The sequence below is a fragment of the Gossypium raimondii genome, chromosome 5 (assembly GCF_025698545.1).
Source record: "Gossypium raimondii isolate GPD5lz chromosome 5, ASM2569854v1, whole genome shotgun sequence".
In the NCBI taxonomy this organism is placed as follows: Eukaryota; Viridiplantae; Streptophyta; class Magnoliopsida; order Malvales; family Malvaceae; genus Gossypium; species Gossypium raimondii.
The window spans coordinates 16,557,907-16,611,377 of NC_068569.1; the positions used below are offsets into that span (position 1 = coordinate 16,557,907).

The 53,471-nt window shown below is 34.0% G+C and overlaps 7 protein-coding genes across 14 annotated transcripts; 2 read left to right on the forward strand and 5 right to left on the reverse strand.

Moving 5' to 3' along the window:
* Positions 1-7,579: 7,579 nt before the first annotated feature.
* On the reverse strand, positions 7,580-11,092 carry LOC105769219 (uncharacterized). 3 transcript variants are annotated; one of them, XM_052631532.1, is made up of 5 exons: positions 10,940-11,092; positions 9,934-10,290; positions 9,621-9,816; positions 8,469-8,600; positions 7,580-8,044 (listed from the first exon to the last, which is right to left on the reverse strand). In XM_052631532.1, exons 2-5 carry the CDS (start codon positions 10,248-10,250, stop codon positions 7,922-7,924), a joined length of 768 nt encoding a protein of 255 aa, XP_052487492.1. In that variant the 5' UTR covers positions 10,251-10,290; positions 10,940-11,092; the 3' UTR covers positions 7,580-7,921. The 3 variants fall into 3 exon arrangements, with proteins under 3 accessions (XP_052487492.1, XP_052487493.1, XP_012445154.1); XM_052631533.1 differs by lacking the exon at positions 10,940-11,092 and adding an exon at positions 10,451-10,573; XM_012589700.2 differs by lacking the exon at positions 10,940-11,092 and having other exon boundaries at positions 9,934-10,571.
* A 1,406-nt stretch (positions 11,093-12,498) lies between these two features.
* Positions 12,499-14,234, reverse strand: LOC105769221 (hypothetical protein). Of its 6 annotated transcripts, none has more exons than XM_052631534.1 (5): positions 13,943-14,233; positions 13,462-13,653; positions 13,185-13,365; positions 12,793-12,920; positions 12,499-12,696 (listed from the first exon to the last, which is right to left on the reverse strand). In XM_052631534.1, the coding sequence occupies exons 1-4, from the start codon at positions 14,006-14,008 to the stop codon at positions 12,817-12,819; spliced, it is 543 nt and encodes a 180-aa protein (XP_052487494.1). In that variant the 5' UTR covers positions 14,009-14,233; the 3' UTR covers positions 12,499-12,696; positions 12,793-12,816. The 6 variants fall into 6 exon arrangements, with proteins under 6 accessions (XP_052487494.1, XP_052487495.1, XP_052487497.1 ...); XM_052631535.1 differs by having other exon boundaries at positions 12,809-12,920; positions 13,943-14,232; XM_052631537.1 differs by having other exon boundaries at positions 12,793-12,893; positions 13,943-14,214.
* A 2,667-nt stretch (positions 14,235-16,901) lies between these two features.
* LOC105769216 (protein WEAK CHLOROPLAST MOVEMENT UNDER BLUE LIGHT 1) lies at positions 16,902-21,654 on the forward strand. The gene is given in 5 exon segments (XM_012589697.2): positions 16,902-16,959; positions 17,074-17,138; positions 18,402-19,333; positions 19,520-21,023; positions 21,026-21,654. Coding segments are annotated over 3 exon segments (2,784 nt in total). The 5' UTR covers positions 16,902-16,959; positions 17,074-17,138; positions 18,402-18,421; the 3' UTR covers positions 21,394-21,654.
* A 3,757-nt stretch (positions 21,655-25,411) lies between these two features.
* On the reverse strand, positions 25,412-30,612 carry LOC105770206 (uncharacterized). The gene is made up of 12 exons (XM_012591302.2): positions 29,875-30,612; positions 29,464-29,638; positions 29,224-29,307; positions 28,546-28,787; positions 28,074-28,305; positions 27,788-27,952; positions 27,576-27,707; positions 27,152-27,265; positions 26,786-26,833; positions 26,594-26,672; positions 26,237-26,293; positions 25,412-25,794 (listed from the first exon to the last, which is right to left on the reverse strand). The coding sequence occupies exons 1-12, from the start codon at positions 30,057-30,059 to the stop codon at positions 25,697-25,699; spliced, it is 1,611 nt and encodes a 536-aa protein (XP_012446756.1). The 5' UTR covers positions 30,060-30,612; the 3' UTR covers positions 25,412-25,696.
* A 634-nt stretch (positions 30,613-31,246) lies between these two features.
* On the reverse strand, positions 31,247-34,890 carry LOC105766835 (glutamate receptor 2.6-like). The gene is made up of 4 exons (XM_052630975.1): positions 34,639-34,890; positions 32,687-33,987; positions 32,299-32,596; positions 31,247-32,211 (listed from the first exon to the last, which is right to left on the reverse strand). The coding sequence occupies exons 2-4, from the start codon at positions 32,984-32,986 to the stop codon at positions 31,754-31,756; spliced, it is 1,056 nt and encodes a 351-aa protein (XP_052486935.1). The 5' UTR covers positions 32,987-33,987; positions 34,639-34,890; the 3' UTR covers positions 31,247-31,753.
* Positions 34,891-39,474: 4,584 nt separating this feature from the next.
* Positions 39,475-42,460, forward strand: LOC105769230 (ABSCISIC ACID-INSENSITIVE 5-like protein 5). Its single transcript, XM_012589714.2, has 4 exons — positions 39,475-41,063; positions 41,614-41,685; positions 41,782-41,811; positions 42,107-42,460. The coding sequence occupies exons 1-4, from the start codon at positions 39,969-39,971 to the stop codon at positions 42,179-42,181; spliced, it is 1,272 nt and encodes a 423-aa protein (XP_012445168.2). The 5' UTR covers positions 39,475-39,968; the 3' UTR covers positions 42,182-42,460.
* Positions 42,461-42,706: 246 nt separating this feature from the next.
* LOC105769229 (THO complex subunit 5B) lies at positions 42,707-47,108 on the reverse strand. The gene is made up of 8 exons (XM_012589713.2): positions 46,780-47,108; positions 46,382-46,672; positions 45,882-46,218; positions 45,181-45,518; positions 44,818-45,074; positions 43,886-44,483; positions 43,681-43,809; positions 42,707-43,403 (listed from the first exon to the last, which is right to left on the reverse strand). Exons 1-8 carry the CDS (start codon positions 47,005-47,007, stop codon positions 43,137-43,139), a joined length of 2,445 nt encoding a protein of 814 aa, XP_012445167.1. The 5' UTR covers positions 47,008-47,108; the 3' UTR covers positions 42,707-43,136.
* Between the last annotated feature and the right edge of the window lie 6,363 nt (positions 47,109-53,471).

The window sequence follows — 53,471 nt, forward strand, 5'->3', positions numbered from 1 at the left end:
ACAGAGGTATCGGAATGAAGTTAATATATATGAACATACTTGAATTTGGTAATTTGTACTGACTTGATATTTAAATTTTTTTAGAGTTAATTGATACCTAAATTTGGAAACTGTAACCTAACTTATTACATTTTTTAGGTATTTGATTAACACCATTAAAATGTGTTGACGTCACTCTGACACCTAATAACATAGTGACACGTGATAACTTCACATTTTGACACGTGACAAAAAATAGAAAATATTTAAAATTATGACAAATAATTCTTCAATTCATCTGAATCTAGACAACTGTATGTTCAAGTTCATTCTAGACATACTTTTTAGTGTTTTTATGTTTTTATAACATATCATAGTTTTATATCAGTATTTTGAAAAAGTAATAAGTAATGCTAAGGTTAAGTTAAATGATTTAAAATTCAAATTTATTGTAACTTTAAGTTAAGTGAGTAACAAAATTCCAATCCATAAAAGGATAGCGCTATGTTTATTTTCCAGCTTTTTAGCGCAATATGGCTTTCTGTCGTTTCTAAGTTGTAAGTGAAAATTGAGGAGATTTGTTTTATTGTTAAAGTTACATTACCTTTCAAAAAACAAAAGAAAAAGTGAAATTTGACGACTATTGGAGCTGAAATTAAGTTGTATATTTTAAGATAGTAAAATATAATTTTATATTTCTATCATTTTAAACGATTAAATCAAACTCTTACCATTTTTAAGGGACCAAATATAATTTTATTATTACTAATTAAAATTATAAAAAAACTTAGATTAAAATTATTCCATTTTAAGAAGGACCATTCTCTATTAAGCTCTGTAACTGTATCTATCTCAATGCTTTTATTGGCAATGCCTATCTCTATTGCCATTGCTACAACAATAGTTGGCGTCTTTATCTCATATTTATATTTTAATACATAAATATATATTTAATTTTCAACTAAATAAATTTAGAGTTAAAATTAAATAATACAACATATATATTAAAGAATTTTAAGACATGACACAAAATATAATATGAAAAATAATTAAAATAAAATGACACAAAAATTGTGTATCAAAAGTTACATAAAATTAATTACAAAGCAACATATAAAAATTATAATAATTGATACACAAAATATAAATACAGTAGGAAGGTAATTTCCATTAAATTAAATCACTATTACAAATTATACAAAAATAAAAGATAAAATAATACACAATCTACCAAAGAATAAATTAATCTTTATATTGAATCATTATGAACTCACAACCTTGTTAATGTATACATAAAAGGAATAATTATTAGTGCGAAATTCATGATATTTTGAATAAAAAATATAGGAAAACTTAAGCAGCTTTATAATATTTTAAATTAAAAAATTAGAGATTAAATATTTTATTTTAGTCCCTAAAAACTCTTTTAAATATCTAACATCACTCACCACAATTACCCTCTTAAAATCATTAAAGATGGGTGATTTAGCTAAAAATTAATCACGGTCAATTTTCAATCAAGCAATCCCATGAGTTGAGATCGATTTTATAGATAGTTATAGATTTGTCAAACCTCCCCACTCTTTTTCATATATATTTTCACCGATAATTATTTGATACACCGTCTATGAAAAAATTCTACAAATAAATTAAATGTAAGATAAATGTTACATTTATTTATATATTTTACTTTTTCTATTACATTCTATAATATATTTGTTACACTCTAATGTCTTTTTTGGAGTGAAAATGGTGATGTCCAACATTAATTTTATTGTAAAATTCAGGGTATAGTGGCACATTTAACAAGGGAACTTGAATATAAGTTTGATATTCCCATTTTGTTTGGGGCCCAAAATCTAATGAATGATGAAATTTGGTTGAACCATTTTAGGCTAGCACCTATAGTTTCGTGCAGATATTAGCGATTAAATAATATGCTTTACACTTTTATTAGTGCTAATGAAGGAGTAGATGATTTTCTTACATGAATCTTAAAGTTACAAATTTGCTTTGATTTAATGCAGAATAATATATATAAATTTTATTGTTTTCTTTCTAAAAAGGTTTGTAGCTATTTTATTTAAAAAGAAAATCAAATATATCACAAGGCGGGAAGAGTGATGCCAAAAAGGGAGAAAGAGAAACAGAATCAATTTAATGAAAACCCTAGATAAATGGGCGTAATATCGTGTGTAGTTGTTGCCCGAAATGGGTCCAAAACAATTCACATGCGCTTGAAAATGGGGTAATTCTAATTGAAATCCTTCATAATTATTAACAACTTCATTTAAGTTTTCTCTAAAGTTATTTTAATTTTAAATTTTAATTTTCGCCATCAATTTCAAATTCTCGGCTTTATCATTACATAATACTTCCAAAAGCCTAGCTATAAGTATATATATGTATTTCTTAGGGTAAATGACCAGCTAGCTAGCTAGCTAGCTAGGCACTTGGAACATGTTCCATGCTTTCAAACTATATAGACATAAAATATTATTATCCAATGTAGGTTGAAGGACACATCGAGCAATAGTATTTGCAAGTAAATGCTGATCATTTCCTAGTTGAATACTTACAAAATGAATGGACTGGCTCAGGAATACTGCTTCAAGTATGCATCAAGGATTCAAGATGCATGCATGGCTTCCCATCATGATAAAAATCTTTCTCGGATTTTATTCCCTGTGCAAAGACTAAGTAACAAAATTCGAAATCATACATGCATTAGTGTCCTCTTGTCACATTGCAATATATCACTGCCTTGGCTGCATTCCATTAATACAGTCATTGATTTTTCACGTTTGTTTTAGTTAAGGAACTCTAAACGTCGTGGGTCTTGCATTCTATATAGTACCATTCATTCATCATATCAAACCGAATTTGTAGTAATTGTTTTAGGGTATAATTCTACTCATCATTTTGCCACGTAAGACGTCTAAACTGACATTTAAAATTCATTTGGACTGCCACGTAGGACCCCGTTAAGGAAGTAACGGGGCTAACGGTAGAATGACCACTTCGTAACAAAACAATAACGTGACTAAAACGTAAAATTTCAAACATAAGTGACTAAAATATAATCTAAAACAAACAAAAGTGGCTACTTTTATAGTTTATCTAGTTAAAATATATTCATGATAATGCTCCTAAGGCAAACTTATTTTTATGCAGATAATTTTATTCATGATAAGCTCTATGTATTTTGGATAATGACCATTATTGAAAGTAAGAGATTTAGGAATGGATGTATAAGCTTATAACTAAGCATGTTGATTTGGATTTTGGTTTCTCTTGTTTTTTATCCAACTATTAATGAAATGCTTTTTACCTTAAAAAATTAAGAGTATATTCACTTATCAACTGTGCTTGCATTTTGTAAAACATAGCATTTTATGTTAGATTTTTAATTTTCAATAATCAAATACAGTTATTTTGATGTAACGACCTTCTCAACTCTTAAATAAGAGGTATAAATGCATTTTACATGTTTGGACTCGCATCTTTCTGCAATAATAACAATATTGATGTCAACCAAACTAAGATTCAACGAGGTGATTAAAAAATTTTCAGGTGTATAAAAAATGGTTAAATCCATTCTTCAAACCATCGCTCAATTTTAAATTGGTCTATAAATTTTAACATATTTTTAGTCAGCTGTCAAAGTATTAAATATTATATCAATTGAGTCATTTCTCTAGTTTAACTGTCAATTTAGACATTAAACGCCCATTTGGATCTTATGTGGGTCATGTAATACTAATTGTAAAGACACACTCATATATATATCAAATGTATAAAAAAATGTCAATAAGGATTTTTTTTCTTATTACAATATATCCAAGTTGTTCATGTAAATAATTTAATCCACGTCTGATTTAATATTCAATGTCCAAACTAGTGGCAAAGTTAGTAGAAGACCTAACCAATACATACTAATACGTATATAACTCAATTTAAATATTTTAAAATTTGAACACCAATTAAAAACCTAGACTATAATTTAGAGGTATATAATACAATCAATAATAATAAAACAACGGTACGAAAAGCATATAGGATATATATTATAGCAAGTGGGCAAAAGCTAAGCATGTCTGGATTAAGTTCATGTAGGGAATTATTAAAGATGTGCAATGTATCAGTCGTAAAAGATTTTGGCTATAGATTTTCGCTACATTATCAACTTGCTGGACCCTATTCACACACACGTATGGATAGAGTTGAAGAACATTCAATTTTGATTTTCATGAGAGGCGCGACTTTTGGGAGCTGCTGTAACAACGCCAAGATAACGTATCAGCATCAAATTAATAGCCGTCAATAATGAATTTCTTCCTTCATCAACAACTTGTTCTCTATATTGGATAAGCCAATTGTTAAGCTCGAGATCATCTTTATTTTTATTTTTTCAAAAAAAAAAAGGGTTGAGAAATACCAATTTTAGTTTTATCAACAAGTTTCTTTTTAGTTAAATTAACAATAAAATGGTATGGTTATTATTAGTTTGATTTGAATTTGGAAAATAAGCAGTCAACCTCAATATGAAAAATAGCAATAGGAATAGGTGGAGGGCGGGATCCACGACCACATTGTGTGGTGGGGCAGCAATGCAGTTGCAATTCTGGGACGTACACCTCCAGATATTTTCTTCTCAACATGGCTGCTTGTTTGCTTGATGTGAGATTTCGCGCCTCGCCGCATTATTATATATAAACCCCAATTTATATTTGATTTTCATTCTTGAATTATTGATTTTTGTTAATTTATTGTATATAAATGGATGCAATCTAACTTCTGAATTCTTGCTCATTATATTGATCAAAGCCTATTAATTGAATTATTTGATATAAAAAGTAGATGAGATAAAAAGAGAAAAGAAGAAGAAGATATAATGTCTTAGCTGTTGGTCATATTTGATATGGAATGTGAGGGTTGCTTAATACATATATCCAATCATCATGGATGGGGGGGGGGGGGGGACAGTGTGTGGGAAATATTGGTATGTAATAAAAGAGTAGTTCCAGCTGGAGGTATCTCCGAAAGTACATGAATTATTGGGTGGGCTTTAGGATTATTCATAATTTGAGGTAAATAGATGAGGGGGATCTTGACAACTCTTACTTGCAGCCAATCGATTACATGGTGCATAGGCATATAATTGAATTTGAATGTGGGCTCACTCTCATCATCCTCTCTTTTTTCTTTTTATAATTTTTGTTCCAAACGCTTTGATCAATATTTGATATGACAAGCTCTTTTTTTTTGGTTGAAGATTCAATGGCGAAGGCGAGTCCACATAAAATCAGAGTCTAAATCTATGATTTTATAGATCATATTGGTGTTTGTAATTGTCAAGGGTCGTTTTCGTGAGTTTTGGCCTGTCATCCATTACCCATTACCCATTACCCCGCCTCCTTTCTCTTGTCTTCTTCACCACACCCTTTTTTATTAATGCTGCAGAAAAACAAAGGGGATGGGGGGATTTGAAGGAAGGGGCAATGCGCATGTGTTGGTAGCTACAACAATGATTGATGATTGGCATTCACAAATGGTGCGGCCCAGACTTATGATCCCCAGTCCCACTCAAACTCGTGCCAATCCTTAAACTATAATAAGTGTACCCAAAACATCTGCCAGTTCAAAAGTTTAATCTAAAGTGAAATCCTTAATAAATAATAATAATAAAGTAGAGACTGCTTTTCTTTATTATCGATTTCCAAACATTGATTTCTCCAAGGATTTTTACCAACACTTGTTTTCACGTCAACTATTTTATTCAAAGTGACGTATTCAATCTTTTCTCTTTGTAATCAATCAATGATAGACAAGTCTTCTTGATATTACTGCTACTAATCATAAATTTAACTCATTCTAAATGACACCAAAAAAGAAAAAGAGCCGATATAAAGTTAAAAGCCTAAATTTGTTATTTTTTAAAAAATGTTAAACAAATGAAAGGAAAGTAAAGATTATTATAATTACTTTTTTTAAATTCTATTTTTATATAAAATAATTTATGAACAATGATTAAGGGATGGGAAAATTTATTTTACATTCTCCTCGTAAAAAAAAATTGGAGTAATTCAAAGGAAAGTACTCTCCTTGGCTTAGTAAAAGATTCATCCAAAGAAGAGAAATGTGCTTATTTTCCCTCACTTTCCTATCTTTTAATCTAATCCAAATACAAGATATAATACCCAAATTTAATATTATATATTTAAAATTAAAGTTTTAAAGGTATATTGATGTTTGAGCCTTTTAAAATATTTATTCTGAAATTATAGATTTCGGTAACACTTTTATCTAAACCTCATTCATTAGTATTATTTTTATTTTTAATCAAGTAGGTATATTTATGCTAACTGATCAATTACATTAAATAATTCAATTAAGTTATACTTTTTGAAGTCGAGACATTAATTCTTTAATGCTTACTTAAAAGATATGGTGTTTTCTCTATTTTGGCAACCTCACAATAAATTATTGTTTAACAATTAGAATTTTAAATATTTAAATAGCAGTACATTTTTTAACTCCTCCAATTTTGTGTAGCTCTATTCATGGTTTAGGTAACCCACTCGTTATGGGTTTGGGCAGAATGTTTTGCCTTTGTTAAATTAATTTTAAAAATATTTTTATTTAAATTTCATTGTAAAAATATATAAAATTATATGCTTTAATTTTTAAATAATGAAATGAGCTATTTGAAATTATTGGATTAATTTGTGCTCCATTTTGAAAATTTTCTAAATCATAAACTAACCTATCTCAACTCATGAACATCTTTAATTTCAATCTCCTTTTATCATTGTTCTTGACTTCACCCGTGTATTATAATCTCAGACTCAGATTTAGTGACTGGCAATTCGATGGGCAGAAACTGATGTGATGAAGGCCTATCACACCTGGGGGAACATTGTCACTAGCATACTCTTAATTCTTCCTATGTAATGGTACGGCCATGGTGAAGCATCCTCAAATGCTTGATTTGTCACTTCATAAAATTAGAACAACACATCCCGAATTTCCTCTCAACATTTATTTCTACCTCCAAATGCAAAAGCCCAACAATATCCTAAGCTTTAAGAAGATTTAATTTTGTCTTGTATTCACCTATATTCAGTAGTCTTGGAAAATCAAGTTAAATTAAATCTTTAAACGAGATGCAAAGCTCTGTTATTGTTGTTCTATAACTTAAGAGACATTGATGACTATTACTTGTAATAATCATGGCAAGAAAACGCATTCCACCCATTCAGACACACGAACACATCCGCTTGTTAAATATGAATGAAAAGCTAAAAGTTACCGTGCCAGGATACGAATTTGAAAAGAGTTAATTTATAAGTAAATCCAAATTACATAAGTTTTCACCATAACGCAACCTCATTAGGCTTTTATACTTCCACTAAATAATATCTTTCCAATTAGATATTTGAAATTTATTGGGTTTACAATATCAGAACGATTGGGCCTGAGGCCAAGACTTTAGCTATGGGTAGACAATAGGCATATATGCCGGGACCGATGAGTCGTTCTAACTTGCCAAATTTATGGTGAAATTTTAGAAAGCAAAGGAAACAAGAACCAGTGTGCATTATCAACACTAAAAAGAAGACCCCTTCATTCCAACTAAAGCGAAAATTATCATGCTATCATAAGATTCTTGGGTGCAACAACACAAATGCATGATCGATAATTCAATAGTTATCAATTGTAAACCGTAAAATATAGACATAGCTGAAAATTGGTTGAATGACAATCACTTGATCTTTGTGAAAATTGGATGAGGGCAAACGAATACCTAATATGGTTAAGGCAAGTTTTAATGGCTGGGCAGTACAGAAAACACACTACCCAGCAGGCATTGTGAGTATCCTTATAATTCCAGCTGCTGTCCTAAAATGCACTTCAAACGCTACTTCTGGAAAACAAATGTTTATGTCCTTTCTCCATAAGAGTTCTCAAGGACTGGAACCCCTGGCCCATAAATCAATCGGCAACGTTCACTGAATGAGCTGATCATTCGGGACACCACTTCCTTAAAAAACATGGATGCCACCTGTTACACACACCAAAATATTAGGATGATCCAAGACTATTCAAGCTACCTCAGATAAAATTTTCCTTTTTTAAACCTATCTATTATAAAGCAATAAAATCAATAGTTAAAACTCTGTTGGTCCTTGGATATTTATATATTTGAAACCGAAAATATGCACTCTCAAGCAATAAAATGCTTTGAAACCCATCTAGCTGACAATATGGATGCAGTTATATTAAAAAAGAACAGAAGGGAAGAAGGTTCAGGTGGTTAACAAGAATCTAAAACAACTACTCAAGGGCTGGCAACATTTCATCAAAGGAGAAAAGAAATAATAAGTCAAAAAACAAACAGCAGAGTGATTGTTACACGCATACCACAAGAGGGAAAATCAAGTATTGGTAATGACCTATAAACGCCCTATGGCCTATTAGGACATTACCTGCCGATAGAGTGGTGACTGGAACTTAAAGTCCACAAGAAAGTAAAGGCTGCAACTTCCTGGGACTGGTCCAGGATTGAATTCCCAAATGTTTATCAAATGATCGAAAAGGCTACTTTGTGATGCAGTTGACTGCAAAAACATTATACAGGGTCAGATCATCAGTAAGGGAAAAAATTAAATTCATGGACAAAAAAAAAAAGGGATCATCTATACAGACATGAGCCAAGTAATATCCTTTTTATAATTTACAAGTTCAAAATAGTAGCCCGCAGATGCCATAGATAGGGACTAAGAAAAGACTCTTCGTATTATCCAGCCAAGAGGAAACCCTAGTTAAAAGCAATCAATATGAAGTAGCATGCCATTGCAATCCTAAGGAGCAAAAGAGATCACATACATACTCCACGAGCATACAGGTTAAACAAATAAAAATCCACTATAAGATAACTTGAAATGGTACCCAAAACATTCAGGCAAACTTTCGAGTTTGAGATTGTTTTGACTGGAAATAAGATGATTTCTTTCTAAGTTGAGGCTACATGGCAATGGATTCTAACTTCAATATTTTGGGAGAAGGGAGAGTGACAAAAACATGTGCTGCTGTCCAATGGCTTCATTCCAGTTTTGGTGAGGTTATGTTCAAAACATTAAGTATCATATCTCAATCATGCCCAGTTCACCCTAATCCAAAATTTGGCATCTGAATCCCCCTAAATGCATTGCATAGAGTTCACATAAGTTGCACAGGAAACATTCTCAGACAGGCAACCAATCTACATCAAGAACTACTCTATTCCGTAAATATATAGGACAATGAAGGCTTTAACAGTTTGCAAGTAGCATATCCAGAGAAAGACAATAGCATGCTCAATGTAAATGTTGTCACTCATCTTCAATTTCATGAAATGGCAAAGCATGCAAAAAGGTTTACAACTAAACAGCGTATTGAAATTCAACTCCATTCTCAAAGTATCTACCAGATAAAATGTGTTGTATTTAGCATATAGCAATATTTTCAAGCATCAAATATCCAATATCTTAATACAACAGACATCGCTAAGTAGATACCATCAGCTTACAGAACACATAAAAGCCAAGCAAAGAGAAAGCAGCAGTTTTAAATATAAGGGTGAAATTCACTGCTATTACCTTTACAAACTTTGGCCTGCTTAATTCTACATGAGAAACATAACTCTCAACCAGAAACTTAAAACCAATCTCTAATTCAGCATCAAACGATCCATCTGGATAGTGTTTAATTACGTCAGACCGCTGACACCAAGGAACAAATCCGTGATACAAATCAACAGCTGCGACCACATCAAATAATTGTTCTGGCGAATACCTAGTTATCAACAAAATCATCATAATCCAATAAGAAATCTAATGCTAATACTAACTTAAATCTCTTAACGGAAGTAAAACAAGCTTTATTCAAGAGAAGATTTTTTTATAAAATTACCCCATGACGATCCTTTCCTCGTAAACTTTAGATAAAACACCGCCTTCTTCGCCGTCACCACAGCCTAAAAATTGTCTCCTTTGGAGAGTATAATGATTGAAAAAATAGTTTAATGGAACAACGGAATCCACCTTGCGAGAACCAAGTAACGGGTGAACCGGCGGCATTTGGATACCGGAAATACTAGTAACCCATCGGATTTGATCGAAGTTCCCGGTCCGCCCTCCGTTCTTTGCGTGCCTAACAAACTGGTTAATCACATTTCTACGGGATATTACCGACCCGACCGCCTTTGAGGTCGATAAAAATGGCGGCATTGCAAGTTTCAGGAATTAGCCAATTAGGCACGAATTGAAACTGTTAGGTATAAAAAGATTGGGGGGTTAAAATCAATGATGAAGACTAATGTGTAGAAGGTAAGAGGAAATCTTTAAAAAAAAAAAAAAGGAAACCCTAAGTTGACAGGGAAAGAGGGAAAGAAAAGATACGTCGTTTAGAAGAACAAGGACAAGTTTACCATAGAAATTTCTTTGTTTGGGACATGGAGTGAGGTTCCTGGATATTCCCGGTTTCAATTTCCAATTTAAGGGTTGCGTGATAAATTTCTAGATTAATATCATTTTTGGTTTCTCTCTGAAGGAAAAAAAAAACGAAAGAGAAAAACTAATATAAATTTTAATTTTCTCTAAATTTAAGAATTTGAGAATTTTCTCTAATTTTGATGCTGGCAATTAATTATTTCTAGAATTTTTATTTTTTGAGGAATTTCTAGATTTTTTATTATAAATTACATATGAAATGTGACGTAGATTATCAGGTCATGATATTGCAAAGAAAAGCAATTTAGACCAAAGAAATATAAAAAATTTAAAATGAAAATGATAAAATTAAAATAGTGAAAGTTAAATTATTAATATTATGTCTTCGCTATCTATAATTTCACAGGCAAGGCGTGAAAGTTAGTTTTTTATAAACAAAAAAAGAAGATCAAAGATTAGTGCTCAACCTCAATACCAAAGCCCATGGGCCATAAGGTCAAATGGCAGCTGATCTACAATTAGCTTAACCAAACCATAAAGCAGATTCCAAATTTACTTGTCCTTCCTTCTTTTTTGACAATGAATCTGTTCCACCTCCTCAACTTATAACAATATTCACACGCAACACACACTAAACGGTGTAAGTACGTACACGGAATCAAGAAATAATGATAAAACAATTTTGTTTAATCACAAATGCGAATACGATAATCACAATAATTAGTAGAATTAAATTATTACAACACAAACAGGCTAAAAATTGATACAATCTAAACTAAAGTCAACAAACTAGACTAAAAATTTCAATGTATTATAAAATTGATATAATTGCGCATGACAAAACATATTTGTACTTAAAAAAAGAAAGTTTAAATCTTAAAAGACAATACCATAGAGAAGAAGAATCATGACTCCCAAAAAATAATTAATTTTTATCAATAGTGAAATAAATGTATGACTTGCAAACGATCCTGGTCCAAATTAGTTCTTATGTTATTGAAACAAAAATCGAACGAAACTAATTCTACACTATTTCATTTCTCGATCCAAATTGAATAACAACTTAGTTAAGAAATAATAGAGAAACCCCAAATCCAATCGTTATCATCATGGCTACGGTTTACCTCAATAGTGCGATTAAAGCTTATGAGAGCTAATGTAATCACTAACTACTAATGCAAAATAATTTGGTGACGAGAATAGAGAGCATCACGACGCCAACTTATAACGTGTATGTTGGATGGAAGATCCGGAAGATATCACAAGAAAATTTTTCCATCTTCTTATCGTATGGGTTTCTCATTTGTAGTGTTCCAATCAGTATGGAATGATAGAACGATGCGAAGACTTCCAAATTACAATATCAATGATACTGAAGCCCTGAAGCTAATAAACTACTTTCAACTTTGTTAAGTTAGGATTGTAGGTATTTTTTCTTATTGTATTCCCTATATGTTTTCACTTTGTTCATAACAAAGATTTTGTCTTCTTATATTAAATAAATAAACGAACCATGGATTTTTGTTTTAACATTTTAATTAAAATCATGTTTGATTTTTATATATAATTTTTATAGTTGTGGAAAAACAAATAAGACCATAATTTAACTATTAAAATAATATCATTTACAATTTAAAAGAACCATATATGAAAACTGCAAAATAGGACACAGCAAACTATCTGCAACGCATTGCTCTACTAAAAATTAGTACACTATGAAGATGATAACAAAGTATCCATTCTGAGTTCAAAAACTGCTATGGCAATAGTATGCACATATAGAAGGACAGGGTAGACCAAAATATTCTCGGATCATACCATCACTGCCTGTGCAAGTGTATAAATTTATATATCGCCAATGCTTCAAATTTGAACCCTATAACTCCTCTTTCTGGCACTAAATACTAATGTCGGCCGCACTTGTTTATATTTGCAAGGAAAAAAACTGCCCTCTATGAACTACTCCTATCTGTCTCTTTGTTAGTGTCATTCCTTTATACGTACGCAAATGCAAGTAACACAAGCATTGAGTATGAAGTCACAAAAGTTTTTAATATTTATAGAGTATCCTTGGGTTTGCTCACTATATCAGGATGTAACTAAACAAAACAGCTGCTATTTTCCAAATGAATATTCACTGGTGGAAGCTCTTTATCTAGCTGCCGTGCCAATACATGTTAAGCTAGGTACTTCTGCTAAAGCAGGCTTCACCTTAAGGATGAAACTAAAAAACAGAAAAATGAAAAAGTATTCAGAAACTTAGGACTAAAGAGGTGATCATTAATCAATGGCAATGCTAACAATTTGATCTCATCATTACATGAAGCAACAGTTACCAAAGATTTCAGCTTCTTGGAGCTACATTCTCATTGCTAGCCTTTTCACCTTTTTCCTCATCTACGAAGTTCTGATCAGACACCTCTGCAAACAAAAACTCCAGCCAAAGTTCTGATAATCTTGAATAAAATGTTCATTTTGATACATATATATAGAAATGGTGATTATAATAGAGATGAAAAATATTAGTGAAAGCACTTCAATTGAAACGTTGACATATGGACCATTCAATTTTAAATCATCATGCACACACCGATATACCAGTGCGGACATCTGTTGTAGTACTGCCAAGTGGAATAAAGTTATCTTCACAATCTCGGCCAACTATGGGTAATGAGATGCATGAAAGTGTTCATTTAAATTGTTTGTTTTTACCTCTGGTTGAAGCATTGCCTTGAAGACTAGAGGAGGCTAAGACACATGACTTAGATCCAGATCTGAACTGCTGGATCCAAGGGCTTCCCACAAAAGAACGAGAGCCATTAGTTTTATTAGGTTGAAATCCAGGTCTTTCGAAATTGATCTTCTTCCAGCAACCACCTCGAAGAACTTTAAACTGCAGTATAGATGGGCAGAAAGCAGTATATAAGACTTTGCATAGGGAATTCAGAGGAACACCATCATTATGAAGGAGCAGAGATCAGCCTTGAACCTGGCCAGAAGAGGTACAGTGTATTTGCCTTGATGATTTTGGTCTTTCCAATTTCTCCTTTTGTGAGTTCCAGCCAACAAGATTCACAGAATCATATAACTGGTTAATAAATGACGCTTCCATGGAATTAAGGTATAAACTGTGCTTTTCATCCGTCCATTCAGTAGAGGTAGACTCTGCCACCACAGAACTCTGTTGTATTATCATCAACACACATCATCAGCAAGTTATTGCAAAAGGGAAGAAATTAAAACAGTACGTAATTCTTGCCGGCAACCAGATTAGAAAACAACAATCCAAAATTAAAGTAAATAAATACCAAATGCTCAAAAGAAGAGCGGTTGTAAATGAAAAATTAAAAGAAGATGCATGCTTGAAAATAAACAAATAAAAAATTAGCCTATAAAAGTGTTTTGTTAGTATATTAGGTGGTTTTAAAGTGAAGCAAGGAAATTGAGCTGCAAAACCATATGAAAATTACACTAGTCAACTGAGAGGGAGACGCCTCTAGACTCCTCCGAGGCTCAATTCTGTTGATACCCTCCATGCAAAAAAACACCTTAAGAAAAGATCCCCAGAGCGATGAAGACAAATATATTTGAAGGGAGGGGTAGAGATGATGGCAGGTGAGATGTACTGAAAAGGTGATCAGTCGAGGAATGAGGATTGACAAAAGAAAGTTACACTTGTCATCACTTTTACACGTGTCATAGGACTTTCACATAGCCACGTCACTCCTTAAAACAAGCGCCAGATATTTGTTGGAGTGTTCAAAATATCTCCTCCCTCCCTCGCTCTCTTTCTCTCCTTTTCGCTTAACTTCGGAGATAAGATTAGCAGTACTTTCTTTTTTTTCCTTCAACTATTTCCTATTTCTTATTTCTTATTTATATTTGGAGATATTATCTTTAAATGGCTTTTATTATATGTTTATGTAAAAGATATTTTTATAATAAGACCCTAGTCATCTAATCATAAGGACAATCCTATCAACTATAATTAATAATATCTTGACGTTTATAGGTACTAAGTTGAAATATTGAAGTTTGAACTTTGAATTAGGAATTTTATTTTTCTCATTTTCTTTTCAAAATCCTCTTCAGCCTTCCAAAAAGTAATTTATTATTAGGGAAAATTGTCGCATCAAAACACATTGGCAACTATGCTGTCAATATGATCAATTTTTACACTTTTACATTGGAGTATAAAACCATTTATCGAAATTCATTTAATATGTATATATCTTTCTTAAGTTTGAAGTGTCTATGATCAGCTGTATTAACACCACTAACGGTTAATAATTTTCGCAAATGAAAAGCCCTAATTAACAATGTCAACTTTTTTAAGAGTTTAATTGTTTTTTTTTTTAACTAAAGGGCCTTTTACCTTTAAGCCAATTTAAATGAGGGTTTTGCTGAAGTTTTTAGTTGAAACTTGAAACATAAAGATGTTGATGTCCATTTAGGATTTCGTTAAACATTATACTTAATTCTTAAAATTTCATAAAACTTCAAATTGAATATTAGTCCAACCATTAAAATATTCAATATTATTGTCACCGTTTAAAATCGAAATAATTATTCTAATTTCAACCAAGTGCAAAATATTTGGCTAAGTAAAAAAATCATATATAATTCAACCTTCATGAATACCATAGTAACAGGTAACTCTAAAAGAAAACTTATTCAAAGCAATATTCTCCATATATACATTTTAATAAATAATAATAGAAACAACAATCAGTACTTTAAAAATAAAATCCTCCAAAATTTCAGAGAATAAAATGGAATCAAACTAATATTTAATTTACCCAACAATTTTAGAGAAAGAAAACAAAACTACAGCGGTCAAGATGACTTCCTTCCACCTGACTTTATGTCTTCCAAGACGCACTTCTTTCACAAATTCGATCCCATATGATAGCAAGCAACCCTTTTGGGCTTTGGCGTAGTGAGTGTTCATCAATCATCATGGGATGAAACAAAAAGATCAGACGGACAGACAGACAGTGCTCTGTCTGATTCAAGTTTTCAAGGGAACTAATTGATTATCAAGTGAAGCCTCCAGTTTCCACCTTTTGCAAATATACGAGTACTATAGTTGTACGTATCTGCTGCCTGACAACTTGTTTGAGCACTAAGCAAATCCTCCACTAATGTATAGTTTTGTACAAGGGGAATAAGGTGCCCGAGTTTTATCATACATACTTTCTCAAATTTGATTTTGTAATCTCAATTATGGATAAGCTTAAATCTCGGCCGTCGATGTAAAGTAAATTGTACCATTAGATTTAGGGACATAATTTGAATATATTTTAAAGTATTTATTCAAATGTGCACTATTTTTCTATTCCATTCGTGACTTCTTACTTTTACTTTATTTTTGATGTCTTAAAAAATTTTCAAATTTTTTTTTTTTATTTTCCAAGAGTGACTTATCTTTAGCTTTGTATTCTGGGGAAGGCCTATGAAAGTTGAATTTCGTCAAAACTGAACGTGATCAGAGTGGTAGTAACATTTCTGTTCAAGCGTCTAAGGCTGTAAATGAACTGGGCTTAAACGAACAAACCTCTGTTCATGTTCGTTTGTTTATTTTTAAGCTTGTTCGTGTTCAGTTTGTGTTCGTTAAGAAGTTCGAATTTTTTGTTCATGTTCGTTTATTTAAAATTATGTATGTTCATGTTCGTTTGTTTAATGTTCACGAACATGTTCATTTAACTTAATCGAACCTATTCACAAACATGTTCATGAATATATAATTGAACATGTTCACGAACAATATTAATAAATAATAAACAAACAAACAATAAATAAATACATACACGCATATATTGTTTGGATATAAAATAGTCAAATATAAATATTAATAATTATATTATAAATGAAAAAAATACAAACCAAGATAATTTTATTAATATATACTAATGGAACAATAAACGAGTTTTAAGATAATTTTATTAATATATACTAATGGAATTTTTATAAGAAAATATCATTAATAAATAAACAAGTCAATAAACAAGCTTTTAAATGAGTTTGTTCGTGAACATAAACGAACCGAACACACCTCTGTTTGTGTTCATTCATTTATTAAACGAACATAAAATTTTTGTTCATACTCATTTATTTAACTTAATAAACGAATATAAACGAACGATTCAAGAACAGATTGATCTATTCATTTACACCTCTACAAGTGTCTAAGAATTTTGGGTGCGAGAGTCCAAACAGCAAGCTTTTAATGGGCTGAAATTTATTGATAAGTCTCCCTACCTGACCGACCCTTGTTGGGTTCAGTACAGTGTTCACCTAAATGCTACAAAATGGCCGAGCTGCCCAAAACAGTTCCTGGGCTATTCACAAAGCTACCAATGGGCTTAAACCCACTAACCTCAGACAAGGCCGATATTATTGCCACACTTGGTTCTTTAATCTCGACACCCCTCAAATCACAATCCGTCCGTTATCTGGTATGTAAGAAGAGGCGAGGAATAGATAGGCACGTGTGTTCCCTCTGGCTTTTTTGCTTTTTCATTTATTTTCCCTAATTTTAGCAGTAAATTTTCCTCACCATTCTCTATTAATTAATGATTTATTTTTCTTTAATTTCCAGAAATCACTAATAATTATAGCTTACTTTCCACTCTTCGTCTGTCCTTTTGGTTCTGAGAAATCCGGGTAAGTTTCTTTCCTTTTCTTTTTTTTTTGGAATGGAATTTATTAATTAACTTTCCATTTAATCTCTGACAAATCGAAGCTTTAATTATAAATTAAGCGACAATTTTTTTTTTTTTGCCTGTGGGAATGAAGATCTGAGAATTGCTGGTGTTTGAGTTGGTTGAATTTATTATCACGACGTTGACTTAAGTAATGAAGCTTACTTTCCTGATTTATTTTCCTTTTTTGTGGCTGACGGAAACAGTCGAGACTTCAAATCATTTATGGCTTCTTAATTAGCATATTAGCTTCTTTTGCCTGCTGTGAGCTTTCCTTTACACTTATATTCCCAACTTTTAGCAATTGAATTCAAGGTTACAGATTTTATAGATGATAACCGGTCAACTTATTCTAAGTATTATCATGATTATCACTTTTTGGATAAGAAGCAATCCTTTTATTTGAAAACACTGGTAAAGATCTTCAATCCTGATTAAATCAAGTTGTTTTATCTGCTTATAACAAAAGAAATAGGATTGAAAATGGTTACGCTTCTAATCTACGGCTAGGAATAAGATTTAGGAATATGAAACTTATATTGTCAGTTCTTAGCAGATGAATGATCTAGGAAATGTTTGTTTGCTGATTAAATTGCTAGTTTATGTCATTGAGAGACCCTCTAATTTGTGGGGCTGAATTTGGGGTCAATTGTTAATGGGGCTCTGTTTTTGACCTTTTTAGAGGTTTGAGCTGAAAGCTGGCGTCTTTTTCCATTTAATTGATAATTGAATGGGGCTTTTGCATGAAATTAAATTTGATGAGATGTTCAACTTTTGCTCCGTTTTCTTTGACATTGTTGGTTCATTCCTTGATGTGATTAGTTGTTGTTGAGGTATTTACTAATTGAATCTTTACTTAAACATCTGTGCCTGATAAAAGAGGACATCTATAAGGTGCATGTGCTAGCTTAAACATAGATAGAGGAAAACAAGTTTGAGATGATAAATTGTTCTAGCTTTCCAGGGTCCACTTGATTTTAATGCTTTCTTACTCTTGCTCCTAATTTCTTTGGTCAAAACTTGTTAACATAATTTGAGGATCTACAATACATGAATGCAGTTGTAGACACTAATTCGTTTTGCTGAAATCTACTTTGCTTGTTAAACATATAATTGCTGATTTTCAGATCTGCTATTTTTTTTTTCTTGGAATTAGATGGATTACGCTGTGATATCTTGTTTCTTTTCCCTGTCCCTTAAACGGTTTTTGTTTTCTCGGTTTCAGACACCTTATTATTTTCAAATATGGAGAATGTAAAAGCAGAAGAGATGCCTCGTTCAGAATCTGTTTCGTCGCCTGTAGATATGGACCACATTTCTGGTGAAGGTCAAGCAATTTCGATTAGTAATGGGACAAAGCAACCTGAAAGTCATTTGTTGGTAACAGACAGTTCTAAATCAGCCTCTTTACAAAATGCTTCCGGTGATCCAGTTAGAGGACAAGAAGCCAGTAGAACAGAAAGTGCAGCTTCAACTTCGTCAGTTAAAATTGAACAAACTGAGACAGATCATCAGGGTAGACTGATGGAAGATATTAAGACTGGGGGAATACATGATGGTTCTGATGAACATCCCTCTCAAAATACTGGTTCCAATCCAAAGGTTGGAGATTCCAGAAATGACCATTTAGAACCAGCCAAAACTGCTGTTGGATCTATTCATGGTGTTTCTGATGGACAACAATCTCAAGAAACCAATTCTGTTGTCAGTTCTTCTCTTGTTAATAATGACAATGGCGTGATTTTACCTTCTGTTTCTACCAATCAATCAGAAACTAGTGAGCTTACCTTGCCCCTTTCCGATATTGGTACCATTGCTGTTGGGTCCTCACCAGATACTTCTATTGGATCCCCTCTTGATAGTTCTCATGTTCTGCTTGATGGCGTTATTTCATCCTCTCCCAAGGTCAATGACTCTAAGGCAGGAGATGCTAAAAATGAGGATAATGTATACGAAATCAATGATCTTACCCTGCCTCATCAAAAGATTATCAGTTCTGCTGAATCCCCAAAATATATTGGCCCTTCACGTAAAAAGCAAATTGATTTAAATAGAGGTCTCATTGATACAGCTGCACCTTTTGAATCTGTTAAAGAAGCTGTTTCTAAGTTCGGAGGAATTGTTGATTGGAAAGCTCATAGAATGCAAACTTTGGAGGTATATTAGATATGTTAATATGGTCTTAAAATAATCTGCGTTGCTGCAATTTTTTTCATGTCTAGTGAATGTTGTTTATCTTGAATTTTATTATGCCTTTATCAATTATTATTGATCATCATAAATTCGTCTTTTCTCTCTGCCTACTTTGTTCATGTCCACTAAAACTTAAATTTTATGTAACAGAGACGCAAGCTTGTGGAACAAGAGTTTGTAAAAGTACAGGAAGAGATGCCTGAATATAAAAAACGGTCAGAGGATGCTGAAGAGGCAAAAATGAAAGTATTAAAGGAGCTCGATAGCACAAAGAGACTAATAGAAGAGCTCAAGCTAAACCTGGAGAGAGCACAAACTGAAGAAAATCAGGCAAAACAAGACTCTGAACTAGCCAAGCTTAGGGTGGAGGAGATGGAACAAGGGATTGCTGATGAGGCTAGTGTTGCAGCAAAGACACAGCTTGAGGTTGCTAAAGCCAGGCATGCAGCTGCAGTTTCGGAACTGAAATCCGTTAAAGAAGAGTTGGAAACATTAAAAAAGGAATATGCTTCTTTGATGAATGACAGAGATATTGCCATTAAGAAAGCTGAAGAGGCTGTTTCTGCTTCAAAGGAGGTTGACAAGACAGTGGAAGAATTGACTATTGAGCTGATTGCCACAAAGGAGTCCTTAGAGTCCGCACATGCTGCCCATTTAGAAGCAGAAGAGAAAAGGATTGGAGCAGCAATGGCCCGAGACCAAGATACTCACCATTGGGAAAAGGAACTAAAACAGGTTGAAGAGGAGCTCCAAAGACTCAATCAGCAAATTCATTCAGCCAAGGATCTAAAATCAAAGCTAGACACTGCTTCAGCCCTGCTACTTGATTTAAAAGCTGAGTTAGCTTCTTATATGGAATCTACACTTAAGGAGGAAACTGATGGACACCACAATACTGAGTCACAGGCATCAGAGACAAGAACTCACACTGATGCACAAGCTTCCGTTGCTTCATTAAAGAAGGAACTTGAAGACGTGAAGGTCAATATAGAAAAAGCAACTGCAGAAGTGGATTGTTTGAAGGTGGCTGCTATTTCATTAAAATCAGAGCTTGACAAGGAAAAATCTGATCTTGCGAACACTAAGCAGAGAGAAGGCATGGCTTCAATTGCAGTTGCTTCTTTGGAAGCTGAGCTGGAGAAGACTCGATCAGAAATAGCAGTAGTCCAGATGAAGGAAAAAGAGGCCAGAGAAAAAATGGTGGAGCTCCCCAAACAACTGCAGCAGGCAGCACAAGTGGCTGATGAGGCCAAGTCACTTGCTGAAATGGCTCGTGAAGATCTGCGCAAAGCAAAAGAAGAAGCAGCGCAAGCAAAGGCTGGAGCAAGTACCATGGAGAGTCGATTACTTGCAGCTCAAAAAGAGATAGAGGCTGCCCGGGCTTCAGAGAAGTTAGCTTTAGCTGCAATCAAAGCGTTGCAAGAGAGCGAATCGGCTAAAAGCATTGATAATGTTGACTCACCAGCTGGTGTAACACTTTCCTTAGAGGAGTATTATGATCTTAGTAAACGTGCAAATGAGGCAGAGGAGCAGGCCAACATGAGGGTTGCAGCAGCTATTTCTCAAATTGAGGTAGCTAAGCAATCTGAGTCAAGAAGCTTGGGTAAGCTGGAAGAAGTGACCCGAGAGATGGCTGAAAGAAAGCAAGCACTAAAATTGCTATGGAGAAGGCTGAGAAGGCCAAGGAAGGGAAGTTAGGTATTGAGCAGGAATTGAGAAGGTGGAGGGCTGAACATGAGCAGCGGCGTAAGGCTACTGAATTGAATCATGGAGAAAACCCTCCAAGGGCAAGCTCTGAGGGAAAGAAAGAAACAAAGAACTTTGAACCTGTACCTGCTGCTCCTACTCTGGCCGATACCCTAGCAAGCCCAAAGGCATATGATCACGGGAGCACCACAGAAACTGAATCATCCCCGGAACCGAAGGTTGTAAAGAAAAAGAAAAAGTCATTGTTCCCGAAGATTTTAATGTTTTTGTCCAGGAAGAAGTCAAGTTCATCCAAGTCCCACGTAAGTAGTCAATGACGTGCTGAGGTATATTTGTTGTTGTGATTTTGCCTCCCTTTTTCTTGGGTTGTCACAGTGTCCATAAATGTTCAATAAGATTTGACAGATTTTTACTCATTGAGTGTAAATTCTAGTGATTTATTTGATGTATGATAAAGTTGAGAACATATTTTTGCATACTGGAAGGTTGTATGGTTCTGTATAGGCTTTCAGACGCTTGGACGTCAACTCTTGTAGAAGTGATGTTTGTTATGAGGACAGAATTTGGTTTGTTATTCACATTATGCGTATTTTAAGAAATTCCTAACCTCGTCTGCATAAGCTAGTCACTTCTTGCCCGCAGGGAAGCTTCTAGCTTTTCATTAAGTTGTTCAATTTCATTCAAGGTCCTTGTAACATGAAGAACAATTTCCTTCGCAGAAAACTTGTAGTTTTAATACCCAAATTCTTGCTGTTGTTGTCGAAACTGCTGTTTATGTTTTTAGCAAGTATTTGATGAACTATAAACTGATAAATATTTTACTGATGGATAAGTTTTTAGATGCTTTTGCTTAGCAGAAAGAAAACATAACTTCAATAATAACTGTGGTGTGAAGAAAAATAAAAACAAAAGGAAGATCAGAAAACTGGGGTGTAAATGGAACGTGGATATTGCTTTACTTAGTTCAAGATTGTAGAGTTTGGAGAAAGATTGTACAAGCATTTGCTTATTAAATTGTAACTATCTTGATGTTATTTAAGTATAAATATTTTTTAATTTATTTTCAATTTATTGGAAAAATATTTATTTTAATGTTTTTAGTGTTTTTAATGAATTATATTTTTAAAAAATTTTATATAATAAAATAAAATAATTTAATATAAGTGGGCCGAGCCGAATCCAAGTTTTAGCATTTTTATTCGGGCTGAACTTAGACAAAAATTTAGCCCCATTTTTTGAGTTGAGCATGACCTATCAATTGAGCCTAAAATTTTATCAAGACCCAATCCGACCTATGTACAACTCTACTTAGGAATATGAATATTTATTGACTTGAAAAAAAATCATATGTCATACCTTATGATTTTTTGTTTATCATTCAGTTTTAGACTTACCGTGAATCCATGGAGGGTTATTTATGTCGAAATAGAGCACAGTTTTTAATCTTGGAGAAAATTCTGATGGTTTGTGTTGGTATAGATATGTAGTGAACTTACTGATGGCAGTCTGACTGATTAGCATTCAAGGAACAAGGGATATGCTTGAAAGATGATCTGAAGTTCATCCTCTAAATTCATAAATTTTGGAATTTATCTGCAGAAGATGAAGAAGCCTATTAGATATGGCCTTTTTAAAAATCAGTGAACCTCTCAAGATATGCCATCTCTAGAAATTAGATGATCAGGAATATGACACGATTCAAACGAGGGGAAAACCATATAAAAATCATATATTCCCTGGCCACTCACTGCATGATAAGGTTCTATGTCATGTCTTGGAGACACAGATTTTCCAATGGAAGAGTGTGGTTAAGTAGGATTTAATCAATAAAAAGGTCACCAAGCTGGGGTGTGCTTCAAAGGGAGCACACCTGCCGGAGACATCATCCATTTCAACTTAGCCAATACGTGTATCCTTTGCAGCTCCTGGCAGAAAGCTCCAAGGGTACTAAATAAGTGTGGTCATGATTTATGGAAAACGGCAAGCTACGAATACTAAAGCAAGATGTTTACTCCTATCTGAAAATGAGTTGCAGCTGAATGTAATGTAAAATTTGGAAAGCTACTTGTCTGCTAACGGAAACCTTTCGATTATCATAAATTTCAAATTTGTATTTTTCAAAAATCCGGATAATTGAAATATATATTTGTTAGTTTTCTGAAAAAGTCAGAAAACACAGTACTTTTGAAGTATCGAACGTTGCTTGAGCCCAATAGATTTTACTAAAGTAACCCAACACTCTTCAAGGAAATCCAAACAAACCCATAAAGTCAAATTAAGTCATCCTATATAGTTTGACTGAGTTAACTCATATGAAATCGGGCCAAACCGAGTTAAACCAAAGTCAAATAGGTTCAATTCAAGTTGAAGAAATCTAAATCAAGTCAAATCAGATTACAAAAGATCAAATAAGTTTGAACTGAGTCAAACCAGTCGAAGTAATCAACTCAATAGTCAAATGTTGACCAAGGTTGATCGGTGTGTAGTTGCACATATAGGTGCATAGAGGATATTGGCCGCGTGTGGGCGGCACATGAGGCCACATTTTGGCACATGGAGGCATATGAAACTTTGTTAAGACATATGGATTGGTTTTTCCAGCACATGAGAGTGCATGTAATGACTTTTAGTTCATGTTTGTTGAGGACTGCAGATTTTTCAAGCTTTTTATGATTCACAAAATGCATTTGGTGTTAATATTTAACATAAATTAGTGTTTTATGTATAAATAATGCATGACTGTTGCATTTTATTGCTTTGTTGTGTATTATGCAATGCTAAATGCTATGTTAAATATAATACTATACAACATTTGATCATAATTTTATATTATCGTATAAATTCGAGTAATTTAAAGTAGTCACAATATTTATACTATAAAAAGCATACAAATTAAGTATATATTTAGATCTTATGATGATATAAAAGTAAATGTCAATTATAGTTAATGATATTGTAATGGAAAGAGGATGTCCTTTCATATTTTGAGTGCATTGACCTTGACTATACTCTTTGAAAGAGAAGTCATCAGTACCCACTAAAAGGTGTATCCAAGTAGAGATTGTTTTATTTGAATGGTGAAAGCAATTTAATTATTTAAGTATAATGTTTATCAAATCTCACATGATGGATAGTATTCATGGGTCGATACCGAATTGTGAGAAAGTCTAGAATAATATGGTAGTTATTGATGCTTAATTTGAGACATTTATACTTAATTTAAATAACACATTAATGAGTAGATTGATATTTATGAAGCTTATCGATAAAGGGATTCATAAGTCCGTTATAAAAATGCTTAGAATCTTCAAAGTTAAAAAGATTAACAACAATCTCCCGATACATACATTTTAAATACAAGATTCCCTACTATATAAATAATGCTAAATGACCCGACAATGAACTTCTTACCATATGTATTTAACATGAGGAGAGATTGTAGTAAAAATCAGTAGTTTTCCATTAAGCGTTAATGTATTCTAATCTAATAACATGCCAGTCAGAAATGAGAATGCCAAGGCTGTCAATCATAACATATTTGCCAAAATTCCATTCTGTCTCAACATTGCCAGAAAAACCCATGACTTGGATTCAGGCCATCCATCTCCTCTCCTCTCTATTCAAGCATTTTCTCTATCTTTTCTTTTTCTTTTTTTAATAAATAAAATTGTCTTCTAATCTTCTTAAACCTGGGATATTTTTTCAGGGTTTTTTTTTTTTTTTTTTGCATCAGGGGAATTACGTGGCCGTACTTTATTATCATCATCATGTATTAAGTTTTAGCAAATATACTATATTTTTTTATGAATATTTCAAAATTAAAATTAAAATCTATGAATCTGATATTTTATTTTAACATTCAAATATCAAAAATTTAATATGATTGGTCCAATAACATCATTTCATTACAACAACTAAATTTGTTGTATAACTGATTCATCATATTTTATTTTTAACATTTATAACAACTTTTCATTTATACCAACAACTCTCGTAAAATATGAAATACACTCTTTATTAAATTAGTTATCTATAAAGATATTTTACCTAAAATTTTAATAAAACTAATTCAATACTTAAGTGAAATAAAATAATATATTCTAATTAATATATTATTTCAATAATGTTTAACTTTATATAAACCTATATTAATTATCTTTAATAAATGAAATTCTTTTTTAAATTCTATTCAATATACCATCTAATTTTCACTAATTAATATTATTAATATATTATAGTTTTTTAATTTTGAAATTTTAAAATATTCAAATCTTGTTATAGGTATGTTGTTATGAGTGTATAACAACCACCTATCTATATCATCTAAAATTTGGATAGACAAATGAATCTGTTTATAAAAAAGTTGAATGTAGTATTTATTTTACAGACAAAAATGGATTCAACATAATTTTGGGTTTTAAAGTAGCAGCTTATACACAACAATTTTTGGAGAAAGAAGACCAAAATATAGTGGTCAAGATGACTTCCTTCCACCTGACCTTATTAATGTCTTCCTTCCAAGAACCGGTTCATCACAAATTCAATCTCATATGATAGCTAGCAACCCTTTGGGCTCTCGCTTACTGAGTGTTGTTCTTCATGAGATGAAAACAAAAGGTATCACACAGACAGACTATGTTCTGTCTGATTCAAGTTTCCTCCTGTTTCTGCATTTTGTTCACCCTCTGGTATCACTGTTTCTTGAAGATCAATCTGACCTGTTTCAATTGAAAGGAACTAATTGATTGTCAAATGAACCCTTTATTTTGCAAACATAAAACAGTTGTGTCATCATATATGGAGATGATATTTCCATAAACAATCAATTCGTAATCTGATGTTTTGCTCCACAAGAGGAAAGTGGGGAGGAATCCACACACGATCGTTGCAATTTGTCCTATGCTAAACAACTATTCTAGATATTATAGACAGGTTTTAGGGCAAATGGAATTCAGATATTTTGCTTACTTTGAGAAAAGGGGAAAGAAAACAAAAACAATATAGTATATAGAACAAATTGGATCTCATGTGCAGAGCAAGCATGTGTGTTCTTATGCTGGATAATGAGGCATATATACGTTTTGATCAACCAGCAACCAGCCATACACGAATATAATAAGTCGGGTATTCTCAGTATTCTCCAATGAGAAAATATCATACCTAGCAAGGAAATAAGAGATGGGGCTTTTGAAGGGCCGCTGGCTGTCCTGTCAGTACCTGTAATGCATACCTAAATTATTAAGTCTAATCCCAAATAGTGACATGTGTGGCAACTCACGAAGTCTGTCATAAAATTCTCTGTTTGTACAGTTATCATATTCATAGCTGCTGTGCGAAAAAGAAAAAGCATTTCTGAACTGCTATCATGAAGAAGGAAAAAGAAAAAGAAAAAAAAACCAGAATTGCACTCCCCGTCATCAAGTAGTTTTAGCGACACATCAACCTTATGAATCCCACGAAATAATGTTACTACATGGGAGTTTCAAATCACTCCCAAGTACGTGTAAAGAAGTATACCTGTACTTTCAAGTGATTTAGCGATATCTGATTTCTTAAAAGTAAATCCTATGAAATTGGTATCTTTTGATGTCAACATCTGCGCAATCAAATAAACAAAAACAAAGCAACAATTTTCAGAATCAATTTACTAAAATACAGTGGCGAATGCTTTCTAGAAAAAAAACAAAAAATTGAGCAAAGGTGTTTTACCTTCCTCCAAGGTCCCACTTGTGGTATTGCGGAGGGAGGGATATCAATCTACGAAAAAGCAAGAAATTGCAAAATTAGTTTTACTAAAAATGTATTAGAAGTAACTTTAAAGAAAGACAAAAGGGATTCCGAACTTATATTAAAGAACATTAAGGACCAACAAGAAAAAGTAATCAAAATTGTTACACCATCTTTCAACCAAAATAAAAGGAGGCAGCTACCAGCCTACAAATTTCTAGACATATTAATATCCGCCATGTAAAACAGTCTTTACTGAGTTTAAATTACTCCAAGTAAGAGTTGTAAATACTTTATTGCCCCATCAAAAGGGTATGTATCAGATGCATCAACATTCAGAGTACTCACTTCAGGGAACTTCTCAAAATTTTGAGTGTCCAAGTCTCCAGTGACTGTTGGCTTATATGCAGCTTCAACTTCATAAAGTTTTTCCCATTGAACACCTTCGAACCAGGGATGCACCTGATAAATATTCAACAAACGCTAACGATCTCAAAACAAGAAAATGAACAAATTGATCTAATACATTAAGTATTGCACAAACAGATAATGCTACTAGTTTGTCAATCTACATATTGGTGCAACTAGTTTACCAATCTACATAATTAAGATCTAGATGCAGCCTTTTGTCAGGAGAATCAGTGTGTACTTGTCATTACTGCTAGAGTATTTTGCAACAAAACCAGGTATGAGAAACATATATGGAACTGTCTGAACTTTAATATATGACACTTATGCTAATGAACATTTATATGTCATTGAAAGTACTTACCTTCAGTTCTTCTACTCCTCTGGTGCCCAGGCGTGTTTCAACATCACAGAGCAGGTGACAAATTAAATCCTTAGCCTCGGCAGATATTTTTGGTTCCTCAGGGAATTTCAAACAGGTTCTCCAATTGATTATCTATGCAAAGAGAGAAAGATTAGTATCTAGTGGACAAAGGAGGGTAACAGAATAACTTAGAATGACAAACTTGGTGCCACCTTGCGGCATGTTATCCGAGGATCATCAGAACAAAATGGAGGATAGCCGATGAGCATCTCATACATGATTGCCCCTAGAGACCACCAATCACACTCCATACCATAACCCTTCTTTAAAAGAACTTCAGGAGCCATGTAATCAAGAGTTCCAACAGTTGAATAAGCCTGCAAAAGCCAGAAGTTAACTGTTACTGAATGAAAGTAACTTACCTGATTAACAAATGTAAAATCAGAAAAGTAAAAAGTTATTTGTATGTAAGTAACTGCAGATAGATAAAGATAATACCAACGCACGGCGATTTCGTTTCCATTGTTGTAGCTGTTCTTTTGGCATCAACCAAGGGGCTCTTTCAGAGCGCGACTGGACCTCAGCTTCATTAGTAGATTCCATAGAAGTTAAATCTTCATCCTCCAACAATATTGTTGAATATTTTCCATCTAGAGGTTTACACAAGCCAAAATCCGAAAGCTTCAAATGCCCATTCCTATCTAGAATCAGGTTGTCCGGTTTAATGTCCCTACAAAACATCATAGAGGGTAAACATATTTAAAGACACCATTCAAGTTTCGAGCATTTTAAGTATCTAATTAACCCCGCTTTTTTCCTCCAGGCCAAGCAGAATGTATGAAAACCTTGTGGCTAGCCATGGCTATCCTCTATCAGTGATTAAAATGCACATACATTGAGGAAAATCCAGGTCCAGCCACTGAAACACTCCACCTAGTAATTTTGCAAACATGTTAGCAAAATGCAATACCTATGAATATAGTTGTGTTGGTGAATTGAATGAATAGCCAAAATGCTCTCTGCTACATAGAAACGTGCAACGTCTTCAGATAGAATATCTTCTCTCATCAATAGTGTCATGATGTCACCACCAGGCAAATACTCCATAATAAGGTATAAGAAATCAGAATCTTGAAAAGAATAGAACATCTTTACAATGCACCGGCTATCAACCTCAGCAAGTAAGTTTCTCTCGGAACGAACATGCTCAACCTTGAAGAAAAAATAAAGTGAAAAGTAAAGATAACACTTTAAACTAATCTGTGGGTTTGTGTCATGATCCCAATGAATGCATGAGAAGGTTCCAAAAAGAACTTAACCAAAGCAAGTGAAATCGATATGTTTTTAAGATGAAGCGAGTATTTGCTAACTGCCTATGCATGGGATTGGAGTTCAATAATACCATAGTACCAAAACTAAAGGCGGATTTGAAAGTAAAAGAAGGCAATAACCATGCAAATATTCCTGCATTAAAGGCATCCCTAAAGAAGCTACTGGTCACGTTCAGGAATTCTAGCAATTTTTGCATTCATATGATTAAACTAGAAATTAAAACAAAAAAGAAATACAAAGCCTGTGATAAAAGAAATTGGCATAATCAATAAATGCAATACTATTTCGAAACTATCCATTCATTTTTATGGGTTACCTGTCCACGACTAAGCATTTCTGATTTCTTTAACTTCTTCATGGCAAAAATCTCTCCCGTACTTTTAGCACGACATAATCTAACCTGCATTTGTTACATATATACGGTAGTAAGTGCAAAGCCATATGATTATATAGGTTACCAATTTCTTGTTCTGCAGAAAGGCAACAGGTTAAAAATGCCACTGAAAATTTGAACCAAGGATAAAGAGCATTAATGTAACAAGCCTATGAAATATACCTCTCCAAATGCACCTTTTCCAATTACAGTTAATTGTTCGAAATCATCAATTCCGATTTTACGTCTTTGTAGCCTCATGTATTCAGTTTCTCTCCTTTCCAAATTCCTCATCATCTCTTCTTGTTCCTCGCTTGAAATCTGAGCTTCCTCAGCTCTCCTTTGCAGTGTTCGCCGTCTTAAAAGAGCAACAGTTAATATCCAAATAAAGCTACCTTAATTTGAATTCTCAAAAACCTTACAGCAAATTCCATCTAAGCTAACCACATCCATTGATTAACATCAAATTTTCAATAATGACCTAAAACAAATGAATTCAACTACAATAATTTGCATTTGCAAATAATAGTAAGAATGAGAATAAAGAAGCACGTGGATATTATAAATGGAACAGAAGTACGGACCAGAATTTACCTTTCTTTACGTTCTTGCAATCCTTGCAAATAGTTCTTGTAATGATTCTCTATAAATTGTTTGGCGGCGGCAGCTTTTTGCCTGGTTACCGGCGAAGAAACGGAGACATCTGGATCCAAATCTAAGCCTCGACCCGCTTTCAAATTCAAAGCTCCTAATCTCACCGTCCCATCTCCACCGTCCATTTTTCCTCAAAAAAGTTGTAATTGAAGGTTTTCTATTTTCACCAAATACCAACTTTCAACTTTAAATCAAAAAAATTAAGTAATAATAACCATTCCAAATACAACGGTAAAAAGCTGTTAAATGAAGCTTGTTTGGTGACACAGTATCGAGGAGAGATCTAGGAGCTGTCACTTGTTATTTGCTTGTGAAAATGACTCAAAGAAGAGCAAAAGGATTTACAAATATTCTTTTAAAAAAATGAACCACCAAATGTTTAATGCGTGAGCGTGTGCCCTGGCGCGCGCCAGATTTGTTTTACAGATATAAATTCACATACAGCTTTGCATTGCAAGGCTGTCTGTAACTGTTAAGACTGCTACTGCTATTGTTTCTATCTGTTCAGGCTTTTCAAAGGTTTAATTTTCTTTTTGAGGCTTTATATTTGGGAATTGAGTGTAATCAACGCCATCGTTTTCCACCCGTAAACTGAATGCCTGCTAGGAAACCTCTTCTTTTTTTCTTTTAAGATTAGAGCAAAAAATTGAAAAAGAAAAAGGTGCGCGCAATTTGGTGTAGATTTTATGAACTGGCGACTGTACAGTGTCGGCGGAGATCTAACGTACGTGTTATATGTGCGCGTGAATTGTACGAGTTCTGGTTTTAAAATAAACGGTGGAGCGGTGGGTGGGAACGTGAAAAATGAGTTTGGCGGAGAAATGAATTCGCGTGGAGTGGAGGAAAAAGGAGATTGACGTTGACGCGCGTGGGTTAGGCGAGCGGAAGAAGGGGATGAATTTGGTATGATCGATCCCAACTCGACATCCGACATGGTCCTGGAATGGCCTCTGACTCTGCCATGTTGTGTGCGTCAAAATGCTTCAATTTAGCAGCAACATGCCACGTGGTTTTTCTGAAAAGGCCTAATTCTACGTTTAATCACAGTAATAAAAGTTATGCATCAATTCCTCTATTTCTAATCTATTTTTAATTTCAGTAACAAAAAAAGAAGGAATTTTGTAATTATGTTATCGCTCCATACTTTGTTTCTTAGAAAATAATTTTACTTTAAAAAAAAAAGTTGCACCTAACTACAGCTTAACCGGAACAAAATAGCAAGTATTTCTTTACAAGTTTATTAACTCAATGTATCTTTTACCTTAATATTCGGAAAGATTCTCGTATGAAAAAGAAAAATAAATGAAAATGATTGATATTAATTACTTTTATTCACAAAAAAGACATGGATATATATATGTACAGTAATGTTTCTGAAATTTCCAACTAGATGTTAATTTCTGCCATTAAAATATTAGCTTGACTATTTGTTTGGCGGATGGGATTTCCCTAGAAGAACCGAAATTCGACAAATTGGGTACAATTTGTGAGAAATGTAAATGCACATGTTCGGAGTCCATTTAGCTTGGCCCGTATGAAATGTTGGTGTCTTCTTGCCAGGCGCACGGTAGCCACTAGGAAAGCAAAGGCTGAGTTTCCACCTGATACAAAAAACAGGCCAGCGACTGGGCGAGGACCTAAGCTTGAGCTTAATCCGTCGCTCACGCCCGTAGATTGTGAACATGAGTTGTTAGAGATGAGCAAATATTCTTCCAATCGCGGCATTTCTCCATTTTCCATCACTTTTAGGATTGCCTCCGAAAACTCAAATGCCAAACGAGAACCTTTCGGGAACACCCAAAGCAGACAAAAATATATTTTACAAAAGATTCATCAATGGAAAATCGACGGTATATGGAAAGTGGTAGGAATTAATTACAAAGCCAAAACCACCAAGCTTGAAGGTAGGTCCTGTCATGGTGAACCCTTTACAGTACTTGGCAAGGAAGACTTTTGCATGAGGCACAACAAAGAAAGCAGCTTGAATATCTCCATTTCTAAAGGCATCCGGATAGTCATTAATGGAATCGATTTTCCTAATGTTCTTTGGCTTAAAACCCAACACATTGATCAAATACCCAACGATAAATGAATTCCTATTACATCCAACGCTTGCATTTGTTCTCAAAAGTGTGTCAATGTCTGAAACAGATGGTTGGAGGTGTGAGATTGTCAACATGGAGGTAAGACTTGCGGTGAAGCCTGCCGATATTATTAGAATTGCAAACAACCATGGGGCCAGCACAATTCTAGATAAATTGCTCCTTAATGGTTCTCCTGCATGTGATCATATATCTCAGACTTCTCTAATGAAGCTAAATGGAACATATTTATAAAACTTAAATGACTTTTAACTGAGCTTACTGTGTTCAAAGAATAAAACAGTGACAGAGAACCAAAGTACTGCCCCAAACCTCGTGAGATCGGGGTTCTCCGCATGTTCAATTAGCCAAATAACAAATCCTATGAAAGTATGCATTGCTATAGTTATCAGCCACATTCTCCTTGTAAATGTCTCCAAGAACACCCACTGTTCTTTTGACTTGTCTGGTTTTGCAGTCACTACCATAATAAGTCCGGATTCAAGGTATGGCTGTGAAAACTCTGCGTATTGATATCGATATGCCATTATTTCTGTATCTCCAACTGCTGCATCTAAGTCCTACCAAGTTTACATGAATCTATCAGTGTTCACCAAGCACAGTTGGAAGATTATAGATAGCTATAGCATAGTGAAAGGAAGAAACCTGACCTTGCTATAGACTTGTTCCACCATATCATCATATGAGCCGTAAAACGGAACGAGCACGTAAGGTAATCGATAAGGAAGGCGTTTGACAACAGCTTCAAACACTTCAACTGAGAATCCTGTGACATATGAACCATTAATGCCTTGGTCGTAACTCACTTTAACGAACAGATTAAAAGCTCCCCTGGCAGGAACCCCAATTTTCAGTGGCTTGTCCTCGTCAAATTCAAAAGAAGTCCATCCCTTTGGAACAGTTTGTAAGCCGCCAGGCCAATAAATCGGGCCTAATTCTTTCATGGTCATGTTGCCAAACGTAGTGTTCTCTCCTTCATGTTTGTTGGAGTTTTCCGTGAACCCGGATTGTGGTTACCAAATTGCAACCTCTCTGTAGCTTTTACCTACCACATTAATGACCTGAAAGGTAGGAAGATGTTTCAATAATGTGGTATTTCTGAATCTTATTCTTCCGCTTAAACCTTCAAAGTTACTTGATAACATTTGTTTAAACAATTCTTTGGATGTGGCATTAGCTGGTGATTTGTCCATGGCTTCAGCAATTGTCCAAGCTGCATCATAAGCTCGCAGGGCATAAATACTTGGGTTCGAAAACTCTTCTTCTTCAGCGTATCTTGTCCCGTAGTGCTTTCAGAATTTTGTTTTGAACCGTCTAAAAGACTTGCTAGAGTCGATGAACCTGGTTCTGAAACCGAGCACGCCTTGCATGTTATAAAGAGCTGAAGAATCAATAGAATCAAGAAGGCTGGCGATTTCATCACCGACAATCCATACATATCCTTTTTCCATCATACACATTTGCTTAGCCTTCTCGAAAAGCGAGATAGCGAACCGTATAGAGGACTGTACTCGAATGAAGACCCTGTTGCTATTGCTCCTCAGTTTCCTGAGCTCTTGTTCGATGGCACCATTATGTTCCGAGACAGATGATTGAGAAGGGAAAGATAAATGATGATCAATCTCTGAACCAACAACTCTAAGTGAGTCAGAAAGCAGAGTTATAACAGAATCAGTAATAAAATCATTGTTATCTTGGTAAATTACAGTCACTTTTCTCCATCGGAAGTAGTTTACGATGGCAGCAATGCATTGTATGTTGACCTTGATGTCATTAGCCATTTAGAGGAAGAAGGGCAACTGGTATGTTGGTAAGATGGATGGTGAAGAAGTTAGGGATATAATAGGCATATCCCTGGTGGCCTTTTCGATTTCAGATACTAGAGTTGCTTCTGGCGGTGTAATTGTTCCGATGATTGCTTCCACTTCTTCGCTACCAATGAGCTCCAACGCTGCAGTAGATGTAGTATTTAAATTGTGTTATAGCTATGGTCAAGAACTCAGTAGTATCAAAGCTCCAAATTACATACTTGCTTACATGGTATGAGACGATTGGATAACATGTAATTGTCCTAACTTAGCGCAACAACCCCTGATGATAATCAAAAGTCACCAAACCCAAATCCATCCAAACACCAGGGTTTTGAAACACGAGTTTAAATATCGTTACAACAATTGAATTTTATTTAATTTATATTTAAATAATAAAAATAATTTAACTAAGATTCTAAATAAGAGTTATTAATTATTTTTATTTATTTGAATTTTTAAAATATTTATGAAAAAACAAAAACGTCACTAAATAGGAAATTAAAATCTATATAAGTAAAAAACTCAAAACTTAAAATTAGCTTGAAAAAATCAAACACAATTCTAATAACCTAACCAACAACATGTTGATCCTCACATACCCCAATAATAAGTATATTTATCAGACTAATAAGCGCTCTTCTCTTACTGACTTAAGTATGGTATTGGACCCATAGTTTTTGTTTTTTCTTGCAAGCCCAAATTTCTCATAATCTAGCGAAACCAACCATCCTTGACGTAATTTTATGTGCTAAAGAGGAAGCAATGCAGTTTAGGATATTAAAATGATTTACCAGAAGAAGCTGCTCGAGCTGAGCTTCCTTGACCAAGTTAAATGATGAAAATCCTGGACGGCCATTTCCATTGCTATTCCCTGCTCCCGTCATGTTTCATTGGCGCATTCCCCCTCATCTTTGCCATTTGATTCAGCGATTGCTCTCATTATTAATAGCAAAAGCAGGAGGAAATATGAGATTCGAGACATACTGTTCAAGTCTTCGCACACCTTTTCTTTCTGAAGGAGAAAGATAAAGGAAGTCTGGGTTGTGGATATTAATCTAGCGTATGCTGAAGGGCGATTCAACGCTAGAATTAGTATTACTCTTTACGAAAATGACTTGACATTGACGCTCCACACAGGTTTTTCTTCCTTTTGGCATTTCTTCATTACGCCAGGACCAATATCATTTTGAATCCTTTGACCAAAAATTACAAAGCAAACATTCTTAATCAAATCCAAGTTGTGATACTTGCCGATTAACATATGGAACGGTAATACTCTACTTACTTGCGTGAATAAAATATTCATTAATAAATTTTATAAATAAAAATTCATCATTCAACAAATCTAAAATAAATAAAGAAAAAATGATCTCATACGTTAAACACTAATATTATACACAACAAAATCAATCATAATGTAACAGCGGAAATAATAAATTTCAAAGAAATATATTTATAATGAAGTAATGTTCAAAATTATCCCTCTGATTTAAGTGGGTGTTTGGTACTTTCCCATATTATGATTTGAATGGAATGTAATTGATGAGAATATTTGGAAAGTATTAACTAAAATTTGGAGAAGTTACATTAACACATTTGATATATTCAGCACTTTCCTAAGAATGTAATATTACTTTATAAAATTACATTTATTAAATAAAAGATAATATTCATGTATTTTAATATTTTCAATCATCTTTATTCTTAACAAATATTTGAATTAAATATTTAATAATAATATCTTATGAACCAATATTGAATTAATCCACCATGTATGTTTTTTTACTATATTATGTTATTAGCCTCTATATTTTATCAAAGTTGTGGATTTAGTCCATGTCTTTTCGGATTTCAAAATGTCAGTCATCATCAGGCGGTAACTATTAAATTCATTAAGTTTTGCTATTTCCAAAATCTATTGCGAGAAACATATTACCATATGTGTAATGTCATGTCAACTTGTTATTTCCACTATTAGTCATTAAAAATATCGTTAACGATTAATGATTGTTATTTGAATTAAAACTGAAATTTTAAAATTCGAAATGTATCGAGATTTAAAATAATCCAATTGGAGAATATGGAGTAAATCTACAACTATGTGCATAATACAATGCTAGTAATTGCACTGAACCAAATGAACTTAACTGCTATTGATTGGGGTAGGATTAAAATTTTAAAATTCAAAAGTACAAGGACTAAATTTGATCAAGTTAAAATATAGGGACTAAATCCATAATCTCTACAAATTACAGGGACTAATAATATTATTTAACCATTATTTTCTCACGTTTTGATTCAGCCTGTTACATGAATACATTCAAAAACAAATTACATATTAACTCACTTAAAATTGTATTAATACTAAATTTGATATCAATAAAAATATTTTTAAAAATATTTACTTAATGACACTATATATGTATAACTTGTTTAAAAGAGGATTTACTTTGAAGCTATAGATACTAGAGAATGAGAGAACAAGCAAGAACTGTGTTTTTCTGTTCTCTCTTTTTTACTATGAATAAGTACAAGTGAAGAAAAATTATTTTTATGTGAATCACTTCCTATTATTTATCAACCCAAGGTCCAGTATTTGGCCCAAATAAATAAACAAAACAAGAAGAAGAGCAAAATAAGCAAAAACAAAAGGCGGGCAACCTGTACCAAGAATCGTTCTCTCACAATCTATTTTGTCAGCTGAGATTTGCGCTTGCCAAAACACTTCATATTTTTCATATGCGTTTTTCATGTCACAATCATATAGTGTATTGGAGAATGAAATTTGACTGATAAAATTTTGTTGAAAGGTAGAGGGATGGAAGTTTCAGATTAGTACCCCCTCTCCCTTTCCTCAATTCATCAGGAAACTATAGAGCACTTATTTTGGGAACGTCTAATCTCTAAATAATGGTGGTCAGCAGCAGTGTTCGCTAACTCCCCTAATTTACCAACTAGATTGGGCAGTTGGAGAAACTGGGATTTAACCTCCAATGCTTGGTTCCATAGTCCAAAAATTCCTTGGACTATGATCGTTTCTTGTATGACGCGGGAAATTTGGCTCCGATGAAATGCTTTGGCTTTTTGGGGCAATCCACAATTAATGCGATTACTCGAGCTGTTGAAGGACCTGGAGAGTTCTTTGCCCTCTCACCATAACACCTCTACCATCCTTTGTCCCGGTGGCTTGGAAGACCCCCTTAAGAGGATGGTACAAACTTAATAAAGACGGCTCCCACCTAGGACAATGGAGCAATCAGAGTTGTGGGCCTTCAGGGATGGTCTCTTGATGACTAGAGACTTCAACATTAGCAACTTATACATGAAAGTAGATGCAACTACTATCATACATTTCTATGTCTAATAAAGAGAATGCATTTAATTATTTCTCGTCCTGACTGTTATGACTTCTAAGACCCTTGAGTATGTTTTTAGGGAAAACTGCCGATACTCCAGCACGACCTCCCTTAATGTATTTTAGTTTTTTTTTTTTTTAACCTGTGTTTGACCAACAGCAGGTTAGAATGTAGAAAAGTTGATGAATTTATGCTTAGTTTTAGATAGAGATTTATGATGGGAATTTCTAGTCTGTTATCATGACATTTTATATTGTCAAATGTATGGAGGATCCTCCATGACTTTTGATACGTGTGTTTCGGAATTCTCTTGGGATTGATTTTGTGTGGGATTAGTTTTCTTATGTTTAGACATGTGGAAGTTTGCAATACGGATTGCTTTCATCACCTCTATGTGGCAGGTAGGACAACCCATTCGATATTGAGTAAATTCCCCATGTATATATGTATTTGTTAAGTTCTTTTGTGGTATAAAATTATAAAGCCCAGTAGTAAATGAACCCCCCAAAAAAAAACGCAGGTAGTATAATTAAGTGCCGGATGTAGTTACTGGAAAAGCATATTCCTAAAATAGTAAACCATCTCTGCTAAATGGCTTTGACACACCCTTAATTCATGATACATCACTGGATTTCACCATTTGCTCTGCTGCTGCTCTGTCCCTCTCAACACATAAACGCGGCCATGTGCACACACTCATGCTGCTTAGACTGCACCTTGTCTTTCTTAAAAACGGAGGATATGCCAGTCAGCCTTTGCATAGTGAATTGCATATCTGTCCCATTTACTTCTTCACTATCATCATTTTAGCTCTTCCTGATTGTTTTACCATTAGGTAGGGGCATTAGGTGTTGGCATACCAAGCTTTCACCTCGGCTAATCGCTAATCATTGCCAATTAACATATGCACCTCTCATTTTCATGAAACTTTCCACTTATAGGTGAAAAGTAGAGAAAGGGTTTGTCGTTTTTAATTCCGACAATGAAACAATATTTTAATGAATTGGGTAGTTCACTTCAAAGTATGGAACAAGACATCCAAGTATTTATTACCAATACAAAACCATATCTTATGTTATAAAATTCTGCTTTTCTCTTCTCTTTCTTTGCCTTCAATTTAGGTATATATATGTGTATATATATATATATAAAATAAAGAGTTTTTTGTCTTTTACTTACATGGTATCACTCCACAATCAAACATCCTTAGTCATGTTACAGAGATAGCTGAATTAGAAAGGTATTTATTTCTTGACTAAAAATTAGGTGAATTCTTGTTTGTAGTTTCTGTTATAGGTAAATTGTTGCCACATCTTATCTCATCAACCATCATGCTTTTGCCTTTGATTTGAACTAATCAAATACAAAAATGGGATCCTCTTGGCCACACACGAACTCAGAAGACAAGGTGCTATTTCTTAGGTAAATAACCTGTCTTTTAGTAGCTTAGTTTTATATGTTTCGTCTTTTTGGTGGCTTACTTCATACTCAATTATATGTAGAAATATGAATCTCGTCCAAGCTAAGAGCTAATAATATTTGACGTCACACTTCCTTTTTTCTATTTTGTAAGAAAAAAGAAAAAGGTATGAAGAAAATTATAAAGAAGTAATATTTTTACTATATTAAACATTAAACAATATGTTATCCAAAAACCAAAATCAATGCTTTATAACGAAAATTTAATTTATTAATTATTTTTAATTCATAAAATTCAACGCTTTATCACGGGTATGAAGACGCCAGCCCGAATCTCATGTAATAAAGGAACAAATAAAAATTATTGGCTTGATCGGGGCTATGAAAAAAAAAGGGGGGGGGGAATAAACATCACGCAAACATGCTGTTTAGACGAAAATACCCCCGGAATCCAATTCAACGCCTGCCCATTACTCTTCTTTAGCTATTTCTCTCTTGTCGGCGCTATCCAACTAACAATACCACTACAATCCAAAACCAAACCAAACCAACCAAAAGAGTTCAATCACTGCACGCAACGTGGACGGTCCAGATCGTCCCACTTTTCGACTTATGATTGGTCAGAGCTTACATCACAATCCTCCTACCCCTACTCTATTGGTCCACGTCTCCCCACAAAAATTATTTAAAACAGTCCTGCAAGAAAAAAACTTATATATTTAATGTCTTAAAAGGGAAAATGAAAAAGACAAATCAACACTTGGCGCTTCCACGACGCCCCAAACGCCGTCCACAGAAGCAACCAGAAGCACAAATTATATTAAACCTAAAAAACAAGGTGAAATATATTACCTTTTTTAATTTCTCTCTCTAACTTTAGCACTGTGTTTCTTTGTCTCTCTAGCTAGCTATAGCCCATTCTTCTCTTTGCCGTGTTCCACTTTTTTATTTCATTTAGAAAATTGGTTTTCTTTTGAATAATTAATCGACTCATATGTAGTATCTGATTTTTTAATTTTTTGCGGGTGTGGCTTGTTAAATTTCTTGAGCACATTGGAATGTTAGGTGTTACTAGCACTTGCAGAACAAAAAAAGAAAGAGTTGGTCTTTACATCCCCTTTTGTGTTCATGTTTTTTTTATTGTTTTTCTTAGCTAAAGAATTACTGTATAGATCTTGATTTTTGGGTTTTTCCTTCTTCTTTTTTCAACGTGTACTTCCCAAATATAGAAATATGTAAATCTTTCAAACTGCATGGGATTTATTTTCATTGAAGTAGTAGTTAAGGACTTTTATATAGCATAGTTTTTAGGATCATTTCTTTGACACTATTCTATACAGATTTTAATGGGGACTAACATGAACTTTGGAAGTAACCCACCGCCGTCAGGTGATGGCGGCGGGAACAAACCGCCGGGCAATAACCTGCTAACTAGACAGCCGTCAATCTATTCTCTAACCTTTGATGAGTTTCAAAGCACTATGGGTGGAATAGGCAAAGATTTTGGGTCAATGAACATGGATGAATTGTTGAGGAACATTTGGAGTGCTGAAGAAATTCAAACAATGGCGTCTTCCGGTGGTGTCCTAGAGGGAAATGGAGGGTTACAAAGGCAAGGCTCTTTGACTCTGCCAAGAACACTTAGCCAGAAAACAGTTGATGAAGTCTGGAAAGATATTTCAAAGGAGTATTCATTGGGGAAAGACGGTATTGGAGGTGGAGGAGGCACTAATAATATGCCACAAAGGCAGCAAACTTTAGGAGAGATGACTTTAGAGGAGTTTTTGGTGAGGGCTGGTGTGGTAATAGAGGATACCCAATTGGCTGGGAAGGTTAATAATGAGGGGTTCTTTGGTGGGAATAATACTGGTTTTGAAATTGGGTTTCAACAAGGTGGTAAAGGTCCAAATTTGATGGGAACTAGGATTCCTGATGGTGGTAACCAAATTAATATTCAGGCTTCCAATTTGCATCCTAACGTTAATGGAGTTAGATCAAACCAGCACCAGTTGGCTCAGCAGCACCAACACCAACAACCAATCTTTCCTAAGCAAACAGGGGTGGGATATGGAGCTCAGATACCTTTACAAAGTGGTGGTCAGTTGGGGAGTCCTGGAATTCGGAGTGGAATGCATGGGATTGGGGATCAGGGAATAAGTAATGGTCTGATTCAGGCAGGTGCACTGCAAGGTGGAGGGATGGGGATGGTTGGTTTAGGAGGGGCGGTAGGTGTTGCGACCGGATCACCTGCTAACCAGGTTTCGTCAGATGGGATTGGGAAGAGCAGTGGAGATACTTCATCAGTTTCCCCAGTTCCTTATGTGTTTAATGGAAGCATGAGGGGTAGGAAATACAGTGCGGTGGAAAAGGTTGCTGAGAGGAGGCAAAGGAGAATGATAAAGAACAGAGAATCAGCTGCAAGATCACGAGCTCGCAAGCAGGTGAATCTATTCTCTAGGTTACTCAAATTCGTTTAGCTACTCAATGAAACTTCTGTTTGAAATTTTATGCTTTTCGAGTTGATTAAAACGTAACCCACATTAAATTTCCAAAGTTGAGAAATCAGAATTACCATCCCACCCATTTTCCTCTTGTTGTGGCTTAATGAGTTTTATCAGTCATTGACCTTCTGCTCATATTATCTGTGACTTGGTGCGTACCGAAACTTCATGGAATATTTATGCTGCAGTATGGTAATTTTGATAGCCATCTGACATGACATGGGAAGTTTTACTGGCTAAATGGAGCATTTGTTTAACAACATGGGAGGTTTGAAGCTGTGTATCGTATAAGAACCTAAAAAAACCCTTTAATTGAGGTTGACATTCTTGACCTTATTGATTTTGGTATAACTATTATCAAGCAAACCGGTTGTATCCCATGGTGGCTTTTAACCAGTGAAATTATTGTTGTCTCAAATATATGCATTGAAGTTTCTTAAATTTTTTTTTTTTTTTGGGGGGGGGGGGCGCCGGGGGGGTTCTCTGCTAGGCTTATACAATGGAATTGGAAGCAGAAGTTGCAAAGCTAAAAGAGGAGAATCAAGAATTGCGGAAGAAACATGTATTTTACTTTTCTTTCTTTCAATGCACCCCCTTATCATTTGCACACAATAGTACTTATACATTCTCTTATCGTCTGTACTTTGGTTGTTTGCAGGCAGAAATCATGGAAATGCAGAAAAATCAGGTGATGAAGTTGTCTTTGGCACCTCTGTTTTTATTTATATACTAACAACTTAAGTTATACCCTCCTCAAACACCATGAAGCATCGTTATTTGCATAATCTTACACCATGTACTCTACTTCACTACTTGGTTTACTTTTGAAAGCATTCTTAAGTGCACAATCCACGTGAGCTGTAAATTTTTCTTTTGCCCTATTAAATATTATGACCGACCTTACTAGAAAATGTGCTTTGAACTTGGCAACCTTTGAATGTTCTATATTCTAAAATCATGCTTAAATTCTTCGACTGCCATAGGTCATTGAGATGGTGGATATGCAACAAGGAGCTAAGAAGCGATGCCTACGAAGAACCCAGACCGGTCCTTGGTGAAAGTAAATCATGTTTACGAAGAAGCCTGTGATTCGTGGTTAAATTATGCGTGGCAGGTAGTTGTACATATTTAAGTGGCAAGGATGGTTGTTCTATCTTTAGGTTTGGAGTGATGAATTAGTGCTGTAGCCTGTAGTGTAGAATAAGGATCTTCCAATATTTGCAATAATTTTTTTCCTGCTCCCACAAGGATGATGGTTCATTTAGTTACACCATATCTGTAAATTTCCGAATATCCCCAACATCAATTGAACTAATTTGAGTTTATTTCATGAAAAAGCATGGTCCATTTAGTTAATGCGATGCCCAGTACATGTTCATCAGAGGATCATGATCTGAATTTTTTCATCTTGGCCGGTTGGATCGTGCTATGCATAGGCTTTTATTCTCTTTTACTAAACCATCGTCTCTCGGCAGAAGTAACCAATGAAAATACCCAATCTCTGTTCTTTGGGCCGTTGATGGCTCAACGAAGAGAAATACATGCAATAACGATCGGGGGAGGGGTGTAATTCAGCATACAGCTTAGAAAACATGCCTGTTCATAATTTTATCGATATGCCCTAAATTCAAAAACCAATTAAAACATAATCGCAAATCGATAAATAAGAGCACTAGACATACCTTACGGTTCAACATTATGAAAAAACAAATTGATGATAATCGCGGTGACCTCAGCCCCCAAGGCCACATCCGACATTAATACAGCTTGCTAATCAAAGGCTGAGCCCCTTCTTTTTGAGTTTAGCAAGTCAAGGGAATCAGATCCACTTTGAAACAACTCCTTTCAAGTTGCCATAGCAACCTTACCTTCACTAGTAGATTCACTGTTTTAGTTGCACAAAAGGATCAACCTGGTCCTTTTTTTGGGTTAAAAATCCATCTCCAAGTTACTTCCTCTGTGGCCGTACAGCAAGATAGCATCATTACATCCAAATCATGATATACTTTAATTCTAAAAAGGATAGCCAGTAGTGCATTCCATGTCCTTCCAGGATATCATTTTCCGACGATCCCTTCCCCTGAATGATCTGGCGAGAAGCCTACCACTAACAGGTTTACACAATCCAACATCAATCACAGAACTACTCTTCCTCTTCTCGGAAGATGGAGTTGCCTCATCCATGTAATAGTCAAACAACATAGCAAGACAGTAGACTTGATGTGATAATGTATAGTTTTCATCATCTGGGGGTACCATCTTTAACATATGAAGATTTACCTACAACAATGCAACCAGAGAATGAGAATTTGTCGCACATGCTTAGGGAAGATAGTAGCAGTAGGCTCTCAGGCAATGCAGTTTAAAGTTGTTAGGAGAATAAGAAACTGGTAAAACTTTTTATCATTTCCGAACTTCATGATTCACCATAAGAAGCATGGGCTTGTAATTATGCTACATGTAATGTCATTCCATGTCTACTCCTGGAGAAAATACTCTAATGAATCACAATGCATTATCATGAAAAATAGCTACTTCAGAAATTCTAGTTGCTTACCTCAGCTTCCATAGCACGAACTTCATTCTGCCACCCGGAATAGTCATTCTTGGAAGAACTTTCTCCAGGAGAGTAAAGATTCACAGTAAACAAAGGAGGCCTGAGAGGGTACTCCATGCTGATCTTAATCTGCAACAGTTTAATTTGATGTCAGATTTCCATCTTTAATGAACATGATAAAACAAAACGAAGTAATTATTGACACCTTGGCTTCTAGTTTCATATTGTGTCCAGTTGTGTCCATTTTCCTCGTTAAAAGAAGAACAAATTCCTTGATACCACAGTCAACCCATGATTTTTCAGCTATTTCACAGCACTGAGTAGAAGAAGAGTTTTCAGTCTCTGTCTCTAGGGGCTCATCCACTTCACTATCAGTCTCTAGCATGAAGACACACTCATCGTCATGTTTTTTGAAACTAGGTAATTTTCCCCTACTGCCTGGGGACAAAATGCTCTTCGAAATCAAGGCCAACTGCTTGGAATGGTTAAGACTAGATCCCTTTAGTGGAGTAAGTTTAGCATCATTTGTGACGGATGGAACTGAAAGCAAAGATGGAAGCTCCCCATCTTCCCTAAAACCCTCCAGCTCTTCCTTCGAGATACCAGATCTTCCATCCATATCAACATCCATGGGCTCTTGAACTGGTTCTGAGTCAATAATAGGTTGAGATGAAGCCTCGTTGACTTTGGATCCTACAGATGACCAACTATGCAAACTGCACAAGGGAGTATGCAAGGCCCACGGAACACTTTTACAATTCAGAGCAGGCCATTTAAGCTTCGAAAGTGAATCAAGCTGTTCCCTGTAATTCAATGAAAGAATTCCAAATTTTCAACAAAAACCTACCATACTGAAGACAAAACAAGCTAAGAGAATTCCAACATAGAATAAAACAAATTCCAACACGCAAGATGCATCAAACAAACAAGTTCCATTTAAGGCAGAGAGAGAAATTTGTACTAAACCACAAATTTGGGACTTTATATCATAAAGATGCCAACAAAGACACTAGCACAGGAAATTATATTTTATAACCAAAATATTCAGATTTGACCACATTGTGGAATTCACTCCTATTTGCTTTCTTATTGTTTTCTTCAAGATCCAAACTCCAAACATACAGGACAGTGACTCACGCAAGAGCCAGCTCAGCTTTTATTCGTGAGCGGATTCTTTGCACAACTGTCTGCACTCTGTTCTGCTGGCGATACAATGCAAGACCAGAGATAACAGCTTCACTTTTGGTTTCATTGTTTGAAGCTTCCAGACTATTAAGCAATGGTGAAACCTCAGGTAAGAAATCAATTCCTGCCAAATGCTGGGCCCACTTGTATGGACGTGAAGTTCTCTTTTCATCAAATGTAGCCCCATCACCAATGAAGAGCTTGGCTGACTGCAATATCATTCAGAACAGTCAGTATTACATGAAAAGGAAAGCTTAAAAATGTTAGTGAAGGTAACAGTGAAAGCAGGGCACATAATATCCATCAGACACAAACCTGGTGAGGCAGATCCAGTCCGGTGTCATCAGGAAATAAATTACAGAGGATATAATACTCAGGTCCTTCAGATGATCCTTCAATCCCAACGCAAACAACATTCAACTTTAACAGGTACTCAAACTTCAAAGTAATAAGTTTTGTGGATCCAGGATCAGATGCCTCATCATCATATATGTGTAGGATAATTTTCAGAGGATGAACTTGATAGACTCCCGCCTGATCAATAGCCTCCTTGCTGAGAACCCTCTTTGGTCGTTTTCTCCTCCTCTGTCCATCATCTTCCTCATCTGGTATATCATCCTCCATCCTTGAGCTCTCTATACTATTAGATACGCCTGGCAATTAACAATATCAGTACTTGATTAAAAAAAATTGAAGCCATTTGCTAGCCCAGAACATTTTAGAGGCAGAGTTAAGAAGATAAACTTAAGTAAAATAAGTATCGGAAACATCATAAATAAAATTCTTTGCAGAAATAGACAGGATTAGTTACACTCACACTCCTAGGAGTTTAACCTAACCTAACAAAGTTAATTTCGTTACCAACCCTTATTTTTCAACTTGAATGATCACGCCCATTTGTAATAACCTACTTGTCCATTACCTTGGAGTACAGAAATAACTTTAAAGTACCATCTCAAGAGCTATCAACTATGGTCACTATGCATACAAACAGAAGGAAGATTAGCATTACTCACCATTGTCTTTATTTGCTTGCTGACGGGCAAAAGCCTGAGCATCCTTCAGACTTCCTATGATCTCCAGATCAATATCTTCACCAAATGCTTCCTTCTGGGCCATGAACTGTGAGTAAATCACATAGAGTGGAGGTGGAAGAAGTTCGGCTGAATTATGTTGCTTCAGTTTCTTTGTATGCAAAACACCCAATTGATTCTGAACAGGCAACGATGCTTTCTTAAGGGACTTGAGGTGTGATGGCAGACTCGACAGAAACTTCTTCCGATTGGCTATCATCTCCAGAAGACTTTTCTTCTGTTGTTCCAACTTTTCTAAAAGTTTGCATAGCTCTTTCCTCTGAGAAAGATAATATCCAAACGTTGGCTTAGCAAAGCAGTTTTACCCTAATTCCTTTAAACACGTTATATGCTTTACTAAACACAGTTTTCATAACATCAAAAAAAATAGATAAAGAAAATAATATATTTATCAATTAAGCTTCGATTTAGTTAGCAAATACCTGGAATAACTCATAATTAAGTCTCTTAAGCATCAAATTGTGCGAGCTATCATCAGACAAATTTGAACCCTTAATTTCTTCAGGCGCACCGCCAAAAAACTCCTCCTCGGATACAAGCTCGATATCAGGATACTTAGATTTGAAATCTTTGCAAGTTTTTATAGCTTTCAAATAGTGACTCTTCTCGTACATTAAATTGTGAAGCTGCAGCGTCGTGAAATCAACCGGCGCCTTTGCGCGTTCCGTCTCTGCTTTCACTTTGTCTTCCTCCAACAATATGCTACGATTCGCCTGAAAAATAAAGAAAATCAAAACACGAGGTTTCCATTTCAATTTTTTTTCCTTCTCTAATGGATAAATAGAGATGCGAGGGATAGAGAGGAAGAGACGAAGATAACCTGGCGGAGATTGACGAAGTGAAGGAACATTTGGGTGACCTGTTCTCTGAGCTCGGATTTTGGTTTTTTTTCCTTTTTGACAGAGAGGATTTTGGCGACGACCGCTTCGACCGAGGCTTTGGTTTCTTTAAGCGTATCGTAAGAAGATTTCTGAGGCTTGCGCGGCGGAGCTGGTGACTCTGATCTCTCGTCCACCACCATTCCCTCCTCTATCTCTCCGTCCTCCATCTTCTTGCTTCCCCTCAGCAGCACTCTGCTTCAGTTTTTGGCTACAACAACAAATCCCAAGCAAAAAATCAGCTCCAACTTCGATTTGATTAAAACGGCGATCCCCTTAGTTGTTTCGGCCTTTCTTTGCCTTAGGGTTTGGGTATGTTAAAACTGGGCGCTCGAAGCCCAACTTTTGAGCCCAACATTCTAAAGAGATAAAAATGAAATTTCATTTAAATGTTTTAATAAGTTGATCCAGTGGAGATTCCATCCACTGATCAGCTCATGCATATACTCCAGTGTCTCTTGCAGCCTGACCAGTGGTTTTGTTGTTGTTTCCGCCAACACGGGAGAAGGAAATATCCCTGCCTAAATCACATGAAAACCTATTATCCCCAACCACTGCAAGTATTTCCTAGGGACAAGTGCTGTGCCGTCCTTTATTAAGTTGGAATGTAGCCTGGACTTGTTCAAGGTCTGGCGATCAAGCCTGAAACTCCAACCAAAATATGGGAGTATGTGGGATAAAACTCGAATGATAATTCCTGAAAAATGTTTTTCCACGAAGCGAAGCTTGTTTGGTAATTGACTGACAGTTGATTTGAGCAATTAATTTTATTAGTTGTTGTTTATTTAAAAGTGTTTGATAAAATCTAGTTGAAAGTTAAAAGTTGATATATGTAAAATAACAAACAAAAGATATGACACATTTTATTATTACGTATTTATTTTTTTATAATACTTTAATTTTATTTGGTGAAATTATTGAAATAAAACACTATTATCAATTAATTAAAACATTCATTATGAAAATTAATTAGTAAATATTTTAAAATTTTAAATAAACAAATTTCTTAAGTTCGTTATTTGCAAATATTAATCTTGTGGAAATTGATAAATATTAATAGTGTATCAATATAACTGTACACAATTATGTCATGTTCTTAGTGTATAAATTAGTGATAATTACGTCTCCGAATAAACTTGTCAAGTAACATATTTCAATTAATATAAAGTTACATATAAAGTCATTTTACACAAGTAATTTGAAAATAAATTAAGAGTAAATAAATATTCAATAACATTTGAGAGCATGTGGCAAATGGAGTAATTTTTGAGCAAGTATGGTCAGATATATCATTTCACATATGTCATTCTCAATCAGCTGTGGAAAAAGCTGTTCATCTCTGCATTTTTTGCCTTTGAGGTTTTAGCTTAACAAATTCTTGCAAACATTCATTCACTAAACACTATAATTAGAGGGTTTGACTACTCAATCCTCCGTTTGTGCCTACATCAATTAAAAAAACCCAAAATATCATTTACCAAACACTCCCAAAATTTAAGATTTTTTTTTTTTGGAGTCAAGTAAGAAATTTTTAACCTAAGCCAAAGATTGCCCAATTATATATAATATTTTTTTTAAAAATAATAATTATATTATTTAAATACATGGAAACATTTATGGATTGGTAATTGATATGGAGGAAGTAATTGGTATATGTGAATATATGATTAAACAATATAAATGATTAATGATATTTAGTTAAATGAATGGTGATCTGAATAAGGGAAGCATATGATTTAATAAGATAATTTCATTAGCTTTAAAAAAAAAAGAAGAGAAATGCATTAATAGGTATAAGTGCATGACTAAATTATTACATTACATTAACAGGTATAAAAATTTTGGGGTTTTAGTGGAAGGAATTTTATTTTATTTTTATAAAAATATTTCTTTTCCTTTATTTTTTAGGATTAATTTATCAATTATATAAATTAAAATGTTTCTTATAAGTCTTTTCTTTCCCGTTTCCATCTCTTCTACTAAACGCGAAGTTTTTTTTTTCATGTTTTCTACCCTTCTACTAAACATAAATGTTTTTTTCTTCTTTTTATTAACTTGAGTAGAAACCAAAAACTTCAACAATAACGAAAAAATTCCAACAAATTAGATTTTGGTTTGGGACAGAGTATATATTGGGTGGTGCCGCCTAACAGTGTCGGGAGACCACCAGTGCTACTTGACACATTGACGGTATCACTAATAATTTTTTTTTTTTGGTTTCTCTTTTTTCCCCTAGCAGCCATTTAAAAAAATAATAGTTCTGCTTAACACACCGGCGGCACCTATTAATTTTTTTTCTTTACAACATTTTTTTCTGACACAATTTCTTTTCTCACACTGGTGTCACCTGACAGACCGGCGGCACCATTTTAAAAAAATATTTTTTTCTTCACAATATTTTTTAAACTTTTTTTTAAAGTGGTGCCACCTGACAAACCGGTGGCACCATTAAAAAAAATATTTTTTTAGTTTTTTCTCATTATTTATACTCGTATTTTCACTGGTATTTGGATACATATATGTGAGTGCCTCCTAACACAATGACGACACCAATCAGACATTGTAACAAACAACCCATTTACATAAATAATTCGTCTTCAACTCAATTTCGTAATTAATTACTTTTTTTATATTGTTTTAATAAAAACAACCTTTTTTTTTCTCTAGATGATGAGAGTTTTTTTTTTAATCCTTTTTCTATAATAATTCTTCATTGGCTAAGTAAACACCCAATCAAGGAAAAGGTAGAAGAAGAAGGAGCGACGTGTGAAAAGACAAAAGAAAAAGGTTTTATTTTTAAAATATGTATATATATAACATATGGCAGCACTACATTGGTCTATATTATGACGTCGTTAGATTATTGTAACATTTTTGTGATTGTTCAGGTACCAAATATTTATTGTCCATAGGTACCGAATTAAAAACATTAATGAATGAAGTATACTACATATACCAAACTACATATCAACCCTAGTCAGTCTCATTTAACAGGAGTTCATAAGGATCAAACTTGTGAAGCAATCGGTTTGTAACAATAAATTTTATAGGAGTGGATAATAAATGAAAAAAGAAGGCTAAATTATTGAGATTGCAGTTGGTGGTTACAATTCGTGCTCCATATGCAGGTTTACTATGAATGAGTAAAGCTAGATGCAAGTTAAGGTGCAGGGAAGATTCATGAAATAAGTAAAGTAATAAATATTTAATGTTTAAAGAGATGGGTGAATATGGATGCAACAACTGGATAACCTAGTAATAAACAATTTTAACAAACAGTTGCCAACAACGTGAGAGCATGTGCTTGGTAGGAAGATATTACAGTCATGAGTAGGAATATAAAAATGGTCCCTTTGGAGGTTGGTTTCCAATAGAAAACAGAGATGATGCATGGCCTGGTTTTTCAACTTTTTTCGTGTTATGAAAAGAAGACAAATACCATCTTAAAAGGCAAATCAGATTGGGGTCAATGACTCGAGATACCACGCAATATGAACCAGAAGAAAAATATCCATTCAAATTATTGCTATCTGTGAAGTGTACCACAAAATAATTAATTCGGGCAAAGCGACACCTGAACCTCAACCTCCTCCTCCCATCCATTCTACTCCAAAAAGGGGGTTGGGTCCATTCCTGCTTCAACCAAACACACCTAGCTAACCTCACTCACCAACAATGATAGCAACAACAATGCCGACCAGCACAAATCAATTTATTAAAAGATTAAATATCAAAATATTTGTACTGAAATCTTTTAAATCAGATTATTAATTTTTTGAATGATTAGAATGCATTTTAAAAAAAAATTAAATCACTAATTTTTTAAAGGAATTAAAAGACTGAAACTAAATTATTAATTTCATGAAAAGAGTCAAAATAATAATAATTTTGTCATTATTCAAAAACATGGTTGCTCCTAGCAAAGTATATTATCAAACCGGGTCAGCAAATTTACCAATTTCATCTCATGATATGTGCATATATGTATGTAAGTAGCTAAGTATAAATAGTGAGTACATATCCTTTATGATTTATTAATTAATCGTTTTATCTTTGATTATTAGTTCTTCCGCCATTTTAATAATTTCAGTAAACATTAATTAAAAATTCAGCAGGATATGAGAAAAAGGAAGTGAGGGCTGCGAACTGCTGGCTAATTGCTTTTAGTTTTTTTTCTTTAAATATGTACTTTATACCATTAAAGGTCACATATGCAAGCTAATAGCTTCGAGCTTCGTTGTAGGCCCCCAAGGCTGTGAGAGATGAAGAAAACTGTTAAAATTAAATATCCATGCAAGTTGTAAGCTGAGTAATACTAGTCGGATGAACGAAGATGACAGCTCCAGGTAGTGAGGCAGTTTTTTGCCCACTCAGGATGCAATGCTATGCAAGATTAAACCCTTGTTCATCAAAATTAAAATTTTATTATTTTATCAAAGGACCCCTGCATACTAATCCAAGTCAAATGATAATGTTTGGGCATCTATATAGTACAGTTAATTAATTCGGTGGAACTATGCTTTTTGTCTTTCTTACTTGTATTTGCAACCAACCAATTTAAAGCAGTCAATAACACACATGATTTTTTATTATTATGATATAGTAAAAGTTAAGAGAGGAAGAGAGCTAATTGCGGTGAGTTTCGTTTATTATATAGTTAGAATGATTATTGATGTAACTTTAGAAACAATGTTTTATTTATATGTGGGGTTGTATTTGGATCAGCAGTTATCATGAGCAAGACAAGCCATCAAAATAAAGTTGGAATTGACCCTAGATTAGAATTCCATTTATGACTTTAATACATACGAAGGTAAACCTACAAATTTGTTTCTAATTATATTTTAGTCATTTATATTTAAAATGTTACGTTTTAGTCATTTACATTATCATTTTGTTATGAAGCGATCACTCTATACTATTACCTCCCTAACAGCAGTCCTACGTGGTAGTCCAAATAGGTTTTAAATATCAACTTAGATGTTTAATTGCTAGGATGAAAATAGGTTGTTAATTAAATAAATTTAATTTGGACTGCTACGTAGGACATCCAAGTTGACATTTAAAACCCTTTTGGACTGCTATGTAGAATCGTCGTTAGGGAAGTAACGGAGCTTAACAGTGAGTGTCTATTTCGTAATAACAAAACAATAACGTAAGTGACTAAAACGTAACATTTCAAATATAAGTGACTAAAATATAATCTGAGACAAATAGAAGTGACTATTTTTATAATTTACCCTTATATATTCAAGTCATAAATGGAATTGTAATTCCAACTTTATTTTGATGGCTTGTCTTGCTCATTCCCTGTTTCCATTATGATTTCTAATTTGTTGATCAACATCATTATTTCTACTTACATTTTTATTTGTCTTTAATTTCTGAAATTATATATTTGATAAAATTTACAATAAACCAAATCATCTTTAATAAACATAAATAGAATCGATGAACAATTCAACCAATAACTCGTAAATTAACACAGTAGTTTTATTTTTTAATATATATTTTCTTTTATTTCGAAAAATCCAAATTGAATTATATAATTCAATGTGTTAAAATGTAAGCTCCTTTTGATGGGTTTCCTTTTATAACACAAGAATTGCACCTTACCAATTATTAGCTTTGACCATCCTATTTTTCTCAAAATAAAAATAATCATAAAATTATTGTTTTACAATACTTTCTCTATTATTCTATTAGTTAATATTAATAATTAATTATTCTTTCAAAATTTTGACATGGAAATTCAAATTTTATTGTTCGTAATTATTTATTTTAAATATTGTTATTAAGCCAAGTGTCACTCAACTAACACTTGGGGTTGTTTAAATATATTAGATTAAATATTAAATTTATACTATTATTTAAGGTGCTAATTGAATTGTTTCACGAGTCAACAAGGCACCAATTTAATTAAAGAAATTACGGAAATTTTCTTTCGTAATTAGAATAAGTTGTATTATTTAATACTACTTTAGTCTTTTTATTTTAACAAAAACCAATAAAAATATACATATAGTGGTATTTGAACTCATGCCAATTGAATTGATAAAATCGTAAATATCTTAAACTTATCACTCAACCAAAGCTAAGAATGACAACAGGGCAGGGCAAGACGGGACAGGTTATTGCCCGCCCCAAACCCAACCTGAAACTTGACCAATCCACCCTAACCCCAACTCTTAAGAAAAAAATTCGCTTCGAATCCAAAATTTAATAGGAGACCAAATAAGATTGCAATTTTAATTGTTTTATTCCTTATATTAAAGCAAATAATATTATTTTTTTAGTAGTAGTAAACAACATTAAGCGAAAACAATAAAACCAAACAATTCTATGGAGGAAATCAGTATTAGACTGTAAGATCTCTTGAAGCAAATAATATTGTTATTTTTAGTTTATATTTAAAATTTGATCTTTATTTATTTATATATTTATTTATTATCAAGAGTATTTTTGTAAATATCTCAAGACAAGGCAGGATGGATTTACCTCAAACTTGATCTTACCCTGACTATTTTATTTCTTTTGTAAGTTCACCCAACCTAGCCTGCCTGAATCTAATTTTTCAAAAAAATCCAATCCTGACAGATTGGGTTGGGTCACAACCTGTCATATTCGAGTTTTT

Excerpts from the sequence above, each read along its gene's own strand:
- LOC105769219 (XM_052631532.1), bottom strand. The coding sequence starts at position 10,250 with ATGCCGCCATTTTTATCGACCTCAAAGGCGGTCGGGTCGGTAATATCC. Across the intron at positions 9,817-9,933 it reads GAGGAAAGGATCGTCATGGG|GTATTCGCCAGAACAATTAT; the intron begins GTAATTTTATAA and ends GTTGATAACTAG. Across the intron at positions 8,601-9,620 it reads GCAGGCCAAAGTTTGTAAAG|TCAACTGCATCACAAAGTAG; the intron begins GTAATAGCAGTG and ends ATGTTTTTGCAG.
- LOC105769221 (XM_012589705.2), bottom strand. The coding sequence starts at position 14,008 with ATGGAGGGTATCAACAGAATTGAGCCTCGGAGGAGTCTAGAGGCGTCT. Across the intron at positions 13,654-13,942 it reads CTCCCTCTCAGTTGACTAGT|AGTTCTGTGGTGGCAGAGTC; the intron begins GTAATTTTCATA and ends ATAATACAACAG. Across the intron at positions 12,921-13,184 it reads AGGCAATGCTTCAACCAGAG|AACTTTGGCTGGAGTTTTTG; the intron begins GTAAAAACAAAC and ends CAAGATTATCAG.
- LOC105770206 (XM_012591302.2), bottom strand. The coding sequence starts at position 30,059 with ATGGACGGTGGAGATGGGACGGTGAGATTAGGAGCTTTGAATTTGAAA. Across the intron at positions 26,834-27,151 it reads ATTTTGAGAAGTTCCCTGAA|ATTGATATCCCTCCCTCCGC; the intron begins GTGAGTACTCTG and ends GCTTTTTCGTAG. Across the intron at positions 26,294-26,593 it reads TAAATCACTTGAAAGTACAG|GTACTGACAGGACAGCCAGC; the intron begins GTATACTTCTTT and ends TATGCATTACAG.
- LOC105766835 (XM_052630975.1), bottom strand. The coding sequence starts at position 32,986 with ATGACCATGAAAGAATTAGGCCCGATTTATTGGCCTGGCGGCTTACAA. Across the intron at positions 32,597-32,686 it reads TGGAACAAGTCTATAGCAAG|GACTTAGATGCAGCAGTTGG; the intron begins GTCAGGTTTCTT and ends TAAACTTGGTAG. Across the intron at positions 32,212-32,298 it reads TGTTTTATTCTTTGAACACA|GAGAACCATTAAGGAGCAAT; the intron begins GTAAGCTCAGTT and ends GATCACATGCAG.
- LOC105769230 (XM_012589714.2), top strand. The coding sequence starts at position 39,969 with ATGGGGACTAACATGAACTTTGGAAGTAACCCACCGCCGTCAGGTGAT. Across the intron at positions 41,686-41,781 it reads AAGAATTGCGGAAGAAACAT|GCAGAAATCATGGAAATGCA; the intron begins GTATTTTACTTT and ends GGTTGTTTGCAG. Across the intron at positions 41,812-42,106 it reads TGGAAATGCAGAAAAATCAG|GTCATTGAGATGGTGGATAT; the intron begins GTGATGAAGTTG and ends CGACTGCCATAG.
- LOC105769229 (XM_012589713.2), bottom strand. The coding sequence starts at position 47,007 with ATGGAGGACGGAGAGATAGAGGAGGGAATGGTGGTGGACGAGAGATCA. Across the intron at positions 45,075-45,180 it reads GACTGGATCTGCCTCACCAG|TCAGCCAAGCTCTTCATTGG; the intron begins GTTTGTGTCTGA and ends ATGATATTGCAG. Across the intron at positions 44,484-44,817 it reads AAAGCTGAGCTGGCTCTTGC|GGAACAGCTTGATTCACTTT; the intron begins GTGAGTCACTGT and ends ATTGAATTACAG.